The sequence below is a fragment of the Neomonachus schauinslandi genome, chromosome 6, assembly GCF_002201575.2.
Source record: "Neomonachus schauinslandi chromosome 6, ASM220157v2, whole genome shotgun sequence".
Classification (NCBI taxonomy): domain Eukaryota; kingdom Metazoa; phylum Chordata; class Mammalia; order Carnivora; family Phocidae; genus Neomonachus; species Neomonachus schauinslandi.
In genome coordinates, this window is record NC_058408.1 from 6,494,536 (window position 1) to 6,566,624 (window position 72,089).

General features: G+C 40.5%; 1 protein-coding gene across 4 annotated transcripts; it reads left to right on the forward strand.

The window, feature by feature from the left end:
* Positions 1-8,673: 8,673 nt before the first annotated feature.
* On the forward strand, positions 8,674-45,247 carry UAP1 (UDP-N-acetylglucosamine pyrophosphorylase 1). Of its 4 annotated transcripts, XM_021698472.1 has the most exons (12): positions 8,674-8,912; positions 16,180-16,516; positions 25,417-25,621; positions 27,945-28,120; positions 29,442-29,614; positions 35,011-35,204; positions 36,303-36,443; positions 37,252-37,440; positions 38,501-38,551; positions 42,311-42,377; positions 43,450-43,564; positions 44,927-45,247. In XM_021698472.1, exons 2-11 carry the CDS (start codon positions 16,237-16,239, stop codon positions 43,540-43,542), a joined length of 1,569 nt encoding a protein of 522 aa, XP_021554147.1. In that variant the 5' UTR covers positions 8,674-8,912; positions 16,180-16,236; the 3' UTR covers positions 43,543-43,564; positions 44,927-45,247. The 4 variants fall into 4 exon arrangements, with proteins under 4 accessions (XP_021554147.1, XP_021554146.1, XP_021554148.1 ...); XM_021698471.2 differs by lacking the exon at positions 44,927-45,247 and having other exon boundaries at positions 43,450-44,024; XM_021698473.2 differs by lacking the exon at positions 44,927-45,247 and having other exon boundaries at positions 38,504-38,551; positions 43,450-44,009.
* The last annotated feature ends 26,842 nt before the right edge of the window (positions 45,248-72,089 follow it).

Consider the following 72,089-nt stretch of genomic DNA (forward strand, 5'->3'; position numbering starts at 1 on the left):
AAGCACAAGGGGAAAGAATTATACAATCCAGGAGGCAGGAATCATGAGTGTCCCCTTAGAGTCTGTCTGCCACATCATTCAATTCCCAATAACTGATACCCAGGAAGCCAAACTTAGGAAATAGTATTTTTTTTAAAACAAAAACTTACAGAGCTTTTATTCGGAGTCAGGAAGAGATGGGACAGAGACATCAGTGAACTCAGCTAGGTCTTTAAAAATATTGATCCCCACAGCAACACTAGTGGTGGGTCCCACTATGATCATTTTACTGTTAGGAAGAGACGGGACAGAGACATCAGTGAACTCATCTAGGGCATTCAGCTAAGTAACTGCAGAGCTGGGACTCAAACTCAAACTCTTGGGCTTCGGAGTCCATATTCTTATGCTCTATATACTTATAATAGTATGCTAAACTGTCAAAAACAAAGTCAATGCATCAATGAATGCTGTTAAGGGACACAGGAAATAATTACCCAGCAGCTAGGAGGGACCCAAGTAAGTGTTGAGACCATATTTTTGTAACTCAGTTTGGAGGCCAAGCCTACTGTCAGAGACTTTCATTGAGATATTGGGGTCTTTCTTCTATTAACATTAAGTAACACAGGCCAAATGGAGTCATGGAGCCTGGAACAAAAAAATGTGGAGGAATTTTTTGTTGTGCCTGAGATTTCTTGGAGGCGATGTCCTCTTGTTACCTTTTCCTTATTTACCTGGGTTTTATTTCCTTATTTACCTAGATTTCATCTGCGGTAGATTCCTAAAGAAGGAATAGGTGAGGGGGGGTAACTCTGACGCTAATAACTTGTGATAGACTTTGTGTGTGTCCTGCATATTGAGTTGAGAAGCAGAAGAGCTAAAACGCACAGTCAATCCAAAGCTTCTGCCCTTAGCAGTAGACCTGAGAAACCACATTATGAAAAATCATTCACATCTGAGAAACCATGGTATGCAAAGTCAGCCAGACATAGGTGAGCAGGCAGGTGGGGGATGAAGCATGCTACAGTTCTGGTTTCAGTGTAGGTCAGATGCCATTGGGGGCCATTTCTGAGGAATTTCCCCTGGGGACAGCACGACTGTGCAGGAGAAAGATCCAGCCAAATGGGCTCCTAAGAGAAGACATTAAATATTTGACCCAGGGCCCTCAATGGCAGTGAGGTGTTTGTATTGTTATATAACAATATATAACAGTATATGACTTCTCTGGCTTTTGCTTCTTACTTACCTACTTATCCTGTCCTTAGGTAAACCACTTCACTTTGGGAGCTTTGGTTTCCTTATCTGTGAATTAAGGGAGCTGGATCAGATAATCTCTAGCCCACAGCCTGTGATGGCATTTAAAGTCCACTCTCCCACATCATACAGACCTGCTCAATGTGGAGTCCTGAGGCTGTGCACCTCTCTAATCATTGCTCACCAACACTCTCTTGTTTACTTTCTCCCCGGCTCATTCCACTTTGTTCTTTTTGTACTTCCTAGATGGCCGTCGGTTTTTGAGGGGCTATACTTCCAGTAAAAAAAAAAAAATGTAATTGAACAGGATGTATTCATTATTTCACAGTGTTTTGAAACACACCCTGAGCTACAGGAAATTTAGGGCATGGGAGGAGTGATGAGCTAAGTCGGGATGATCTCCTGAGAGAAAAAGTACTCATGTCCTAGGAAGCCAAAGCCCCAGTCCCTCCACCACCCATCTGTTTGCCTCTTGGAAACCGTGATCTCATGAAGGCTCAGGCCTGCTTTACGGAACCTCGTGCTGAGCCAAACTCTCCTGGTGATCGGCTGTACTTCCGGGAAGGAACCTGGGTCCTTTTAGAAGTTCAGTGACCTGCCTGAGGCCCTGGCATTCAGGAGAATGAAGGGAGCATTCCTTTGGCGGAGCCCCACTCACATGAGTCTGCTGTTCGAAAAATCTGGGTGGGTCATTACTGGTTGTACTGCCTTGGTAAGTGTGGACAGACTTGGTCATTCATGACCCACACCAACTGCAGGAAAAACAAGCAGGTTCTTTGAGTTGTTAAGTAGCATACCTCCTTTTCTGAAATTAAAAGAAATATATGCTCTTCTAATTATCAAGTAATTTTCACTTTAGAAATTTAGAAAAAAAAACAGAAGAAATTTAGGAAAAATTTTAGAAAAAAAAGCATCCAAAAGAATATAAAAATGCCTATAATCCCATTGTCCCTAAAAGACCAAAGCATAAGACCTTCTGTTGTATGCCCTTCTGAATTTTTGAATGTGTGCCCATTTAAAACATCTCTCTTGGAATCTCAACATGATTCTGTGTTTTTAATAGAGGACTATACCATTTTCCTTCTTTTTTTTAATAAAGATTTTATTTATTTATTTGAGAGAGAGAATGAGAGAGAGAGAGCACATGAGAGGGGGGAGGGTCAGAAGGAGAAGCAGACTCCCTGCTGAGCATGGAGCCTGATGCAGGACTCGAACCCAGGACTCCAGGATCATGACCTGAGTTGAAGGCAGTCGCTTAACTAACTGAGCCACCCAGGCACCCTCCATTTTCCTTCTTGAATAGCTATTGTGTGGTAGGCCCCTTCTCTTTCAATTCTCTTTTCAACTCTGTAAGATATTGTATTATCTCATTTTTGTTGATGAGAGAACTGAAATTCAGGGAGTTATGGTGATTTTTCCAAATCACACAGCTCCTATCTATCTATCATCTATCTATCATCCATCTATCGCCTATCTTATCTATCAAATGAAAGTATTATCTGCTTTTTTAAACCAAGCTGGGACCATACATACTAGTAACCTACTAAAAATATTTACCCTTTGGTAGATAATTCCTTTTAATTCTTTTTTGGTGATTCAAATTTCACAGTTTATTTAATACCAACCCTTAGGTATCTCACTTCTAAGTTCTTTACCTGACTACAAATTTCTTGGTTTCTTTCATTAAGGAGGCAATAGGATTTAGAGAAGGGGATGGTGTTGCCAGTGGGAAAACAAATAACCAGCTAGCAGATGTCCCATTATCAAGGCTGAGGACCAAGCCTCGTACAATGAGTGAGACTGTCCCTTACCTCCCAACGCTTTCTCAAACTCTCTTGGCCTATCCTTTAGTAAAATTTCTTCATTCCTTTATTCCCTCCCCCTTCCGAGCTCTGAAATCCTTTAATTGTGCATTCATTGTGGCCCTCTAACTTGAAAAAGGAACATCTTCCCTGGCTTTATTTTTATACTCCAAATTTTCCTTGAGGACACAGAACCCTAGCTTTTGATTCCCCTGGTACCTATCACAAGGACTGGCACAGAATAATAAACATATTTTAAACAAACATCTATTTGTTCTTGATCAAATAATGAACACATGCCAGTTTGTTCTTTAAGGAGTAGTTAGACCTCAGGGACATCCATATAAACATCAACAGGTTCTGGAACTTCCCACTCTGCACAGTTCCTGTACTGCTCAGCTAAGCCTCACTGTTTTCAGCAGGAAGGTGGGCAATCAGAGAAACACTGCCCATCATTATTCCTGCCCCAAGGACTCACAGCTGCCCCCAGACACAGCATGGCCGGTGGCATTTTTAGCTTCCCAGGTGATGTGGCATACTGCCTGGCTGCTAGAGGGCGTGTGACATGGACAGGCAAACTACTTAGTGACTGTCACACCCTGGATCCTTTCCTTCAGAGCTGTGTGCTCCGTGGCTTAAGGATTTTCTTTTGTGTTTGCACTGACAATGAAGAACTCTACCATTAGTTTCATTTCGTTTATGGGACTTTTAAATTTTTACATAATTTCAACCTCTAGAGAAATTGTGAAGCAGTATAAAGAAGTTATATGCCCTGTACTCAAATTCAGTAATTGCTAGCATTTCCCCCAAATATACAATTCTACTATGTATACACACAATCTATAACTGTCTCTGTATTTATGTTAATAACCATGGGTTTATACTTACAATCTGCCACTAAAGAGGTAATTCTAGTCTCCCATTCCATATTTGTAATTTCCTTCTCTAATCTGATAATCTAATTTAATCATTCTCTTCAATATATTTAGTCATTTGCTCATCTCCACTATACACAAAATAGTGTCAGAATTGCTAACCCATACCACTGTGAAAAGCCAAACTGCTAATAGAGTTTAGTATTTGTTTCCAGTTCTCTCTGTCTTTAGATTGAGGGCATATACTTAAAATACTCTGCTCACAGATATATTCATATGTCAAAAATCATCATATTGTACACTTTAAATATCTGTAGTTTAAGTCAATGTCAATAAAGCCATACAAAATTACTGTGTTCAAAAGTTTCTAAGGTTCATTCCCCAGGGAAACTTTTCAGAGAAGTTCTGCTACTTAAGATACAGTGAGGTTCATTTGCTTCTGTTTGTTTTCTATTTCAGGGTTCAACTTCCCTCTTTGTTAATTTCATTTCATTTTTTTGAATATGTAAAGCATTAACATGGTTCCAAAAGTCAAAACTATCCGGAAAGTTATATATGGAGAAGTGCCTGATTCCAGCCTGTTCTCTGGAGGTAGCCAATCTTACTGGTTTCTGGTTTATCCAAGTTACAAAATAAGTAAGTTTATCCAAGGAAAATTTGGAGTACAAAAATAAAGCCAGGGAAGATGTTCCTTTATCCTTCCTGTTTTTTTTTTTTAATATATAAATAGGTGAAGAGGATTAAGAGGCACTTTCTTCCAATTACAAAATAAGTAACTCACAGGGATGTAAAGTACAGCATAGGAATACAGTCAATAATACTGTAAGAATTTATAAGTGACTACACTTATGGTGGTGAGCATCTTGCAATGTACACAGATGTCGAAACTATGTTGTGCACCTGAAACTAACATAATATTGTGTGTCAACTATACTTCAGCTAAAAAGAAATTTGGAAAAACTCTTTAAGCAAAATGAATTACAATGTGTTGTGGAATGTATAACATCCATGAAAGCAAAATGTATGACAACAGTACAAATGCTGGGAGGGGAGCTGTGCAAATACACTATGGCAAAAAACCCCCACAGATGTATGTACATTTTTCTTATTTCTCCTTCTTTCATCTGTATATACTCATGTAGTACACTTTCCTTTTTTTTTTTCCACGTAACAGTATATCCTTAAAGTTATCCCTTATCAAGTTCATATCACTCTTTTTTTCTTCTTTTTTTGGGGCAGCCATATAGTATCCCGTGCCTTCCTGTAGGACTTGTATGGTTTCATGCTTTACATTTAGATTTCTCATGTATCTGCACTTTATTCTTGTGATGAGATAAAGTATGGATCTCATTTTATCTTTTTCCAGATGGCTACTCAGTTGTCTTATTTACTGAAACGTTGATTTTTTTGCTCCACGGGTGTGAGCTGTGCTGCTACATCTCTGATGCATCCTGGGGGCCCATTCTGGACTATCTAGTCTGTTCCACTTGTCAGTATATCCATGTGCCACAACCTCATTGTTTTACTTATGGAGGCTTCACAGAATAGTTTTATATGGGAGATGGGCTTCTTATTGTAACTTTTCTTTTTCTGTGTTTCTAGCTCTTCTTTCATGTTTCTTTTTCCATGAGAACTCAAGCTGAACTTTTGTATCAACTTGTCTAATTTATAAATTTACAATTTAACCAGGGTGCTTTCCCATTTGATCAAGTGAACCTTGATCTTCTGTGGCTTTTGTGTAGGAGTGTTTTCCAGTTTCCCTCCTACAGGTTTTGCACATTTGGTGTTAGATTTATACCTAATTATCTGATTTTCTTTGTTACTATTAAAATGGCATTCTCTCTGCCATCGTGTCTTCTGTCTGGTTATTGTGTATATTAAAAACCATTGACTTCTGTCTGTTCATTTTACAGCCGTCTACCTTGCTGAAATATTTTATGATTTAGCCTAATCCAATAGTTTGAGTTAGTCTTGCCATTGATTCTCTAGGGTTGTCCAGGTATACCCTCATCTCAAGGGAGTTGTACTTATTTTCTAACTTTTTTTTTCTCTTTTTAAATTCTGAAGCCTCTTGTGAGTTCTCCTGTCTCATTGCATTAGCTCATATTTTCAGTGTAATGTTAAATAATCACGGATAGAGTGGGCATCCTTGCCTTGCTCTCTGCCACTGTCTCTTGAATGACTATATACAGTTGAACCTTGAACAACACAGGTCTGAACTGCATAGGTCTGCTTATACACGTGTTTTTTTCAATAAATCCAGTATAGAAGTATAAATGTATTTTCCCTTATGATTTTTTTTTTAAGATTTTATTTATTTGAGAGAGTAAGAGAGAGCACAAGACGGGGGAGTGTCAGAAGGAGAAGCAGATTCCCTGCTGAGTGGGGAGCCCCACGTGGGACTCGATCCGAGGACTCCGGGACCATGCCATAAGCCGAAGGCAGACGCTTAACTGACTGAGCTACCCAGGCACCCCACTTATGATTTTCTTAGTAACATTTTCTTTAGCTTTATTATAAGAATACAGTCTATAATACATATACAAAATATGTGTTAATTGACTGTTTATGTTATCAGTAAAGCTTCAGCTCCGCAGCGGGCTACTAGTTAAGTTTCTGGGGAGTCAAAAGTTATATGTGGATTTTTGACTGTGTCCGATGTCGGTGCTCCTAACCACCTGGATGTTCAAGGGTCAACTGTGTATGAAAAATGCCTTAAAGGCCAGAAATAGCTCTTCAGTGTAAGAAGCTTCTGGATATTTATCTGGCAAGATGAGATTAAGGCTCTTCTTATGCTTAGTAACTAGAAAAAGAATTTAGCAAATGGTGGAAGTAAAAATTTGATTTTGTAACAGTTCATTGAAAACACTTGTGCTGGGCCCCAGTGTTACCTTTTATATTTAAAGACCTCTTTGATTATACTTTGCTCTTCATTCATTCATTCGTCTAAGATTTACAGAATGCCTCTAATACTCCACTCTCTTAGATTCTTTCTCATTTAATTTGTACTGTACCCATGTGAAGTTGATATTATCCTCATTTTATATGGAGAAAATTGAGGTTAAGAGTTAAGTGGACACACAGCCTCTAAGGTTGAACTCTGATTTTGAATCTGCATCACCTGGTTCGAATCTAAACTCATATTTCTTTGTCAGGGAGTGGAAACACAGAAGAGTAACAATCAGTATATTTTTAGAAAGCAACGGTCTTAAATTCTCTTTCTTTCATTAAAGGTCACAATGCTATATCCAGTCACATCGTTGTGGGCAGGCTTCTTTAAGTAGAACCTGAGCGTATTAATGGGAGTGTATTTGTTCTTCTCAGTTATGAAGGACTTCAGAGAAATGTTCCTTATGGTATCAGGGATCCAAACGACAAGAAGCTTTGCAGACGGTGATAACTACATCAAAGTATCCAGGACCTAGAAAAGCGCCTGACATAGGCAAAGCACTCAAATAACAATAATTACAAGTTTATTAGTGTTCATTCTGTTCTGCATTCTTTATTTGTATTAACTGGTTTCATCCTCACAACAACCCTAAGGGCATTTCTATTATTGCTTGTATTTTATAGATGAGAAAACTGATGCATGTGCTAATTAATTTACCAAAGATCATATTCAATAAAAAAGCTGGAATTCAGTCTTCAGATCCCCTGCTCTTAACCACTACACTATAAATCTTTCAAATAAATGAAGTTCTGCGATCATGAAAACAGAAGAATATTCTACCTCCTGAATATGAATCTACCAGCATTACTTACCAAGTACATTTTTCTGTTACTTAATGTGTAGGGGAATTTTGCAATCGATTAAGTAAATGAAAAGGCTCTTGTACTTAAGGTAGAGGAAAGGCACCTGAATACCTGAAATTCTTTATGTCAGGTGCTGTGTTAAATCTAAGTGTGTTTTGGTATTTCAATATATCAGACTTCTTGCAAAACTGCAAAGCCCAACGCAGCTTCTACGGGACCCCGTCCTGAGCATATAACCTGCATGTGCACACCCACAGAAGGTTCGTAACAGGACTGACAGTATACAACAGGCAATTATAAACAGTGGGCCGTGCAAGGGCCATGGAGGTCATCCAGTCCAACCACCAGTTTCGTATCGAATCCTGAGGAAGTAACACAGTCACACAAAACGGACATCTGGGCTCTTTCTCACTGGCGCGCTTTTCGTTACATAATACCTTTGCTTGCCTTTCTTCTCTTTTCCTGCCTGTTTTGTGCAGAAGTAAACGGGCCTGGCTTCTCGCGCTTGGGACCAAAAACCCATAAAGCAGAAAGGCAGTCGGAGCCCTTGCAGGGATCCCGCTAACCAGAGACGCAACAGCCAGCCCAAGGTCAGAGTGCGCCCCGGGTCCGCCCTCCAGGGTCGGTGCGCAGACACGGCCGCATTTCGCAACCCTCCGCGCCGCCTGTCGGAAATCCACCAGTCGAATGACACCGCTCCCCACCCAACTCCGCGGTCCGTTTCTGTTAACGGGGTGAGGCCGAGGCGCTGGGCCAGCGGACGACTAGGAGCCGTGGGCCGGCAGCTCGCGGGACCAGCTGTGACGCCAGGGCCCCCACTGGGCGGCCGACGCGACCACCGCAGGGCGCCGGCCTCAGCCCTCCCAGCTGACGCAGCGCACAACTCTCCGCGTTCGCTGCGCGCCGGGGGGGCGGGGCCGCCCGCGGACCGGACTCCCAGCGCCGTCCTCATTGGGCCAGGGAATGAGTGACGCGCCAGTCCCCGCCCCCTCGGCGCCCGCCTCGCCGCCAGCGCTCGCGGCGCTGACGTGGCCAGGCGGGCGGTGGCGGCTCCTCCCGGCGCGGGTAGCCACTCTTGGCTGCGAGAGAGGGGCGGGGTGGCCGGGGCCGTGCTCCCCGGGCCAGCTCGCGGCCCGCCCCGCCGCCCCGGCCCCCCGGATGAGGGTATATATTCGGAGCGGGCGCGGGACGCCGAGGAGTGGCCGCGCGCTGGGAGCCGGAGCCGGGCGGAGTCGCCGTTGCGCCGAGGGAGGTGAGGGGCTCCCCGCCCAGTCGTGTCTCCTTCCCCTGTCACCCGCCAGCCCGGAGGGGACTCCAGGGCCCGGTCCCGCCACGCGCACGCTCCCACGGCCACGTCGGTGCTTGGCGCGCGAGCCTGGCCCTGGCCGAGGAACCGCCCCGCGCGCCCCGCAGGCGCTTGCCGTGCTCGGAGACCCCCGCTGGGGAGTGCGCCCCAGCCGGGGGCTTTGGGGAGGACCCGGACGGGGCAGTGTGTGGAATGGGGCTCTGTCGAACGGCTGGGGGTGGGCCTCACCTGGATGCGGGGGCAGGGGCCTTGAGGTTCTCGGGCCGGGGCCTTGCGGACAGTTTGGGCAAGCTCGGGGGCCTCCGGTGGGGACAAGTGATCGTTTGAAGTGTCCGCTGGGAACGGGGTGGGCCGTCTGGCACAGAAGAGGGAGAGAATTCTGAGGGCGTAGGCAGGGAAGAGTGGACATACCTGCGGGGGACGTGAGAAGGGGACAAAGCCCGCTTGCCCCTTTTTGTTCGTTTGGTTGGTTTTAACACTGGTGGTGGGAGAGGGTTGAGATTGCGGGGTTTCCCCTGCCTTGGCCACGCAGGAGGATGGGATTGGAGGGCTGAGAAAGCACACATGTGCTGAACATATGGCTTCCTGAAGATTGTATTAAGTTTGGCCTGATGCTGTCCTGTGTTTATTTGTGCACGGTTTATGAATTCTGAAATGAGGTAGTAATGATTATGATAATATGAAGATGTCATTATGTAGTGCTTTTAGTTTAAGGACTTTTAAGGTGAGATTCTGTAGGTGTGGACCGAAGGGTTTACAGGAAGCTGAAGGCAGCTTCTATTCCTTCATTATTAGTGAGTTGGCTCCCTTAGCTGGGATTGAGAAAGACTTCATAGTCTGTGCTGCCAAGCATTTATAGGATTCAGTGGTTATGGCTCAACTCCAAGACTATTTTTCAAAAGTTCTAAGAAGTTTACTTACCAGTTTTGGGGGCATAATATAGCAGCAGAGATAGGGGCAGGAGGGAGACCGGGAAAGGAGGGGAAATCCTGGATTTCTTTAATACTGGCATTTAAATTTTAATAAAGGTATATTTGATCATGGTGGATTTTTACCAAATTTGTCATTGTTTTTGACGCAGATGTATTAGGTATGGGCATATACCAAATTCTGCCATCATTTTTTGAGCAGATCCTTGACTTTTTCAGACTTTGCTTGTCAAAGTAAAAATCCTACTCTAACTCTTGTATTCACTATTGCTTACCATTACACATTACATCCAGACCTCTTACCAGAATCAATTTAGCACTGTGACCTTGTCAACCTTTGCAGACCACCAGTGGTCCAAGGCCAGGTATCAAAGTTTAACCTGTGTGGGGAAAAATTTAACCTGAGTTGTCTTATTTGTATGGATCCATTTTCCCAAGCATCTGAAGGTGAATGGGTATTTAATGACTTCTTAGGAAAAGACTGATTTATATCTTAAAATGTTACAATACTATGTTTGCATATGTTTTAGTAGGCAGGGACTCTCCACTCTTGACTCTCATTTGAGGGTGTGTGAGGAAGGCTGGTTTTATCGTCTTTATGAGGAAATGTGTACACAGGGAGGTGGAATGATTTGCATAGGGTCAGTTGATAGGGAGGGACCAAGAACTAGGACTTCCAATTCTTCAGTTACCTGGTTGCCAGATGATCTTCCTGCTATAGTATGCTTCCTTAAATCTGGGCAAAAACAGTAGTATAGATGAGACCTTAGGAAAGACCCAATTCCTTGGACAATAGTTTAATAGAAAACTGTCTCTCTCAACTTTTTTTTGTTTTTTACGTGATGTATTTTTTTAGTTAAAAAACAATGGTATCATATCTCTTGAAATCTATATAAATCAATAGAAATGCCTTTTAATATCCTAATGCATGTCCAAGGCTCAGTCTTCTAACTTCTTTGCTTTTTTATCCATCTACACTTGACAGGGGATCTTATTAAGTTCATAATTAATATCACGTATGCTGATGACCTTGAAAGTTTTATCTTTAGCTCCAGTATCACCTTCGAACTTTAGACTACCACATTCTGCTGTCTCAGCAGCATTTGTTTGTATGTCTAATAGGCACCTCCAACTTAACATGTCCGGCATATTTCTAAATCTCCTCCTGTCCTAATGTTTCCCCTCTTCAGTAAATGGCACCACCAGTTGGAGTCCTCTTTGCTTGATTCCTGTCTTTCTCTCTGTCTCCACATTCCACCCATGACCTAATCCTGTAGGATTAGGACCCACATCCACCACTGCTCTAAGCCAGCATCATCTCATGGAGACTACCGCGGTACTTCCCTGACTGCCGTCTGCTGGCTTCCACTTTTCCCTTCATTACAGAATATTTTTCCACACAACAATGAATGATCCTTCTGAAATCTAAATCAGACCATGAAGCTCCCCTGCTCCAAATTCTCCAATGGCTTCCCAAACCCCGGAGTTCTTACTTTGACCAAAAGGCCCTACTTGATCTGCTCAGTGTCCGCCTCAATTAGAGTCCCTCAGGCTCAGTCACTCTGCTCCAGCTGCGTTGACCTTGCACATTCCTGTGTCAGAACTGCTGTCCTGTCCCTAGAATGTTCCTCTCTAAGATACTGACTTGCTCTCTCTTCATTTGGGTGGATTGTCAGATGTCTCAGAGGCTCCACCTAACCACCCCATTTAAAATATCCACTGTCCCCCTCTCGTTGCACTTTCACCGCTTAGCCCACTTTCTTCTACTTGACATTTTATATGTTTGCCTGTCTCTCACACTGGAATGTGGGCATGCGCATTGTCGCTTTGTGCATTGCTGTGTCTTTGTACCCTACATCAGCGCCTGGCAGACAGTAAGTGCTCATTAAATATTGAATGAATTAATGGCACATGAAAGTTAAATAATGTTCCTTCATAAATTGTCTGTTGACGTACCTCTGCGTGTGAAAAGGAAACTGAGCAGGAACCTATTGGCATGAGTGAGGTTGTGGGCTCACCATCTGTCTTTGAACAGGAGTAGCAGCACTGAAGCACATGCAGCCTCATCTGTGGCCACTTGTCGCCCATCTTCCAGCACGATGCCTCGTGCCTTGAGTATATTTCTTTACCTAAACCGCTTTTCCTGCCGTTGCCACGGACTGGGTTTTCTTTCACTTCTTGTACCTTTCTCACACTTCTCTTCATCCTCCACTGCCTAACTCAGCCAGTAGCTCTCCTCCTGTTCCGGAGGCTGTAGCTCAGTGTTCTGAAGCACAAGTTTCATTTTTATAATAGTAGCTGATAACCTTTATAGAGGGCTTTTTATGTGTCCAGTACTGTTTTAAATGCTTTTCTTTTGAATTCAGTAATTCTCTTAACCTTAGAGGTAAGTACTGTTTTTATCCTCATTTTACAGAAGAGAAAAATTGAGGCACAGAAAGGTTAAGTAACTTGTTCAAGGTCACAGAATTAGGAAATAGTGCCGCAGGGGTCTGAGCCCAGCCAGGCTGGCTCCGGAGCCCGATGCTGACTTCCACCAGCTCTCCTGCCTCTTAAATGAGATGTTGGGTTGAATTCTTAGTATTTGCTCTGCTTATGAGGGTTATTGTCTGATGCAAAGATCACAGGCATTAGAGTCAGGTTTATCTGGGTTAAAATTCCTGTTCTTCTATCTACTAGGTACGTAGCCTTGGGCAAATTACTGAACCTCTTTGAGCCTTGTTTTCTCATTGGTTCTTACTTCACTTATGCCTCTGAACCTGGTGAATAAAATTTATTGTTCCCATTTTGCAGATGAAATTAACAAAGTTGAAGGTATCTATGACTTGGTCCGAGGAAGAGAGCCAGGAATAAAAGTCACTTTTGTTTGATTCCTAAACCAATAAAGATGCACTTGAAGCTAGAGTATGTGAGGCAGGCCTTTAAGGGTGAATGGGATTTCAGTAGATAGGAGGGGCTAAAGGAAGTGCTTGGAGGAAAGGACAGGGCTGTTAGGTGACAGCAAGGTAGAACTGTGTCCCACCCTGATAATAAGGTTTCATTTTTGTTTCATATGGGAGCCTTAATTTTGTTAGGAATCATTGGTACCTCATAAAGTGGATTTCATGAGTAGTACTGTTCATTTCACACTTGAAGCATTATATCCCTGAAATAAATCTAAATAACAAACCAAAAATAAAAGTTGGGAATATAGCACACTGAATCTTATGTGCTTATCTAATTTGAAGTTGATTTTATATGAAGAATCCTGAAGCCAGTCTGTCACTTCAGTTTTAGAGGGCATCTTATTTAAAGAAAAAAATTATAGAAGCTATGTGCCTGTCTCTATTGTCTGATAAAACATTTCCTGAATGTATTTTTGAGTGGACATTAGTTAAAATTATTTCTGAGCAATTTCTGATTTGGATCACCATACCCATTACTGAATAAAAAGTAATAATACATTTTAAAATGAAGTATTTACTCATCCTGTGAAGTTCCGCCCCTGCCTGTTTTGTGCATTTTCTTTCTTTCTCCATTCTGTTGGCTTGTGAACTCATTTCTGCAAAGTGAGTCAGATGTAAGAACATCAGTTGTGTCTGTATTTCTGAATAAAGTATAAATAATGTACTCGCTCTTGCTGCGCCTTTCTTTTACACACACACACCCACGCCCACACCCACTCACCCACAGTCTTTTCTCCTGAGAGGCAGTAGAGCGTAACAGTTAAGACGGTGACTTCAAGAGTCAGGTTGTTAGGGTTTGAATCCAGGCTCTATCACTTTACTAGTTTGGGACTTTGGGCAGGTTGTCTCTGTGGTGCAGTATCTTCCTCTGTAAAGTAATCCCAGCAATAGTACCTTAGCATTGTTTTGAGAATGACATGAACAAGTATCTGTAAAGCAATTAGAATTGTACTGAGTCATCCACGAGTGATATGTAAGCGATAGGTGTTATTATTGCTACCTCAGGGAACAGATGTAGGTTCTCTTAACCTGAGTTTGTGAATGGTGTTTGATGTTTAGTAGTCCTGATGAGGTAGATACTGTTATTAATTCCACTTTACAGGTGAGGCACACAGAACTCCAGAACATTGCTCCGAACTACCATGTCTGTTACCTACCACTGTTCTTATGGTAGGAGATAGCAGGCTGTTTCTTTGGTAACTTTTTTTCCTGTCCTTCATGTCTAAGCAGTTAGAACTTGGTGATGATTCTTTACAGTGACCCTCAAATTTCTCCCTTTCACACTTATTTCCTTTGCAACTAATCTGGCTCAGAACTTTGGCTTTTCATACCTGCAGTTGTCTTTGAACTTGTTTTCCTGCTTCTTGTAGTCCCTCCTTACCATCTATTTTATGCCATTGCCCTTTCTGTCGTCTCTCTAAAGCATGCTGACATGGCCCTGTTGAGTAATCTGCTGTGGGCTTCTTGTTACTCTGTTAGGTCTAAATTCCTTGGCTTGGTTTTCAAGGCTCTTCATGGTCGAGTCCTACCCTACATCTCTTCCCATCATGCTACGTAGAACTTGAGCTTTCTTAACTGCTCTCGTCACACAGGCCTCCTCTGCTTGTTTTCTGATCTTATCTGTGTTAATACGTGAGGCACACACAGCTCCATCATGCTTCCTTTGTGAACTCTTTCTAGACAACGCCTACCTTCTCTTGCATTTATCTATAGTAGACAAGTAGATTCAATATTTCCTCTTTCTCTTATTTTTGAATAGTATGCAGTTTAACACTTTGCTGTATTACATTTCTTATCTGTTGATTGTTACATGTGAATTGCTTGTCCCTTTAGGGTTTAATTCTTAGTAAAGATAATAGATACGTTTTTATTGCTTCTCTGTAGAAGTTGCTATTGAAATAAAATGTATTTTTCATGATTATAGGTGTTCCTGTCTTCTTGGATTTTGTTTTATTCTGAATACAACAGAATCGTTTCCCTCATTAGCACTAGAAGGAGAACAGTTGTTACTTAGAAGTCAAGTGCTCACGGCCAGAGGAGTATGACAGGGGAAGCAGTGGGGAGGCCAGATGGTGAGCCCTGGAATTGGACCGCCTGCTGGGCTCACATCCCAGCTCCGCCAGTTGGCCTGGTTGTGTTGCCTCTCTGTGCCTCAGTCTCCTCAGTGGTAAAGTAAGGAAAATAATAGCACCTCTGTTGTAGAGTTGGTGAAAATTAAATGAGACCTTGGAGGTAAAGTTCTTAGTGCAGTGCCTGCTGTATAATGCTAGTTAGTATTACAGTTAATTATACTAATTGTGTCCTACAAGTTTATTTTTAAATTTTTATTTATTTTTATTTTTTAAAATTTTAATTCTGGTATATTTAACTTACAGTGTTATATTAGTTTCAGGTGTACAGTGTAGCGATTCAACAGTTCTATACATTATTCAGTGCTCATTGTGATAAGAGTCCTCTTTAGTCCCCATCACCTATTTCACTCATTCCCCCCCACCTACCTCCCCTCTGGTAACCATCAGTTTGTTCTCTGTAGTTAAGAAAAAGTCTGTTTCTTGGTTTGTCTCTCTCTTTTTTTCTTCTGCTATTTGTTTTGTTTCTTAATTTCCACATATGAGAAATCATATATTTGCCTTCCTCTGATTGACTTAGCATAGTACTCTCTGGCTCTATCCATGTTGTTGGAAATGGTAAGATTTCATTCTTTTTTATAGTTGAATAATACTTCATTGTGTACACACCCCCCCCCCCATCTTTATTTATTCCTCAGTGGATGGACTCTTGGGCTGCTTCCATAATTTGGATATTGGAAATAATGTTGCAGTAACCATAAGGGTGTATGTATCCCTTTGAGTTAGTGGTTTTTTTTTTTTTTTGGTAAATTTCCAGTAGTACAATTATTGGATCATAGGGTAGTTCTATTTTTAACTTTTTGAGGAACCTGCATACGGTCTTCCACAGTGGCTGCACCAGCTTGCGTTCCCACCAACAGTGCATGAGGGTTCCCCTCATCCTTGCCAACACTTGTTTCTTGTGTTTTTTATTTTAGTCATTCTGACAGGTATGAGGTGATAATTGTAATTTTGATTTGCTTTTTTCTGGTGATGAGTGATGTTGAGCATCTTTTCACATGTCTCTTGGCTATCTGGATGTCTTTAGAGAAATGTCTGTTTATGTCTTTACAAGTTGGATCTCTCACAACTCTTGTGAGGGAAAGGCAGAAGTTAATTTCCTTAACATTAAGTTTTTTAAAAAAATGTACTTATTTGTAGTAGGAAAAGCTCCTCAGGTTTTGAGGTTGGACTTTGACCCGCTGTTGATTCCTTTTTTTTTTTTTTTAAGGTTTACAGGTGCAGAGATTACACCTCTATTTTCACAAAGCTTGGCTACCAGAGCATTATGAATGTTAACGATCTCAAACTCAGGTTGTCCAAAGCTGGACAGGAACACCTGCTACAGTTCTGGAATGAGCTGGATGAAGCCCAACAGGTAGAACTTTATGCAGAACTCCAGGCCATGAACTTTGAGGAGCTGAACTTCTTTTTCCAGAAGGCAATTGAAGATTTTAACCAATCCTCTCAGCAAGAGAAGATGGATGCGCGAATGGAGCCTGTCCCTCGAGAGGTGTTGGGCAGTGCTACCAGGGACCAGGATCGGCTGCAGGCCTGGGAAAGTGAAGGTACTGAGCATGGAATGTTCATTTTAAAGTTTGTAATGAGATATACTAGAGGTATTAGAGTAGTTGGATCATGTAATGATTTTTTGGATTCTCCTCCTACCTTAAACCAGGTGACTGATCAGAAAGTGACAGATTATGTTGCTAAAACTTCTACCTCGTCTCCCCTGTCAGTGCCTACATGCTCTTTTCATTTCTGTTCCCCATTCAGGGTTTTTCTCATTCAAGTCTTACTGTGCCTCTAGTCTCTTTCCTTGCTCATTTCCATGCTTCTACTACATTTCCCACCCTGAAGCACAAGTTAAATGTTTGAGTTTATGCTGGCTTCATCAAAAAACCTTCCCTCACCTGTATTTCCGATCTGGTCTCTTCTATTTCCCTCCGCTCCTACTGTCCCATACATTTTAGCTGGACCAAATAATTCACCTTTCTCTGAACATTATGTCTTTCCTGCCATTGCTCATGCTTATCCTTGGCTTGGACTGGCCTTTGCCCCTTCTCTGTCTAGCTGGGTCACCTTGAAAGGCAGTCTCCCGGAGTTGTGCTATGCAGTGCAGTGGGGCATGTGGGGAACATACACTCATTTCTTAAGGTTTTTTGATCATGACCTTTTCTTCAGTGTCCCAAGTTGGAGTTATTTGTCCATGCTTGGCTTCCATTCTTTCTTAAACTAAGAGTTGTTTGTGTCTGTCTTCATCATGAAATTGTGGACTCCTGAAGAGCAGCCCATATCCTGCTTGTCTGTGGGTGTCACAGGGCATTTAGAACAGGGTTTTGCAGTTAGAAGTTGGTTGATCAATGTGTGTTGAATTGCCCCCATATTTTTTCTTCTAAAGTGTATCATAAAATCTGTCCCCATAACCAGTTCTAATTAGTGCCTTTGAGAATGGCAAAATAGCTCAAATGTATACCTTTTCTGGTGGAGTTCAGAGCTGTGGTTTTTATAACCCACTACTTCTCTGTAAGTAATAGTGACTAAATATTGCAGGTCAGGCCCTTGAGTGTTTGTACATGGTCCTTGTCAGATCTGGACCTCATGGACAAACAGATCTGATTAATACTTTTCTTTCCTTTGTAAAAAATGGTACTTAATTGCAAAAATATAAAAATAACAGAAACACTACAGAGAAGTTGCCCTTAACTGAATCAGATGTTTTTATTTGCTCACATTTACACCTATTACTTGATTATATGTATATTTACTTTTATAGATGTGCAATAATGTTATAGATAAAATCTTACAGTCTATATTTGTACCACACTATTGCCATTTTTATTTTGTCTTTCATTCTTTGGCTTTCCCTGTCCCCACAAAAAGGACAGATAATTGCCATTATCAGCCTTCAGTATACATCTCCATGTCTTTCTCTGAGCATACAGACTTAATAATTTTCAAACTGTGTTCCAAGGAACCCTAGGGGTTCCACTGCTGGGGAGACTGTCTCATGTAAGGAGGGGAAATGGATACTAAACATCTTTGTCTCTAACTCCATCTTCCCACTACAAGAGCAGTGCTAGTTTGACATGTTTTATGTATTTGATCTTTATGTCAGGTTTTAGGGCTTGGAGATTAAAAAATATCGAAAATAATTGGATGATCTCTAGGAAGTGCTCTTTTAGATCTCAAGGGCTTGGGAGAGGCTAACCCAGCTTCTCAGAATAGGGCTCTGCCATTGAGCTGTCAGGGAGTAACTTCCAGATGGATCCTTTTGAGCAGAGAGCACTAACTTTGGATTCATGAATCCTCCCCTCCATCCCTGGGTTTCAAAAAGTCTACAACAGAGCGAAAGTACACAGGGCTCTTCATACCCTCAGGTATCCCTGCTGCCTGTATTTCTCCTTGTGATTTTAGGCAGATGAAGTCTTCCAACAAACTCTTACGGAAAGCCAAAGCTTTGACCTTGTATAACGGGGACCATGAGCAACAGTCAAAACGTCCTATAATTTGAGTCTTCATGATAACCTTTTTGTTGGAATCCGTGGAACTAGTCTACCTTTATGACTTTTCATTTAAACTGAAATCTGGAACTCTTTCAACCAAGTATACTACAAGAAAGTACGAAACAAACTTCCTTTGGCTTATTGTCAAGGGAGCAATATTTATTTGTGGCTTAAACAGTAGGGATGAAGAAGGAGACTTTGTAACTTTTTTTTTTTTCAGGATTTTATTTATTTATTTGACAGAGACACAGAGAGAGAGGGAACACAAGCAGGGGGCGTGGGAGAGGAGAAGCAGGCTTCCCACTGAGCAGGGAGCCCGATGTGGGACTCGATCCCAGGACCCTGGGATCATGACCTGAGCCGAAGGCAGACGCTTAATGACTGAGCCACCCAGGCGCCCTGACTTTGTAACTTTTCATTCACTTAGCCAGAAACTTCCATGTGTGTGCAAATTCATAACAAAATGAAGTTTTTGCAGTAACTTATCAAGGGGAAGAGATTGCCATTGTGAAGATTCTAATTGTTGTATTTCAGATAGGAGGAAGATCCTGGCAGTTGTATCAGACAGTGCCCCCCGCATCCCCCTCCTCAAGATGGAGAGAATAAAAGCATTGTACAGTATTTTTAGAATGTCTGGTGGCTGTTGACACTAAAATGGACATTTTCACATTTTCATGCCTAGGGTGGAAAATTATTTCTGAAGGATAAATACATAAGTGAGCACTGTGCTCCTTGTTGAAGAGAGATCTTGTTTTCTTTCTTTCTTTTTTTTTTTTTAAGATTTTATTTTTAAGTAATCTCTATACCCAAAGTGAGGCTCAGACTTACAACCCTGAGATCAAGAGTTGTATGCTCTACCGACTGAGCCAGCCAGGCTCCCCCCCCTTTTTTTTTTTTAAATTTTGGTTTTTTTTAAGTTTTAAAAAAATTTTTTTTTTATTTGACAGAGAGATAGAGAGCACAAGTAGGCAGAGTGGCAGGGAGAGGGAGAAGCAGGCTCTCTGCTGAGCAGGGAGTTGGACGTGGGGCTCGATCCCAGGACCTCAGGATCATGACCTGAGCTGAAGGCAGCCGCTTAACCGACTGAGCCACCCAGGCGCCCCTAGCCAGGCTCCCCTTAGTGCATGCACCTGCAAGGAGGGTAGGGAGGAAGAGAGAAGGAGAGGGAGAATCTCAAGCAGACTCTGACCCCAGCACGGAGCGTGTTGGCTGGGCCCTGTCCCACAACCCTGAGATCATGACCTGAGCCAAAATCAGGAGTCTGATGCTCAACCAACTGAGCCACCTAGGCATCCCTAATTTAATTCTTAATGTGTTCTGGCCAGTTGTAGAAAATGGAACATAGAGGAGCAACTGAAAATTTTCTATCTTACAAAGCTGAGATCTAGAGAGAGAAGTAATTAGAAGCTTCTATGAGAATATCATTTTAGTAAAGATACATTGGGAAAATGTATTTGCTTAATTAAAAAAAACCATCTTTATCAAAGAAATGCATGCTTATACTGAGCATAAAACAGTCTTCCAATTTTATAATAACATATTAATATCCAGTATTAGGTTCTTTTGTCTATGAGACATTTATAGAATCAGTCTGAATGGTGCTTCTCTACCATATAACACTGTGGTAGAAAAGTAAGTGGATTGCTTAGAAAAAAATGTACTCATAACATTATCTCCTGTACATTTTGTGGAATCTAGTACAGTGATATTTTTAATAGATTTGTTTTATTTTAAAAGTAACACATACTTATTTTAGAAAAATTGGAAAAATAACTAAAAACTACAAAGGAAAAAATAAAAATCTCTGCCGTCCCACGTTTCAGAGGTAAATACTCACTAGTAATATTTTCTAGTGTTTTCTTAGATTCACACACTGGGATTATGGCTTGTGCATAATTTTGTAGCCTACTTACAAATTTGTTACGAAAAATTTCAAGCATATTTTGAAACAAATATTTAGAGATAAAAACAGTATAATGAATCCCACATATGTATCACCTTGTTAAATATCAAAATTTTGCTACTTTTGCTTCACTTATCCCTCTTATTTTTTTTTACTGTAGTACTTTAAGACAAATCTCAAACATGATGTTATTTTTACCCTTATTGAGTTCAGTATTTATCTCTACATATATGGATATTTTCTTACTACTCACAATGCTATTATTATACCTCATGAAATTCACAGTAATCCTCCAGTACCTAAAACTGGTTTAAGTAGTGATTTCCCTTATAGTATGCTTTTTGTACTTGACATTTTGGGGAAATAGTTAATCTGTAAAATAATAGTTTCACCTGTACAGTACGGTTAAAAGTTAAAGACTTAAAATGTCTTTTCTGACTAATTTTCTTGGCTAGTCTTCCTTTATCTCCACTAGTTTAATAGCCGGTTTACCTGACTCAGTGTCCTGGGAGTGCTGGCAGTTTACATGGAAAGTTCTGGCTGTGCTGGACTTCACACACACCTGTGTCATCCTCCTCATTTCAGGCACACGCCCAGGTTAGAGTGTGAGAGGCACTAGTCCAAGCAGGAAGTTATCCAGGAAGTGTTTGACCTATTTCAGGCCACTGTAAACTCTTGTCTTTGTTTCTTGTAAATACGATCAGACACTGTTGGGCGTCTGACACGGGACTCTCCAAGGAGAGAGATGTGCTCCAGCCCTGGAAACTGCTCACTCTGGCTTGATTTTTTTAATTTTTATTTTATTTATTTATTTATTTTAAAGATTTTATTTATTTATTTGAGACAGAGAGAATGAGAGGGAGGAGGGTCAGAGGGAGAAGCAGACTCCCCGCCGAGCAGGGAGCCCGATGCGGGACTCGATCCCGGGACTCCAGGATCATGACCTGAGCCGAAGGCAGTCGCTTAACCAACTGAGCCACCCAGGCGCCCCTGGCTTGATTTTTTTTTTAAACCTCTGCTTTGGTCTCTCTTCGGCCCGCTCTGTAGGAAAGCTATGAGCTGCCCTCCAGCGGAAGGATGGAAAGGGTGATAATAGTGCCGTACTTCCCTGGTTTGGTTTTTTTTTTTCCCTATATTTCTGCAGAAGAAGTTTTGGGATAGGAGAAGCTCATAATTTCTTAATTGTCACGTAGGTTAAGTACATTTATAATTAGTTAACATTTTTTAGGTAGGTGCGGTGCTGCCCATATAAAATTTGTTACGACAAATACAGTTTAAAATCAGGTATTATTGCCATATAACTAAACAGTTTACCGAGTTTTATTGGCCCCCTTAATTTCAAGCAATATTTTATCTGTCATTATAAGACAGATACTAATTTATGTGTTACACACTTTTTAAACATCCAGTTTTATTGCAGTGACACAGATGAGGTGGATGAGTGCTTCAGCCAGTGAACGCACAATCTGATATTGTTAACATCTGTAGCTGCATTGAATTCTTGAAATTCAGCTGGCCTTGATACTCTAGGGACTGCTTTCTTTCCTCATGTTTTTCTCTGTGTGTGCATAAGTGAGATGCGTAAGCAGGAAGAGGTCAATGCAGAAACCTTTTTATTGTAAATACACGTGGATTGTGATAGTTGTGATTAGAGGGAGATGAGGTGTAAATGTAGATCTGCCTGGAATTGGACACCTGGTAGGTGTAATCTCCATGCTTCTCGTAAGACGTAGTGATTGCATGGGTCATCTGGTCCATAGATGGGAAAAGGATTGAAGAAAGTATGGCAGACAGGGGCTTAGGAAACATTTATTTGCATACAGGATGAGGCCACCATGAGCTGCTGGTTAGAGAGCTGTAAAAACTGAAAAATTCAGAAAACTGGAATGAAGCCGTGGTTGAGGAACTGATCCAAGGAAGAGAAATGTTTGTACAGTGGTATTGTGATAACTGGTTAGAACCTGTGGAAAGCACTGGTTGGTGCTGGGTGGCCATCAGGTGACCTGGAGCTGGGACACAGAGCTGGCCCTGGGAGCAGGCTCTTCCCTTTTCTGGGTAAGGTGGCTATGGGAAATCACTGACTTTTGGACTGAAGGTAAAAGAAGGATGTCAGAAAGGATGACTAGAGCTACGTTAACAATGAAACAACTTGGGGCGCCTGGGTGGCTTGGTCGGTTAAGCATCTGCCTTTGGCTCAGGTCATGATCTCAGGGTCCTGGAATCGAGTCCCACTTTGGGCTCTCTGCTCAGCAGGGAGCCTGCATCTCCCTCTGCCTGCAGCTCCCCCTGCTTGTGCTCTCTCGTCTCTCTCTCTCTCAAAAAGATCTTTAAAAAAAACCAACAACAATGAAAAACTTAAAACACATGTGCTCGATGAAGAAAATAAATAGTACAAAGAAAACAAAGGCCTCTGTGTCCAGAATATTTATCTGGGGCTTTTTTTGAAGATGTTTAGAAATATTTGTGATTCTTACACCTCTGGTATGTGAGGGTTCAGACACCAGACTTATTTATCTGCAGTTTTGAAGCAGTGCAAAGCCTGTTTTTCAGGAAAACTGACCTTGGACAGACACAAGACTGTTGGGGAACTTTATCCCACTTAATGGTATTACAGGATACTGTCTCAGATTTGCTGGAGGTAATGTATAATGTATGTGTACTATATTTGTTTTCTAAATTTTGAAGAGTTCTGCCTTCTGAAACAGCTCTGATCCATGGGGTTAGGTAAGGGATTATGGACCTGTATTTTATTAAAGTAATGCTTTTTGGGTCGATGACAGCAGAATTAAACTCATTCCCTAGAGACCGTAGTTTCTGTGATAACTCAGGGAATAACCAAATGTAAAACAGTTTTCAAAACTGCCTTCTATCGTTCCCTGCTCCCTTCAAAACGCTTCATTTCGTCTCACTTTGTTACATGGTGGTTATGGTGCTTGCTGAAGGGGGATGCAGATCCGGAATGCTGTTAGAAATTTCAGTGTTTGGCAAGTTTTGGAGAATGTGGACTGTACCCAGCTTTTCCTTGTAGGGTGGTAGGTAGGAGAGATTAAAAAAAAAAGGTAGCACAACCTCTCCCGAATTCAGTGGAAAAGAGAAGAAAGGGCAGGAAAGAAAAGGAAGGAAAGTTTATACCGCTGAAACCTCCGGTGCTGTCATGGATCTGGCCAGTGTTCGGGTGTGAAGAGAGGCAGGCAGCACAGTGCATGGCGCGGGGACTTGGAGTGAGTTTCCCACCCTCGTTCCCATTCACTAGCGCTGGGACCTTGGGCAGGACCTGTAACGTCTCTGAGCCCATTATCTCTCAAATGGGAGAAATTATACCTACCTCTTAGAGTTACTAGTTTGGGGGTCTGTTTTCACACTCTGATAAGGCACAGTGAAATGCTATGGTGAAAATCACAGAGACAGTTCCGGTTCTAGGCAGGAAGAAAGAGAAAATTACGTCTCAGGGAGCTAGCTAAGCTTCGCTTCATATCAAAGGTGAAAATTATGGAAATATCTAATGTGCTTTTAAATTTTTTGATAGCTGGATGGTTGCTGGATCATGTCCTTGGGCTGCACTTACTGACCCTGAAGATAGATTGTAGACTTAGGACTGGAGAAGGTTGTGAGTTTAAAGTGGGTTTAGAGTATTTCTTTAAGTGCTTGATGTACTAGTACATTAGCTTTAGGAGAGCCCAGCCCATCAAAACATAAGGCACAAAGTGGGTAAATTAGACAAACCCCCATTACCTCAGGATATAAAAAATAGTAACAATGGATATTGGCTACCACTGCTCCCTCTGGGCTAGCGTTCAGTTCTGGACAGCGGCCAGGTTCCTTCCCAGAGTGTCTGAGGATTTCAGAAAACAAGAACAATCCTGTCAACCATTGCCTGATTCATCTGGCATTTTCCAGCTTTTCTGGCTTCCCAGAGACCCAATTTCCATGTTGCCTCTCCCCACAAGCTACTCTGCCTTGTGATGCTGAGCTGGTCCAGCGTTGCATGATGAGGTGGCTCTCAGAAACGGTCAGTGGCAAAAATTGTGTGTTTTTTTTTTTTAAATCCAAACTGAGAGCCTCTGTTGTTAATAATATTTACAGTTTCACTTGTTTGCATTTGGATCTTAACTCCATCTTGAATTATTTTGATTCAGAGAATAGTATTTTGATTCAAGCATTATGTTTGGTTATTATTACTGAGTATTCAACTGATGAAGATGGGCTTCCCGGCAACGGAAATAAATCATCAACAGAAAGACTCAGTTTCACATCCTTGTGAGCTGGGATGGATGGCCCTTTGGCAAAAAAAACAACCCCCCCAAAACCCTTGCATTTTAATCCATTCTATTGACGTGTAATTACGTATAAGAAAATGCACTAGTTTTATGACTTTTTGCCATATTTATACATTCATGTAACTACCACCCCAACAGAGCATTTCCATCACCCCACAAAGCCCCCTCATGCCCTGCCCTTTTTCGGGCAGATCCCCGAAGCCTTTTCAGCTGAGTTGGCTTTCACACCCAGGTGTCCCGACATCAGAGCCTGGCTTCTCGACCTCTGTACTGCATTGCTTTCCTGAGGGTTTCACCTCTCTTCAGTCACTGGATGGTAGCTTGTCTAGTCTGTTTGCATGCTCGTTGACTGATTGTGTGTCACTGATGAATTTACAGGCCAGAGGTAATTTAGTAGCATATCATCATTTATCCTTAAGCCCAGGTGCTTTCTTTCATCCTGTCTTTCTCTTGATGCGCCGCATCTAGTAAAGTAGTCAGGTACTTGCAAAACGTTTGTAACATCTTGTTGGGCTTTGCCTTCTAACATTTTCAGAAAAAGAATTATTAATTCATTAAAGCATATTATTCACGGCTTGGTGTTTGGTTGGGTTTATATAAATTTAATTTTTTAATAGTAAAAATGTTTTTATTAACAAGGTAGTTATCTGTGATTACATGTGGATTTCTTGTTCTTCGTGCCTTATGCAGATAGGGTGACTCATTGCTGCTACTTTTTGTTATGTGTAATCCTAAAATGTTGAATTGCAGAGGTTTTGTGATACAGGTATTCTCTTTTCTAGGACTTTTCCAGATTGCTCAGAACAAAGTGGCAGTTCTTCTTCTAGCTGGCGGGCAGGGGACAAGACTTGGTGTTGCATATCCCAAGGGAATGTATGATGTTGGTTTGCCATCTCATAAGACGCTTTTTCAGATTCAGGCAGAGCGTATCCTGAAGCTTCAACAGTTAGCTGAAAAGTATCATGGCAACAAATGCATCATTCCATGGTAAGATATGCCTCATTGTGGGAGAGTGTCTAAACATATGTCGGTCTATAATACTCAAAATGCATGTACACTTTATTCATAAGCAGACATATTTCCTGTTACTAATGATTTCCCCAGGAGCTGCATTTTACTATATATGTTAAAAGTAATCTGTATTATAGCTAGATAAATGATCATGATAGTCTTAATGCACAATATATATTCACCTCAGGCTTTTACATCCCTACCTGAGTACTTTTGGGGACTCATTGGGTTTTCTCAGTGTAGAAACTTTATATTGATTGGTAGTTTGTCTGTGTATAAATTCCGATTGAAAGTCCGTTTCTGTCTGAAATTTGAAGGCATCGTTCTGTTGTTTCTAGCATTGTTGAGCGGTCCATTGCTGTTCTGATTCCCAGTCTCTCTCTCCTCTTTCCCTTTCTCTCTCTCCCTCCCTTCTCCCCCCCCACCCCCAAAAGCATCTAAGGTCTCTTCTTACCATTGGCATCTGAAATTTCATGACAAGGTGATAGGAGTCTATTTTTAGTCACTGCTCTCACTCAGGGAGTTCTCACAGTCTAGAAACTCGTATCCTTAAGTACCAGGTTATATAGCTCTCCCCGTACCCCACCCATACACACCAGCTGAAAGCCCCACTGATATCTCTGCTGTGGGCCACACTCCAATCCCAGGCTCTAGTAGAGTGCTGTGTTCTTGGGGCCGGCCTACCTTGGCAAGTGTTGGTGTCCCGAGCACCAAGAGATTATGGGAAATTCTGCTTTGTGTTTTAAAAGTTTTTGATATAGCTCTTAAATCTCTTTCCCAGAGCAGCTTTGGAAATTATGGTTTGAGGGGGAAACCAGCTGTGTTTGAGATCCCTCCAGTCCCTAATCTTGTTATTTTAGCCCCACGTGACCCACAAAAGCTCTGCTGGTTTCTCTGTCCTTCTGCCTGGTCCAAGCCCAGAGTCCCTACCACTAACCTAGATCCCACATCAGCAGATACCCCCAGGAAAAGGCAGCTGTAAATCCTTAGCTCCTCTTTGAAAGATTCCCACTGTCTTGAATTTTAGTTCCAATCCATGTTGCTTCTATAGCTCTCTGATGCCTTTAAAAATAGGCTTTTTGTAAATTTCCCAGCTTCGCTAGTTCTTCTCAACATGGGTATTGGCGGGCAAGAAACTATTTTTTTTCATCTTTTTTTTTTTTTTTTAAAGATTTTATTTATTTATTTGAGACAGAATGAGAGAGAGAGCTCATGAGAGGGGGGAGGGTCAGAGGGAGAAGCAGGCTCCCCGCTGAGCAGGGAGCCCGATGCGGGACTCGATCCAGGGACTCCAGGATCATGACCTGAGCTGAAGGCAGTCGCTTAACCAACTGAGCCACCCAGGCGCCCTATTTTTTTTCATCTTGATTCCTTTGGGGATGTTTGAGGGACATCTGTGTTTGAAGCAGCCAATATTCTCCTTACAGCCCTGGCTCCCACTATCACGTTGAATTTTCTTCTCTTTTCCTCACAACTTAGAATCTCTGTGCTCTAGTTATGCAGAGCAGTCTAGCCACCTCTTTGTACTCAAAGTTCAAAATACCCGGGATAACTTGTTAAACAGATACCTAGTATGGTGGGAAATTATACCATTTTCTTTCTTTATTCATTCAACATATATTGAATGCCTGCTTCTAGGTACTGGGGATATATCAGCAACCAAAATGGACAAAAATCCCTACTTATATGTGGCATAAATTCTAGTAAGGACAAAACTACTGCAGTCACTAATTGTGCTTTTAAATAGAGTTTTTGACTCCTTTGCCACACTAGCATGGTTTGGATTTTTATGAGAACAGATAATATAATGACACTTTTAAGATTTTAAATGGAGGGTGAGCAGAGCCCAGATTACATTTCAAAACTTTAGTAAAAAGAACCATAAGATATATATATGATATAATATATTCATTAGAATATATTCGTTTACCCTTTTCTCCCTATTTATTTATAATGGGAGTTTTAAATTTAGAATACAGTTTTCACAGAGTTCTAAAATGTTTGTTTAAGCCAGTTATAGGCTTTCTGTTGCAGGAGGTATGTTTAATATTGTTACATAGATTTATTTTATATAAATATATATATATTTATATATATATGGACTGATGAAGTTACTGGAAGAAAGGCACTTGGATAGCAGCTAATGCTACCTTATCCAGGAAGAGCATGAAGGAAGTCAGAACAAAGAGGCAGTGTGCTCGATTTTTTTTTTTTTTTTTGCTTAGAAAATAGACAAGATTGAATTTTGCCCTAATTCCCAGACCACTGTTGCTTAGAAGATCTGCTTTTCTCTTGCAAGGTATATAATGACCAGTGGCAGAACAATGGAATCTACAAAGGAATTCTTCACAAAGCACAAGTACTTTGGTTTAAAAAAGGAGAATGTAATCTTTTTTCAGCAGGGAATGCTGCCTGCTATGAGTTTTGATGGGAAAATTATTTTGGAAGAGAAGAACAAGGTTTCTATGGCTCCAGGTTTGTAACCATGCTTATTTAAGGGTGACTAGAAATGGGAATAACATAAATCATTACATTTTCATTTTTTTTCTAATATGGTGATTTGGATGTTAAAAAATTAATATTTAAGATTTTATTGCAGTTTGGCAAGGATTTAAAAAAAGGAAAATGCCCATGGGTGAAATGGATACATTTTTATATTTTTTGTGGATGTCTGCCGTTGAGAACAACCTGAGCAGCACACTGAGTATTCATTCTCTTTACCCGGTATTTTATATCAGCAGTGTTCATGGCTACGTTACTTCTTGCAGTGAAAGATTGGAAACCATTTGCTATTTAATAAACAAGAGGTTAAATTATAGTTTATCTGTAGTATTCTCAAACTGTAATAAAACTGTAATTGATTGGAGATACTAAATGACAAAGAGAAGTAGTGTCAGTAGCTAAGTGAGCGAATGGGAAGCGTGAAGCTGCGTGCCCGGTATGGTTGCGGGTGGTGCGTGCACACTGTGTGACCGCGTGCAGCCACCCTGCGTGTGGTCCCAGCTGTAAAAATAAATGTGTCGACAGATTCATATCTACGTGAGTATTTGGAGGAAAGGCTGACAGGAAATAAATAAGAGTGTTAACAGTGGTAGCCTCCAGATACAGGCTTTTATTTCATCTTAAGTCTTTTTTTCTACTTAATTCTTTTTCATTAGTGGAAGACTACTATTTTTAGCTCTATTTGTGAAGTCCAATTTTTTAAGCTGTGGCTGAGGGTGTTGGACAAAGTACATTAAAGCAGCACTAAAAACAGATGGGAAAAGAAGAGGCTTTTACCTATACTTATTTTAAATCTGATCTTCATATTAATCTGGTTTCCTAACAAGTTATTTGGTATAAAAAACTTGTGTATTTTTATTTTTGAGAAGGGTGACATTGTCAGTGTTGGGGCTATAAACACAGAGCTAACTTGAATAATAAAAATATTAATAAAACTTGAAATGTTATGAAATAATCATTGCTTGAGAAAGAACTTTATATTTCACAATGTATTACAGGCTAAATTGTTAAAAAGTCTGAGTTAAAAAGAAAAATATGGTCTTTGGGTTGCCTGGTCCTACATTAATAATGTTATTTTCTCGATACTTATGTTAAATTACTTTCAAAGTCACGTAGTATTATTTTTTGACACCTGAGTTCTTCCTTATGGGTATTTATTTTTCTTGGCCCTGTGATGTAGAACTGCTTTTCAGAGATCTTCGCCCCTTTGGAAACATTAACCCCAGTAAACCAGTTTTGGATTACCTTCATAATGGGTTTGGTGTACTACTAATGGGCTGTTTTTATTTCCCAGATGGGAATGGTGGTCTTTATCGGGCTCTTGCAGCCCAGAATATTGTGGAGGACATGGAGCAGAGAGGCATTTGGAGCATTCATGTCTATTGTGTTGACAACATCCTAGTAAAAGTGGCAGACCCACGGTTCATTGGATTTTGCATTCAGAAAGGAGCGGACTGCGGTGCGAAGGTAATGCCTTTCTCAACTTAGTGAGGCCATCAGTGAGCTTGTTCTGTCAGCGTATACATTCCAGGACACGAACTAGAATCATCAGGGTGATTTGAATATGTTAGAACCATTTTCTCTCTAAAGTACCCCCCGCCTACTCTTTCTCTTAAATTGGCAGCATTTGATTCTGGAAATACTGTTGTATGCTTGTCCATTACAAGTAAGAGTTTAAAAATATGTGAGGATGGGGCGCCTGGGTGGCTCCGTTGGTTGAGTGTCCGATTCTTGATTTTGGCTCAGGTCATGAGATCAAGCCCCATGTCAGGCTCTGCGCTCAGCGTGAAGCCTGACTGAGATTCTCTCTCTCCCTCTCTCGTTGCCCCTTCCCCAATTTGCTTGTGCCTACGCACACACGCGCTCTGTCTCTGTCTCTCTCCCACTCGAATAAGTAAAATCTTAAAAAAAAATATGTGTGGATGATTTGTAAGTACCTGGGAAAGTGGATGATTATCACTAGGCCTGGGATGGATTCATTAGTATCAAGTTGTATTTGGTGAGGTTAATCCACTTTCTTCCTATGACAGAGTTGCTGGAGTAGGAGGTAAGGGAAATATGGAGGGAACAGCAGATCGAGACTTTAGCAAGGCGTTTGACAAGTCACCTCATGATAGTCTTACGATTAAGATGGAAATGTGCAGTCAGGGACAGTGAAGGAGATTGATAACTTTGACCACAAATGTACTGATAGGAAGATAGAGGGAGGTGATTCTTTTCAGTGTTTTTTTAGTTGCATAGATGATGATGTAGGAGACTTGCCTTTATGGTAGCTAACGAAATATATCTAGGAATAAAAGAGAACATGAAAACACTTTGGAAGATTTACTAATATAAATACTGCTTTTCTGGAAGTCTGTAAAACTATCAGTTCTCACCAAATTAAAGTATAACACAATTTTGATCAAAGCCCCAATGAGACTGTTTTGGGGGACACTTAACAAAATGATTGTAAAGTTTAGAAAAAACATGTAAAGGTGGTCAGGACAATGCCGAGAAAAGGTGATAAGGAAGAGGGTTGGAGACAGTCTACCAGGTACTAAACTGGGTTGTAAATAAAAAATAATTCGGAGTGTAGTACAAAAACCAAGATAAATGACAGATTAATGGAACAGACTAGATCTGTCAGAAATAAGTCCATGTATATATAAGAATGCACTATATAAAAACATGGCATTTCAAATCGGTGGGGGAAATGAATGAGATAACTGACTAAAAATAAAGTCTCTCCCTCAAAGCTCAGAGAAAAATCAATTTCAAATGGATTACAAAGTTAAATATTAAAAAAAAACCCATAAAGATTTTGAGAAAATTGAGAATAATTTTACAATATTGACATGAAGGGAAGACCTTTCTGCCAGCAGCAAAAACCATACAATACAGGTTTCTGACAAAAACAAATTAGATATAAATTTTAAATATTTGGATTTAAAAAGGAGAACTGCCATAAAAGACATACCATAGCCTTGGTTGGAAATTTTCTGTTATAAAGTTGTCATTTCTCTTAAAATTATCTGTAAATCTATGGCAAAGTCATAAAAGCTGGAGTTAACAATTTACCAGTGCAGGTTTTGTGAGATTAAGCTGGTGGACCTAATAAGACTCTTCTGGACTCTGAAAATAAAAAAGTTGGTTTGGTTATTTAAGACCTCTCTCTGTTCTAATACTCTATACTGTAAATAGCTATTAAATTGTAATAGAAACAGTACATTGTTAAGTAGCTACTAAGCTTTAAAAAAAACGAACTAGCCTGTATTTCTGACTTTGCTCCGCTTGGTGTCACTCTTCATTCTAAATCAGAAACTTAAATTTTACTGCTCTGAGCTTCAAGTCCATTCAAATTCCATCTGGTCAACCCCTTCAGTCTCAGAAATGAGCACCCTGAGTGAGTTCTAAGTGAGTTCCAGGCTCAAGGTCCTTCATCACATTAACAGAAGCAGGATTAGAATTCATGTTTCCCAACTGCTAGCTTTAGGATATCGCATTATAAAACCAAGCTCTTTAGATTGATTATGCTTTTGCTGACAGCTTAAAAACTAAATTAGTGTGCTAACTTTTGTGAGTTTACTGGTCACACGGGAGATACAGGTGTAAACAGTCACCCTTCACCACCTGTGGGTTTTCCAGGCGTCTCGGGCTTCCTGCTCAGCTCTGTATCTGGCATATAGGGTAGAAGTCACTCGATGAGCGACTACATAGTCAGATGGAACCGAAATATGGCAAGAATGGTACACGTTAAAGACTTTCAGAAATGTTAGAAACCATTTATGTAATCTCTCCTCCCACCCTTTTAATTTTAATTGCAAAATCAAGTTATCAAAATTATTTTTAAGAACACCTAAATTAGGGAGAAATTCGTAGCGTGGTAGTAGAATAATTTGTCTTACTTCTTTCAAAGGCTCTGGTCTTTGTGAATTAAGGAATTAAGTATTTTCTATGGAGCAAAAGCCTTGAGAAAAGGCGGAGAGTGCAGGGGTTTGCAGAAGTACAAAGCTAAAAGGGTAGGAACCACTGTTAATTAAAGGTCACTTTGTAAAGCAGTTACAGTAACAGTGACATTAAAGTGTTACTTTGAACTCAGCTTTTCAGGATTGAAGTTGGAGAAAATCAAACAAACTTCTTAATTTTTTTTTTTTTTTTTTATTTTTTTTTAAAGATTTTATTTATTTATTTGAGACAGAGAGAATGAGAGACAGAGAGCATGAGAGGGAGGAGGGTCAGAGGGAGAAGCAGACTCCCTGCCGAGCAGGGAGCCCGATACGGGACTCGATCCCGGGACTCCAGGATCATGACCTGAGCCGAAGGCAGTCGCTCAACCAACTGAGCCACCCAGGCGCCCCAAACTTCTTAATTTTATACTGTATAACTTTCTGTGTAATATAAACTTGACTTCCAGCTTACGCAGTTTACAAATGCTTTCTTTTGTAATCCAGAGTTTTATGATATTTGGAGGCTCCTAGTTGTCATAGAAGTAAATCTTTCAGGGGCGCCTGGGTGGCTCAGTTGGTTAAGCATCTGAATCTTGATTTTGGCTCAGGTCATGATCTCAGGGTCGTGAGATCGAGCCCTGCATTGGGCTTTGTGCTGGGTGTGGAGCCTGCTTGGGATTCTCTCTCCCTCTGCGGGGAAGATAAGTAAAAAAAGAAGTAAATCTTTCACTGACAGATTAACACTTGGGCAGTGTAAAGTGTGAATATGCTTAGTTTGTTATCTATGGCTGGTCAGGAGTAGAGGCCTGTGGAAGTGACTGGAAAATAAACCGTGTGTGTGTGTGTTTGTGTGTGTGTGAATGAGAGGAATCTATTCCAAATTCCCTGTCTAGTGAGACCCCACTGTGGAATATGTGAAGTGAGGGGTGGTGAGGAGTTGATCGTTGCAAACAGGTCTGTGATTGATTTAAATCATTTCGTTGTGGGTTTCCCCCCGGTTTAATTCACTTCCTTGGGAGAAAGTTTCTCTTTATGAATGCTGCGCTCCTTTCAGGATGGCACACTGTGAAGCTACACGGCCTCCTTGCGCACCCAGGAGCCCTGGCTCACTGCGCTGGACGCAGGGCCTGTAGCTCTCGCTGCTGTGTAGCTGAAGTCAGCGGTAGTGGCTTTATTGTCTGGAGGAGGCTGCTGCCTGCTGTGTTTATTTTAAAAAATCCGTTGTTGAAGAAAAGTTTTAGCTTTACTGATGTAATTTCTTAGGATAGACTTTTCAAATTGGGGACAGATTTTTCAGACTACTCTGAAGCATGCTGAATTGCTCACTGAACAGGGCAAACAAAGCAGGATCTTTAAATGCTTGTTATCGTTTGATTGTTCAGTTGGATATTCATCTCATCTGAAACTTGATTTTATATTAGTGTATCACATACAGTTCTTCGGTAATTTTCTTCTAAACAGTTTAGGCCGGTGCTGTGTTGGATAGGGTGGTGGGGTATCAGAGTCACTTGTGAGGGTTTTTTTAATTACATACTCTATATTTCCTTGTGATTTCTTTTTTAAAGATTTATTTATTTATTTATTTTAGAGGGGGGCGTGGAGACCATGAGCCGGGAAAGGGGGAGAGGGAGAGGCAGAGAATCTCAAGCAGACTCCACACTGAGTGTGGAGCCCGACGTGGGACTCAGTCTCATAATCCATGAGGTCATGACCTGAGCCAAAATCAAGAGCCAGCCTCTTGACCGACTGAGCCACCCGGGTGCCCCTTTTTTTCCCTGTGATTTTGATATACACCTTTCTCTCCACTTCTCCACCAGCTTAGAGCCATTGTTAGATTATCAAATCACTGGTTTTCAGACTTTTTTTTTTTTTTAAAGATTTTATTTATTTATTTGAGACAGAGAGAATGAGATACAGAGAGCATGAGAGGGAGGAGGGTCAGAGGGAGAAGCAGACTCCCCGCCGAGCAGGGAGCCCGATGCGGGACTCGATCCAGGGACTCCAGGATCATGACCTGAGCCGAAGGCAGTCGCTTAACCAACTGAGCCACCCAGGCGCCCCAGACTTTTTTTTTAAAGCATAGAATCTCTTACTTCAAATAAAGTCTAGCATGCAAAACAGCTAAATATTGGGTGGGCTTTTCTGATTGAAATTGGAGCCAGATTGAAGTGACTTGCCTGGTCTAAGGCCCCCTACCTCCTGGCCATCTCCCGGAAAAACAAGGAAAATGATGTATTCATGAATGAAAACGAAAGAAACACCATTTTCTTTCTTTCATTTTTTTTTTTTTAAGATTTTATTTATTTATTTGACAGAGAGAGAGAGCACAAGTAGGCAGAGCGGCAGGCAGAGGGAGGGGGGGAAGCAGGCTCCCCACTGAGCAGGGAGCCCGATGTGGGGCTCCATCCCAGGACCCTGAGATCATGACCCGAGCCGAAGGCAGATGCTTAACTGACTGAGCCAACCAGGCACCTGAAACACCATTTTCAAATGAAATAATGATTTGGACAGTACCAAATGAGAGGCAAAATGCCTTACCTTTGTCTTGTGAATCCCAGAGAAATTTCATTTCATTTATTCTCAAAGCAGTTGAGTGTAGTTAAGGATAAATTAATTAAAATAAAACATATTTGGGGGGAGGTAGACTCCTCATTTAATTATTCCCAGTCCAGTGTGATTTCCTCTGGGCTCTGTGTGTATGATGAAATTTCTATTCCATAGTTTCATTAGGTGATAAATAGGAAGGAGGTAATTTACTTCATTTCCAGTTGGACAGTAGTCTGTCAAAGAATAGAAAGATGGACAGGTGGTTGTCCACAGTTAAAGGTTCCTTTGCCTTAAAGACAATATAAGCAAAACTGCAGATGTGGCCTTTGGAAATGGCCAGTGTAGCATTTGATTATATTTCTTCTCCTGCTGTCTTTCTTTGGGCAGGTGGTAGAGAAAACGAACCCTACGGAGCCAGTGGGAGTGGTTTGCCGCGTGGATGGAGTCTACCAGGTGGTGGAATACAGTGAGATTTCCCTGGCGACGGCTCAGAAACGAAGCTCGGATGGACGCCTGCTATTCAATGCAGGGAACATTGCCAACCATTTCTTCACCGTACCGTTTCTGAGAGATGTTGTCAAGTATGAGCAAGATGGGGGCTTTTAAAATTTTTCTTTTATCATTAATCAGGAACTGAGTCACTAGAGAAGTAGAAAGACACCCCAGGCCAAATTCTACAGAATTCATCTTCTCCCTTGAGGATCGCCTTTATCAAATGGAAATTTATCTCACATTTTAGTTGTTTTTAGGAAGATGCATTATAGGGTGTAGATTTGTAGAAGTCCGTTCTTCACTGCATTGCCTGCAGTCCAAAGCGCTTCTTCTTTTTCTTCTCTTCCTCTTTTCCCTCCAACTATGTTAGGTTCTGGTGAAGCAAAGAGTAAGAAATGAAACACGGTCTCTCTACCACAGTGGGAAACTTTAAAAAATGTAGATATCTGCTCTGCATCTACTGAATCAGAATTTCTGGTGGTAGATGCAGGTCATCTGTATTTTTGAAAACTGCCCACACAATTTTAATCAGTTCCCAAACTAGCATTTAGGAACTAGTGCATTAGAGGGTCAAGAAAAAAGAACTTGAGCCCTGGATGGAAATTAGCATGGTAGGATAAAAGAATAGAATAAGAGCTACTTTATTCTATCGGTTTGTTAAATGAAGGACAGTCTCACTATCTGCTTCTTCATTTGATAGCTTTTAGACATTCACGATGACAGTCTATTTTTAAAAAAGTTACTTAGCTTTGCTTTAGAATATTGACTCCAGTTCCAGAATATTTCCCATTCTACTCTGCGGTCTGTAACTGTGCCTTTAATTCATCCATAGTAACTTATTAATCCTCATCTTTCCATTCTACACTTCAAGGGCTCTCAGTTGGGAAAGTTGGGGCAAAGAGCAGAACATTTTACGGAAGACAGGAAAATTATGGGAGAGACATTGGTGTGAGCTGTGTGGTGTATATTCTTTAATGTGGAGATCATTACTGGGTTTTTTAAAAATTCAAGGAGGTGAATAGGGAAATCTCTTCTTCTAATATTTAAATATGAACTGAAACTTAGCAGATGTGCTTCACTTTGAAAATCTTAGTACTGGTGTCGATGCCTTTGTTCTTGGGTGTGATTATCAGATTTTCTGGCATTTTAATTTTGGAAAGTGATTATGTCTTTTTTTTCCTACTTAGTATTTATGAACCTCAGTTGCAGCACCATGTGGCTCAAAAGAAGATTCCATATGTGGATTCCCAGGGGCAATTAATTAAGCCAGACAAACCAAATGGAATAAAGATGGAAAAATTTGTCTTTGACATCTTCCAGTTTGCAAAGTATGTTTTGAGTAGCAAGAGTAAGGTTAGATACGGGTCTTGAAATGTTGCTTTTTACTCTGTTAGGCAGGACTCTGTTTTTAGGAGATACTGGGTAGCATGTAGTCAGGTATGGTGTTCTGATTGTGAGTGTACTGTCTAGACTCTTTATCATTCTCTAGTATGCGACCACCAACCTGGGAGTATGGTGTGAGTTGCCTGTGAGTATGTTTCCTTCATGTTGGTTAGTCCGTTATCTGACTGACTGTCCTGCAAAACTGTGAAATTTTGTTAAAATTGTCACTTCTTTTGGCTAAGAGACTAAAAAGGTTGAGATAGAGAATTGGCCCACTTTGTGTGTAGGATGCCTTCCGGACCTGTGAGTAAATGTTTCAGGGAACATGGTTTTAAATTATATAGTTCTCCATCAAAGATCACATTTGCTGTTGAGGTATGTGTTTCAGTATGAAAATGCAGAAGACAAATTAGCTGTAAGATTAATCTTCCCATATGCATTTCTAAATCATCCTTTTTTTGCCTTTTTTTCCCCCCCAGAACAGATTCTAATGTAATTTGCATTAAGATTTCTGACCTTTCTGACTTGAGATGAAGTGTTTTATAGTTTGGGATGAAAATAATTTGTTATTTTGCACTGGAGAAGGGAATTCCAGCTTCCTTTAGTCCAGGGACGAGCTTTATTTCTTTTGGCACTCAGCTGAGAGAGAGCCTGTGAGATTGGGGACCAGAGGCTTAGCCCTGTAGAGAGGGTTGGAGTCGTGTTTGTAGTTTTACTTCATACTAGAGTGGTCTCTGTGTGGTTCCACTCTAGGAAGTTTGTGGTGTATGAAGTGCTGCGAGAAGATGAGTTTTCCCCACTAAAGAATGCGGACAGTCAGAATGGGAAGGACAATCCTACTACTGCGAGGCATGCTTTGCTGTCCCTTCATCACTGCTGGGTCCTCAACGCAGGGGGCCACTTCATCGACGAAAATGGCTCTCGCCTCCCAGCCATTCCCCGGTAAGTCAGTGTCTCTTCTCCAGTGGGACAACGCTTCCTGGCCTTTTCTTCTTGGACCTGTCTCCCCTCTCTCTGATATATTCCCACATCTTTTTAAAAAAAGCAGAAGACTGATGTGGGCAGTTCCTGCTGTGAAATAATCTGGCCCATTACAGAGAGAATGATCGCTTTACTTCCCCATAGAGAGGAATCCTCTGTTTTGGACACACGTCCACCTGAGCAGCGTATGAGTCCCGCTGAGGGGTGCTCAGGAGGCCGTCCTGTTGGTGCGTCGTGGGTAAAGGCCGTCAGGTGCGCAGGCCCCGAGAGGGAGAGGACTGGGCGCGGTCGCTCGGCTCTGTGTGCGTGGCCCCCCGCGTGCCCCCCCCCCCCAGCCGCACACCCGCTGCCCGCAGGCCTCCTGGGGACGGGAGACAGGCCCTCGCTCTTCTTTCTGTGACGCTTTCACCGTCACAGAGGGGAGATGCCGGCAAGGGAAGGGGATGGCACTTACATTCCCAGGTACTCAGACTTCACACATGTTTTGGCATTTTTAAAACTTAAAAAAAGAAGGTCCTTCTAGCTCTTTAAATCTGAGATAAAGCACTTTTAAGCTCAGGCTTCTGTTTTGTGAGCACCGAGAATTACCCCCTTGTAAATCCTGTGGTATTTATGTACTTAGGTCAGAAACGTTCTGCCAGTCATTTCTGTGTTGAGGACGAAACGGCTGGCTGCATGCCCAGGGGCGCTTGCATGCCTCGGTGCACATTAGGGCCCTGGGCCTTGGAGCTCCCTGGCCATGCCTGTGTTTTCCCGGGAAGGAGCTGCGGTAAGCGGCCTCTGTCCAGAGCCACTCTCAGGCTCTGACTCGCCTGCAAGCCTGCTCCTTTGCACGTCAACGTTGTCCTCACGCTTCATCGTTGGCCATTGAGTTCGTTTTGGCCCCTTCCGATTTCCTTTGCCAAGTTTATAATTTACCATAAATACATGCCTTTCGGTCAAGTATATTTTGCAATTCCACTTCATTGTTATTGTTTGATTTGTTTTCCATTCCCATTAATGCTTATTTATTCCTACATAGCAGTGCTACAAATGGAAAGTCAGAGACCATCACAGCTGATGTCAATCTCAAGTAAATATCCCAGCCTGCCTGCAGTGCATGGTGTCGGGGCTCTGCTTCCCTCGGTACTAACTGGCATCGTAGTTTAGCGCTCTGCCTCTTGGTGGTCTGCGGGGGCGGGGTGGATGGCCGCAGCTTTGGTGGGGGTGGACTGTGCTTCCTTGGTGGCAGGTATCTCTCTGGATGCCACTAACTCAGAGTTTCGGTGCATGCTGGAAATGGGGAACATGCTTTACTAAAGAACCTGTGGATGTTTGAGCCTGTAGGGACAACTTGACGAGTGATAGGTAGGGTGTCGGGCAGGCTCCAGGCCAGGGAGAACAAATTCAGATTGCAGCAGAAGCTAGAGGAACCTCACCTTTGGAAGCTGTGTCTTACTGGATTGGATATATGTTCTCAGTAGGAAGGCTGACTGCCTCTAACATATCTGATGGCTCCTCATGTGGAGAAAATGATTCTCTTAATGTTTTCTCATCCTGACAGCTCCCTTCTCGGTGTTAATTTTAGTCTGTTACTGTCTTGCTCCCAAGGAAGGAAGCTTTTTGTCTGAATGGCAGATAATTTTTAGCTGGAAGTAGCACATATCCTGTCTCACCTGGGTACTGACAGAGTTTGAAAAAGCCATTATCCTTACAGCTAAAGAGACAGCTTGAGGTTCTTGCTACATTTGAGAAGTTACTAGTTTAGTTGGAATTTTAAGTTTTGAAGATAATTTGGGAAATGTGTACAAGGCAAAGGATCTGGAGATGTCTCAGAAGTAGAGTAGCAGGGATGTCATTTTCGTCCCTCTAATCTGCCCCCCCTCCCCCGCCTATGCCACTCACTTTTGCCCCATGGAGACAAGTGCCTGTGGGTGGCAGTGTTTCCTGTGTGTGGCCCTGTCTTGTAGACAAGGAAGTGGACTCACAGATCCGGTAGTTTCTTAGAGGAGCCCTGGGTGACTGTGGGCCCTTGTGCCGTGAGAACCTGGACACAGACCACTTTGTTATTTTCTGTCCCATCCATCATTTTTAATACATGGAGGCAAGTTGCTTTTAGAATTTGAGAAATGGATTTTTGACCCCAAATTTCCTTCTCACTGAGCCATGCTTTTAACCTCAAAAGTGAAATGGTTTCTTAATTATACTAAGTGAAATCAACAGCCAGCTGTCTCAGCAAAGATACAAAATGTTTTAAATGTTAGTTCTGTTTGCATTCTCTTATTTAGTACTTCCCCCCCCATTTACTTCGTTTTAGCCATTTGCAGAATAATTAAACTGAAATCAAAATTTGGCCCCAAATGAGATCGCGGACTTAAGAATTTAAGCAGGGACTATTTCTATCTCTAAAGGATGCCCACGAGAGTAGAAAAAGATTACTTAAAAGTGAGAGATGACAAGAAAGTACTTTGTATAAAAGGGGGAGGAAACAGCTGGGAGATAATTCTCAAAGAATGGAAGCAAGCTTGCTGAGTTTTGACCAAGTGACATTATTTTTATTTTTTATCTTAGCATTTATGGAACAGTTAGTTACTGAAAGTATGCTTGGCTGAAGAATTGAGGGATAATATGTTACTGGTTTAAGTTGCCTGTCTCCTGAGATTTTGCATTTGGTGATGGTAACTTCTGTCTTTTCTCCTTCTGGGCATCCAACCTTGTTTATTAAGAGTGACTTTCTTAGTTTCTTGCAGTATCTTTTTGGAGAAGTTATATTTTGGTTAGCCATGTGTTCCTTGGGTTCAAAACCACCTTCTGATCCTGGCACACCAAATCCCTCAGGGCTTCTGGTGGGACTGGGCTGTCTAGATCTTATCAGTGGAATGGGTCCTTATTTTTCCCATTTGGTTTAATATGAGTCCAAGCTGCCCCAAAGGGTCTGGACCAGATTTCTTGAGCTCTGTTGATAGAATCTAACACACACCTGGACAGAAGTGTGCCCCATCTTTAATTCGTCTTTTCTCCAAATTAGTCTGTCATCCGTCTACCCCCCATAGTTCATTCATTTATTCAGCCAACAAACATTTGTAGGCCTCCTCACAGACCTACAGTACTGCTACTGTCTGGGTGCTGGAGTAGCTTACACAAGAGAAAGGAGTCATTTCTTACAGGCTACTGGGAGGTCAGGATGCATAAAAGTAACATCATCAGGCAGTATGTGTTTATGTGTTAAATATATGATACAAGTAATAATTTACTATGATTTAGGAGGCAGTGACTTAGCAGATGTCTATTAAATTTTTTTTATAGAAGTAAATGAGAGTTATCACTATGAAATACAATGGTCAAAGAAAGGGGGGGCTGGCATTTTAAATCTTGGAGGATGGCTATAATTTGGATAGTCCAGATTTTTATTTGACCATAGTTGAGAATGACTTGGAATAATCCAAAGTGTGGGCAGCTGGCCTGGTTTGAGTGGAAAGTAGTGGGACAAGTAAGTGGGAGTAGGATGTAGAGCACCCTGAATTCAAACAACATGGTTCTGTTCAGAGGAAGTTTGGGCATCGCTAAACTCAGAAGTCCTGTGATTTTGTTGATTTCACCAAAGCTTCAGATACATATTTGGTAAAACAAAGGACAGCTACAAGTTGAGGCTATAAGAGACTAGTTTTTTGTTTGTTTTAAGAGAGAGGGCATGAGCAGGAGGGGAGGGGCAGAGGGAGAGGGAGAATCTTAAGCGGGACTCAAGCCCAGCCAGCCTGGAGCCCAGTTCAGGGCTCGATCCCATGACCCCGAGATCATGACCTGAGCTGAAATCAAGAGTTGAATGCTCAACTGACTAAGCCACCCAGGTGCCCCGAGACTAGTTTTTGTGTGCTCTGTATCCTACTGGTGGAAAAACCTACAGATCTAATGCCTTTAAGCATATTAAAAACACTATTTATTGACTTTTATATTAAAAACTTAGAAACTTTTAGAAACTCAGGATTGAGTGGCTATATGTGTTAGAATGTGACCTGGAGGAAGGGTCCTGGGATCGAGCCCCACATCTGGCTCCCTGCTCAGTGGGAAGCCTGCTTCTCCTTCTCCCACTCCCCCGCTTGTGTCTCTCTCCCTGTGTCTCTCTGTCAAATAAATGAATAACATCTTAAAAAAAAAAAAAAAAGAACAGTACTGTCCAGTAGAACTTCCTGTAGGGAAGGAAATACTCTATAGCTCTGCTCTCCGAGTTGGCAGCTACTGAGCACTTGAAATGTGGTTTTTATGACTGAGGAACTGAATTTTAAAATTTTAGTTCATTTAAAAAATTTTAATTAATTTAAGTTTAGGTAACCACATGTGGCTAGTGGCCAGTGTATTTTGGATAGTGCAGCTTTAGAACGTTTGTCCATAGTAGTATTTAAACTCTCAAGGTTGTGGCAAGGATTGAAAGGAAATAGGAAGGATTCAAAGTAGCTAACAGTGGGCCTGAACCATAGTTTATATTCCATAAATAGTCCCTTCCTTATCACATTAAAAGTTGGAAATGATAAAAAATGAGATGTACATTAGCAGATAAGTATATCAGTATACCTACTGGTGATTACTGGCACTTGCCCCGGATAGTGTCTTCTGCACTTGATCTTAGCCAAAAGGCCGAGAAGCGATCCAAATAGTGTCTTCTGGACCACGACAAATTCATGTTTACTTGATGCTCAGGGAATTTGGTGACCATCAGGATAGAGTCTTTTCTGTTTGTCTAACTGGGAGAATTTGATTATCTGCAAGCTTCTCAGAGGAAAGTGATGGTCTGTACTTTCACTCTGGCAATAATGTGAGAAGCAAAACCTTTAACATGTTTGCTTTTTTTTCTTAGCTTGAAGGACGCCAATGATGTACCAATTCAGTGTGAAATCTCTCCTCTTATCTCCTATGCTGGAGAAGTAAGTTCGATTTGTTTTTTCCCTGTTCTTTTAAAAGTAGAATCCAGAGACTGTTTCATATTTAAGTAGAATTGCCCATTTCCCAGTGCCCTGCCCTGCTGATCCTGGGAATGAACCAAGAAGTTGCATTTGTTCTGAAATTTTTTTTTTTTTTTTTGAGAATTCTTGTTACAGCTTTGCATCTGTCCCACAAGTGGGTTAGTTGCCATGAACAGAATGTTTAATATTTTATCCATTTCATTGACATATCGAAATGCAGTGGTCTTTCAAAAAAAATCAGCCTTGTGTTTTAGATAAATCATCTAGTTCTTTTTTTTTTTTGATTGAAATATAGTTGACCCACAGTGTTAATTTCAGGTGTGCAACATAGTGATTCCCCAAGTCTACACATTCCGTGCTCACAAATGTAGCTACCATCTGTCACCACACAACGTGATTATGGGATCACTGACTATATATATTCTCTAGGCTGTGCCTTTCATCCCCATGACTTATTCATCCCGGAACCAAAAGTCTCTGCCTACCACTTTCCTTCACCCATTTTGCCCATCCCCTTATCCCCTCCCCTCTGGCCACCATCAGATTGTTCTCTGTATTTATGGGTTGTCTGGCTTTTTAAAACGTAGTATAATTTTTCCTCTCAAAGGGTTATTTTGTTCATACACTTGGTACTCTCACTTTTAAGACTGGGAGATTTAGGCGTTCCTACTCTTCTAATTAATATTTTTTCTGGAGATTCTTGTCAGATTGCTTAATTTCCGCATCACAGACAGCCACACTGCTTAGAAAGTTAACTCTATTGGGTAATGGTGATAGGAAGAATGACTAACATCTTATTAACTTTAGAAATTATAATCAGAGTAATTTTCCTATCTTTGTTGTTTATTTTATGCTTCTATAAATTGGTCATTAAGCTCAGTTTAAAAAGTATACGAATAGGTTTTATATTCTACATCTCATCCAACTTTTTGGCATCTATGCTTTAAATCTTTATTATAGTCACTAAGTCCAGTCTTGTATGACTAGTGCCCACTAATTTTCTAACTATGTTTCATTTTAACCCTTTTTTCAGGGAATAGAAAGTTATGTGGCAGATAAAGAATTCCATGCACCTTTAATCATTGATGAGAATGGAGTTCACGAGCTGGTGAAGAATGGTATATGAACCAGAAACCAAGTTCACCACAGTAAGAATAGCTTTTATTTTTGATAGACCAACCGTGAACCTCAGGACCTCTCCTGGAATACTCACGTTTGAATATCCACAGGGTTTCACCTTGCTTGTTGAACTCTTACAACTACTCCATATTCCCCAAGATCCAGATGACCAAGCTTCAGAAAGCATTTTTATGATTTTCAACTCATTGAAGGTCTTATTTATATTTTTTAACTGTGTGATTTTTTTTCCAAGCCAAGGAAAACATTGGCCATCCAGGAAATTTCCTACAGCTTGGTATGGTCAGGGTGTTCAACATCACTGTACTTGGAGCTGGAAACATTTATTTTCGAAGTTGTACATAGTAATAATATGTCCTTGTATGTGTTGAAAGGTTTCTATGGTACTAAAAGTTTGTTTTATTTTATCAAAAATTAAATTTTTTTAAGAAAATAATTGGACAGTAAAATAAACATTTCTTCTTGTCTCTGGAGTGTCATTTGTACCTTGAGGAAGTTATTCCACTAGGAAATATGAAACTTGGGAGAAACTTTGAGATAGTACAAGAAACCAAATTGGCACTCCAGGGAGATGGTGGCCCCACAGGTTTTGAAGGAATCCCTATCTTTGGATTGTATCCTCCTATCACTTTATAACAGTGGCTCTGAACCAGAGATGACATGCCCCCTGCAAGAGGCATTTGGCAATGTCGCAACCGAGATGGTGGGATGGTGGTTCTGACGTGTAACGAGAGAGGCCAGGGATGATCCTAGACGTCCTGCGGTGCAGAGGGCAGACTCCCGCAGCAAAGAATTATCTGGCTCACACTGTCAGTACTGTTGAGGTTGAGAAACCTTGTTTCATATCATTGGTTTATTCTCTTACCCAAATATGTGGTGGCACTTAGGAATTCAGAAGAACACAGTTCTGGCCTTTCCCCCGGCGAGTTAATCACTCCCACTTCAGGTTTTCTTTGTTCATCTAGAGGATGAAAAATCGGCGAGGTGGGGTGGGGGGGGGGGGGGGGTTCCTTAAAATATGTGCCATAGATCATTGGTCATTAGTAAGGGTTAAAAATGTAGTTTGCATGAAAATATTGAGCTTTATAAGTGCATTTTATATAGCATTTAAGTATTGACCAAAGCATAAAATTTAACTTCTGAATAAATGAAAAATTCTAAAGATTATGTCTAGAGAAGAAATTAGTCAATTTTATCTTTCACTGACCAGTTGTCACTAGATGGAATGTTATAGGTGGGTCTTTTCTCTCTGAAAGTATAGATTTTAAGGATCACTTTTTAGAAAGTATATGATATTTGTATCTAAATTTATTTTTTGTCCTAAGGTGTAGGTAGTGTGTCTAGCATATTTTCTCTTTTTATTTCAATAACAGCCCAGTTTTGCTGTTGTTGTCCATTCCATTTCTCAAAAAGACTTGTGAGGTTTGGGTTCTCCATCAGAACAAGCTCCACATCGATCGTGAGGACAGAACCACAGGGTGGTAGCACCTGAACGGTACGCTTCATTTCCTTTTTTCTGGACCTTCATCTGCGGTTTCCCCTCTCCCCATCTTTAAGCTTGCACCAAACCAGGAAGGGGACGGCGGGCGGCATGAGATGGGGGTCGTGGCTTTGCTGGAGAAGAGTGGCGGCCCAGGGACACTGGGTCCAGTGAGGGTGGAGAGTGGTAGCCTCGGGGCTGTGAAATTACCAGGTGGCAGCATGATGCACCTTCAGGAATCCTTGTTGAATAATCGTTCTAATTCGGAAAATACAGAATTGGGTAAAATGGTTATAAAAATATGAATTAGAGTCATTTGGCAGCAGTGTGGTAGAATTTACATGAGAGTTAATCTCTTCGAGTCTGGTTGAAATCACCCTTGCAAATGTGTCAGGAACTTTACTGATAGTCACAAATGAACATATATTTGATTTTTGTTCCTCAGTTTCCCTCTTGCTTCTTGAAATTGATCCAGTTTTGACATCTATAAAGGAATTACTAGGGACATTTACAGGAAGATGAACAAAAAGAATTTTATTTTCCAATTTCTAGCCCTTCTCTCCCACAAAATTTGGGCTGTTATTGGCAACAGTGTGGGCTCATTGCTAACCCAGCTTACTATCTGCAGTGTTTCCTCTTGATAATTCGTCATGGTATGGTCAGATCTCAGTTATCCAGATAAAATGAGGCAAGGAAAAAGGCATAATCCAAGAGAGTGACTAAAACACAAGTCATTCTGTTGGCTTGGAAGTCTGTTTTCCTACTGGCCGAGACTGATGCTTTTGCACTTCATGGCCCTCTTGAGAACCCCAGTTTAGGGAAGGCATGTTGGGAAGTGATGGAGTGAGTCAGCCAATGAGGGCCGAGTGCAGATCACATGCCCAGCACTCTGGGCACACAGAGCCCTCTCCTTCCACAGCCTGCATTCTGGTTCAGGGGATAAAATGAACCCACTTAAACAAGGCAAAGATAATTTAGTACTAAAATGTAAGGAATCAACTTCAGTGGAAGTTAAACAAAGGTCATCACTATGAACTGGAGTTTGGTAAAGCAGAACTCAACAAAGAACCCTGTCATTTTGAGAGTAGAGCTACTATGCCTTTCTCAAATTAGGGTCAGAGGTTTATGTTCTAACAGAAAAAGGTACCTTAATAATTCTAACATGTATTATGAAAAACCAGTGAGGTTTTTACTAATCAGAACCATGTTTTGCTCATAGTAAGCTCTCAGATAATTTAACTCTGATCTATTGGATTTAGTTGCCTTAAAATCAAATGCATATTGTGATTCAGATACGGATTATTAAAGGGAGTTTGGTTATTGTGGGGAGAAGGGGTTACTTAGCTGCATCAGAGTTGCCAGGTGATGCCCAAGTTGTAGGGTTAGTGAACAGACCTGTAACAGTGATTTTCTGAGTGTGTTCCCCTGACTTGGGTACATCAGTGTCACCTGGAAACTTGTTAGAAACGCACATTTGCAGAATCCCTGCATCACACATTTGTAGGTGAGGCCTAGAAACTTGTGTTCACATGAACCCTCCAGGTGATTCTGATGTACACCAAAGTTTGGGAACCACCGCTCTAAGAAGGCCAACCAAAAGGTCAGGAGTGTTACAAAAAAGAACACACACTAGGGGAAAACAGAGAGGCCAGTGTTGTGAAGCCAGGAGTAGGGTAAGCTGGAAACCAAATAGGTATGTCTTATGTGAGCTTTACTCTGAAATACCGAGGGAGTGGTGCTGATGGTAGTAAGAGTGGAGATGGCGCTAGCAGGACCTGACCAGGACGGTTGGAATTGCTAGGACAGTGGTTTCTAAACACTTCGGATTCTCTGAATCGCTTGGAGAGATTAAAACAAACAAACACTCTAGTTGTAGAGGTGGTGATTCTCAGTCTGGTGAGAGCCTGAGTAGCTAATTTTATAAAAAGCACTAGATGACTCCAGAGTGCAGCTAGGGGTGAGAATCACGACTCGATTTAGAAATCAGCAGTCAAGGACGAGGGGAAAAGGAGTTTGGATGTGTTCTGGCTTTGAAAAATCAGACAAGGGAGGCGAAGAGTGAAGAACATTTCACTTGAGAAGAACAGCACAAACAGGAAAGGCAGCTGGGGCCCAGGAACACGTATTCTGGGGATGATTCCATTTTGCAAAGACCTCGGACTGCGGAAAGAACCACCCTAATTGGGCTCTTTCTAAATTGTATCCCTTCCGATTCATAGCATTTCCTAAAGCTAGAGTGAGGGTGGTGTAGGGGAAAAGAGAAAGTGAGTGAATAATTTGGTTTAAAAATAGGAGTTTCAGGCTGAATGAGAAATAAAAAGGAAAATACTGTGGTAAGGTGATGGCGTGACGGGTGGGTTTTTCCTCTGAATTTCATAAATCTTCGGATGATGCATTTTTTGGAATTTTATGATAAAAAGTTATATCTTTTGTAAAGGCTCAAAGTATAAATAAACCAAGGGTAGTCACATTAACCAGTTAGGTGCAGCTGCAAGAGGACTTGGGGGTAAAATTGGCTGTGGTGAGGTGGGGGGAGGGGAATACAGGTGTACCTTCAGATAACGGAATGTGGACAGGGCACCATTGGAGTGGGAGGCAACTCGGTCTTATATGCTGTTATCTCTGACCTTGGCTCTTACTTGGAGTGTCCTCAGTTGTGACTTATGATAATGTCTTAATTTGGAGGGACGTACAAAGCAAATATACTGTGTGAATTCAAGGTAATGCGCTTTGAGAGAAAGCTTTTCTGCAGGAGGCTTAACAGGAGTTCTCTGGCGGAATATATGAATTCAGGATTACGTTACACGCTCTTAAAGATGAGAGGCCTAAGAGGCTTGCCAAAAGCTCAGTGAGTCAGTGGTGACACCAAATATGTTTACATAGACAGTGTTTTAAAAGTTCTGAACCAAGTTAGAAGGACAACGTAAGAACAGAAAGTCTATTATTACAGTTTCATGACTCACGGTTTCCACATGCGCTCTCATTTCTATCTCAGTGATTCTACTTCTCAGGAAGTGTTCTTTCTCATTTTCTTCTAGTGGGCAAAGTTTTGTTTTGTTTTACACAATGATGTGTAGAACTCACAATGTACATATTTTACACAGCAAAATCTAGAGTAACATAGGTGATGTGTAGGAGATTGAACTGAGACTTGATAGATTTCCTTTTAAAGTTTAAAATTTCTCCTAATTTATATACTTCTAAAAGGATTGAAATTTGACAGAGATTAAATCTCATGAACATAACATAGTGAGTATCAAGTAGAGATAACTATGGCCCATACCTTAGGGCCCTTAACCATGTGCCAGGCCCTGCTTGAAGCAGTTTGTCTACATCATCTCATTTAATCCTTATTACTTTCCTATGAGGTGTGAACTTTTATTGTCTAGTTCATAAACTAGTGAGAAGCCGAGCTGGAAATTGAACCCAAAGTCTGAATCCAGAGACCTATTCTTTTTCACTTTTTTACTTAAAAATTTAAAATATACACAGTAGTAGAGAATAGAATAATGACCTGTTAGTTCTAACAGTTGACATTGGCCAATCCTGTTTCATTTAATTCTCACCTTCAATGCCCCCATGGAATTATTTTATAATCAATTCTGTGTGTTGGATGTAATACTGCAGTATACATTTAAGATAGAATCTTGTTTGTGCATATATATACACACAACTTAAAAACCTTAATAATTAATGCTTCTTTAACATCATCTGCCACGCACTGAATGTTTGTATCCCCCCCACCCTCCACCCCATTCATATGTTGAACACTAACCCTTAATGGGATATTAGGAGGTGGGGTATTTGGGAGGTCATGGAGGTGGAGTCCTCATAAATGGAATCAGTGTCCTTATAAAAGAGACCCCAGGGAGCTCCCTTATTGCTTCCACCATTTGAGGACACAACGAGATGATGACCATCCATCTGTGAACGAGGAAGTGGACACTCACCAGACACCAAATCTGCCAGTGCCGTCATCTTGGACTTCCCAGCCTCCAGGACCGGGAGAAATAAAGTTCTGTTTAGAAGTCACTCAGTCTGTGATGTTTTTGTTACAGGAGCCTGAATGGACTAAGACGTCATCAAATAAGATCCAGCAAGTGTTCAATTGTCCCTGAGTTGACATAAATTTCTTTTTAATATTGGTTCATTTGAATCAGGTTTTAAAGTCCACTTACTGTTTTGACTGTTATGTCTCTTAAATGTTTTTTAACTTGTGCAGGTCCTCCCTTTTTTTTTTTAATATATGTATTTATTTCTTTGGCAAAAACTGGTAATTCTTCCAGTGTTGTTTTGTAGATTTTGGATTTCATTTCCATGTTAACAGCTTCCTCTATCTTCCATATTTCATGAGAACTAGTTGTATCTGAGGCTTGATCAGTTTCAGGTTCATTTTTTCAGTTCTTAAAAACTTTATAGATGGTTCTGTGTATTTTCTATTGAATCTGACTGGAAGGCACTAAGTGTCTTTGTGACATGAAGATTGGTGTTTTGTTTTGTTTTTTAAGTTTTTATTTATCCGAAAGAGAGAGCATGAGCAGGGGGAGCCTCGGGGGAGAAGCAGGCTCCCTGCTCAGCGGGGAGCCTGACAGAGGGCTCGATCCCAGGACCCTGAGATCATGACCTGAGCCGAAGGTAGATGCTTAACTGACTGAGCGACCCGGGCACTCTGATTGGCATTCTTTTTTTTTTTTTTTTTAAAGATTTTATTTATTTATTTGACAGAGAGAGACACAGCGAGAGAGGGAACACAAGCAGGGGGAGTGGGAGAGGGAGAAGTAGACTCCCTGCTGAGCAGGGAGCCCGATGCGGGGCTCGATCCCAGGTCCCTGGGATCATGACCTGAGCCGAAGGCAGACGCTTAATGACTGAGCCACCCAGGCGCCCCTCAAGTCAGTGTTTTACTTGGTAAACATGTCTGAGACCATGCACCCCTGGCTGCTAAGCACCATGGCGGACAGGGCTAGAAAGGTAACAGCTTTATTTTGAGCAGGGGGCAAAGACAAGGCAGCACTTTATTCTGATTGGCATTCTTAACGTAGGCCTGATCCAGCCATCATAAAGTCCCCACCTACCTTTCATCTAATGTCTTAGCAACTACTGAGCCTGGTTCCAAGATCCATTATTTCATTAGGGGCTGAAAAATGAGATTTTCCTATCACTTCTTTTGTATTTATTAGCAAGAATTATTTATAAAGAAACACTTCCATCAATTGTTTGATTACCTAATATGGCAGAAGCAGGATAAATGCTTGAATGTTTCCTTTTACCAGTTTCCAGAATAAAGCGCTCTGCCCCAGCACTCTTCAAAGGTGGCCAGTGAAGTCCTGCCCAATCCTGAATATTATTATGAACTCAGTGATTTTTAAAAATATGTTTGATGTGTTTCCATCCATTACAGACATTATTAGTTTTGGCCAGTGAACCCCTCCGATTTGGCTCCTGTGTCCTGACATAACTCTAGTATTCCTTTGTAGCTTCTTTGCCTTCTGGTGTGGTAAGATGTCTCAGGATCAACTTGAACATTTCCAGACCTACCTTAGACAGATTTTTTTTTGTTTTTGAATACCAGTTTAGATATTTTATAAAATATATTAACTCATTTATTGTGACACATTTACTTTTTTGACTTTAGGGGAAATCCTTGCAATGAAAATTTAGATTTATAAATCCAAATTTGTTTAATTAAGTCTGCACTCTTGGACCACAGGGCTGAGACCACATTCTAGAAAGATCCAGTCCTCTTTGAGATGAGAGTATAAATAACGACTATAGTCAGGGGATGTGCCAGGAGTCAGTTTCTAGGAACCATGGTACCCACACTCTTCTCTCCATGTTCCCAGAGTCCGTGACTCAACCTAGTGCAAGTTGAATGTGGATAATTCCTACAAACTTCAAATGAGACTGTAAGCCCTTTCCAGAGAGAGGTACTCAGTGGTGCCCAGCACTGGAAGGGAGTCCAATTTGCCAAAGGAAGCCATTTCTCCAAAAAACTTTGGTTCCTTATAATAGGGTATGGTATTTAGATGCTATAATCTGGGCACTAGGAATATTGCTAGAGGTTTTAGGCCTTTTTAGAGGACTGAGCTAGAAAATACATCTTGTTTGTTTTGAAAAGGAAAAATATATGAGTTTATACTGATTAATTCCAATTTTTAAAAATAACGTACTTCTTTGATTTTATGTTTATATCTCTTTTTAAGATGAAAATCTTGGTTCCTAACAAAGTATTTGTTTTTTAAGATTTTATGGAGGGGGAGGGGCAGAGGGAGAAGCAGACTCCCCGCTGAGCAGGGAGCCTGATGTGGGGCTCAGTCCCAAGACCCTGAGATCATGACCTGAACCAAAGGCAGATGCTTAACCAACTGAGTCACCCATGAGCCCCTGTAATTATTTATTTTCAAAATATTACTGTGATGGTTAATTTTGTGTGTCAACTTGGTTGGGCCATGGTGCCCAGATACTTGGCCAAACATTATTCTGGATGTTTCTGTGGGGGTCTTTTGGGTAAGTTTAACATTTAAATTGTTGGGTTTTGAATAAAGCAGATTGGCCTTCACTAGGTAGGTGGGCCTTGTTCAATCAGTTGAAGACCTTAGTAAAACAAAGACTGACTTCTGGACAAGAAGGATTTCTGTTAGCAGATGGCCTTTGAACTTGAATTGCAACATTGGCTCTTCCCTGGGTCTCCAGCCTGCTGGACTAACCTGCAGATTTTGGACTTAACCAGTCTTCACAATTACAGGAGTTGATTCCTTAAAATAAATTTCTATATACCCACATCCTTTTGGTTCTTTTTCTCTGGAGCTTAAGGGAAACTTGTTGGAACTTCCATTTCTAATGAAGACGGAATAAACAGAGACTAGATTTCCCCTCCCATCTGAAACAACTGATAAACCAGATAAAATAAATGAAACAATGGTACTGAAGACATTGGACATCAGGCAATGAAGGTCTGTGATTCCTGGAAGACGGCACAAATGAAGTAAGCTCTATGGTTGTCCCAAGTTGCTGCCTGTAGAGAATTTTCAGGCCATACCACAGCATGGAGGAACCAGGAAATACCTGGCTATCTCCCTGAGTTGAGAGGATGGAGCTCGGGGAAGCCAAGGTGGCTAGAGTTCATAGGGTAGCATACTAGAGAAGAGAGAGGTGCGTGAAGAAAAGGCTAGAGGTCTGCAAAAGCACCCCTTTGAATATTCAGTTGAGTATGATCTGCATACACGTGTGTAAAGAAGCTATTTGTTTCCACATATAAGTGAAATCATGTAACATTTGTCTTTTTCTGTCTGAATTGTTGAATCACTAAATTGTGCACCTAAAAATGGGATATTGTATGTCAACTGTACTTCAATATAAAAATAAATGGTGAAGAACAAAACACTTGAGGCTGAGGAAAGAACTGTCTGAAAAGATTGAACAGTGTCTGGAGTGGAAAACCTCGTAATTCACAGGATGTTGGGTAGAGTACAAAGAAGGGACCTGCCTAGACTAAATGCAGTTCCTGTCCAACCTAACAAAGCTTAAAAACAAGGCCTGAAAGGATTAAACTGTTTCTGTGTAATTTAATGGTGCCTGTATTATTATTTTTTTATTGCTGCATACTACACATTTATTTTCTTACAGTTTCTAGGGATTAGTAATCCATGGAATGGCTTAGCTGGATGGTTCTGGCTCAGGTTTCCCGAGGTTGCAATCCGATAGCCAAGATGGCAATCATCTGTAGGTTTGACTAGGGCTAGAGAATCTGATGCTAATCTCACTCATATGGCTATTGGCAAAGGCCTTAGTGTATTCACCATGTAGGCCTCTGCATAGGGCAACTTAGGACATGGAAGCTGGCTTTTCTCAACATGAGTGATCCAAGCAAGAGAGAGAGCAAGCAAGATAGAAGCCACGGTGTTTTTTATAAGCTAATTTGTCAGAAGTGGCATAGCAACTCTTCTACAATATTGTATTGGTTAACTCAAGGGAGGCAGAGATCATTAGGCTGATCATCTTAGAGGCTGTCTACCACAAAGAGATGTGAAATTCTTTAAAAAGTTTTAGTAAATCGGGCGCCTGGGTGGCTCAGTTGGTTAAGCGACTGCCTTCGGCTCAGGTCATGATCCTGGAGTCCCGGGATCGAGTCCCGCATCGGGCTCCCTGCTCGGCAGGGAGTCTGATTCTCCTTCTGACCCTCCTCCCTCTCATGCTCTCTGTCTCTCATTCTCTCTGTCTCAAATAAATAAATAAAATCTTAAAAAAAAAAAAAAAGTTTTAGTAAATCAAATCTAGTGATCTGTAAAATGAATGATGTTTTATAATAAAGTGGAGTTTATCCTAGAAATGCATGGTTGGCTTAACATTTGAAAATCAGTTAATGTAATTCATCATACTAATAGACTAAAAAAGACAAATTACAGATTCAGAAAATGCATTTCACAAAATCCAACATTCTTTCTTGATCCAAAGTTCACTGTACTAGGGATAGAGGGATAAATGTTATAAACAAATATCACGTTTGTAGAACCTACAGCTTAATATCACACTTAATGGTGAAAGACTATACTTTACCCCCGAAATCAGGAACAGGACAATGTTTGTCCTTACTACTTGTATTCAACGTTGCATGGAAGTTTTAGCCAGTGCAATAAGGCAAGAAAAAGATATACAAGGCATACAGATTGGAAAGGAAGAAGTAAACCTATCTTTATTTGCAGATGACATGATCTGCATAGAAAATTCTATGGGATGTACACAAAAGTTATTAAAACTAAGTTGGTTTAGCAAGGTTGTAGGGTACAATATAAATATACAATAACTAATTGTATTTCCATATCCTAGCAACAGACATTGAAATTTAAAAAATATTATGTATAATGTCAGAATACATGACATATTTATGGATATATCTGACCACTATGTGAAGGACCTGTATACTAAAAACTACAAACATTGCTGAGTGAAATTACAGAAACAAGTCAGAAGATTCAGTGTTGTTAAGATGTAAATTCTCCCCAAACTGATGCATAGATTGAACTTAATCCCAATTACTGTCCATGCCAGCAGCCCCCCCTTTTTTTTTTGCAGAAATTAACAAGATTCTAAAGTGTATATGGAAATGTAAAGCCTCAACAACTTTTTTTTTTAAAGATTTTTTTTTTTATTTATTAGAGATAGCAAGAGCAGGAACACAAGCAGGGGGAGTGGGAGAGGGAGAAGCAGGCTTCCTGTGAAGCAGGGAGCCCAATGTGGGGCTCGATCGCAGGACCCTGGAATCATGACCTGAGCCGAAGGCAGATGCTTAACAACTGAGCCACCCAGACACCCCTAGCCTCAACAACTTTGAAGAGGAAGGACAAAGGTGGAGAACTTATGACTGATTCTAAGACTTATTGTAAAGCTACAGTAATCAAGATAGTATGGTAATGATGACAAGGTAGACAAATAGTCAATAGGACAGAATAGGGTCTAGAAGTAGACCTCATATACAGTCAATTGATTTTCAACCAAGTGCTGAGGCATTTCAGTGGAGAAAGAACAGTCTTTTTAACAAATGATCCTGGAACAATTAGATATCCATATGTAAAAAGGTGAACTTTTATCTATTCTTTGTCCTATGTGTAAAAATTAACTAAAAAATGGATCATAGACCTAAATGTAACACCCAAAACTATGAAACTTCTAGAAGAAAAGAGAAGAAAATCTTGTGATCTGTGGTTAGACCAAAATTTCTTAACTATAGCACCAAAAGCATAATCCACAGGAGAAAAAAATAAAAATTTATTAAAACTAAGAACTTCTGTTCTTTGATAAGCACTGTTAAGAGAATGAAAACACACCATAGATTGTTAGAGGTTTGCAAATCACACGTCTGGTAAAGAACTTGTTTCCAGAATACATAAAGAACTCTCAAAACTCAATAATAAAAAAACAACCTGGGCGCTTGGGTGGCTCAGTCATTAAGCGTCTGCCTTCGGCTCAGGTCATGATCCCAGGGTCCTAGGATCGAGCCCTGCATCGGGCTCTCTGCTCTGCAGGAAGCCTGCTTCTCCCTTTTCTACTCCCCCTGCTTGTGTTCCCTCTCTCGCTGTGTCTCTCTCTGTCAAATAAATAAAACAAATCTTTTAAAAAAAAGAAAACAACCTAATTTTAAAAATGGACAAAAAGCTTGAACAGTTACTACACTAAGGCAGATATATTTATTGACAGCAAATAAGCACATGAAAAGGTGCTGAGCATCATTAGTTATTAGGTAAGTGGAAATGAAAACCATAATGGGGTACCATGACATCTATTAGAATGAAAAGAACTGACCGTACCAACAGTTGGCAAGGATGTGGAACTCTTATACGTTGCTGGAGCCAATATAAAATGGTGCTGCCATGTTGGAAAATAGTTTAGCAGGTTCTTAAAAAGTTACACATAAATTAAGCCTATTGCCTAGGAATAATGCTGGAAGAAAGTCAGACACAAAAGAGTACATACTATACTGTTCCATTTATATACATTGATCAAGAATTAACAAAATGAGTCTGGTGAAAAAGGTCAGAATAGTATTATCTACGGAAGGGATATCTACTGAGTTAAGAGTATAAGAGAGCCTACTGAGTGCTGGAAATGCTCTATATTTTGACAAGTGGTGGTTACAGATGGGCATATATTTGTAAGAATTCAAGCTGAATCCTTAAGATTTGTTCATTTCACTCTTTGAAGTTATACATCAAGAAGAAAAATAAGTATTCTACTCTCCCGTGTATTTTGAAGTTTTTTTTTAATTTTTTTTTTAAAAAGATTTTATTTGTTTATTTGACAGAGAAAGACACAGAGAGAGAGGGAACACAAACGGGGAGTGGGAGAGGGAGAAGCAGACTCCCTGCCGAGCAGGGAGCCCGATGCGGGACTCGATCCCGGGACTCCAGGATCATGACCTTAGCCGAAGGCAGTCGCTTAACCAACTGAGCCACCCAGGCGCCCTGTATTTTGAAGTTTTAAAATACATTTAAAAATAATCCATTGGTCAAAGAGAAAGTTTAAATAACTTACCTATGATTCCATAATTTAGTAGATGGCACAGTAGGGATTAAAACCCCAAGTCAGTCTGACTCTAAAATCTGTGCTTTTACTTACTATGCTCTGCTTCCTGGCCCTCCTCCTCCTGACCCCAACAACATTCTGAAAAATGCTGTATCCACCAACTATAGCTTTTGAATGAGAAAAGGAATGAAATAGTTGTGTGCTGCAAGTCTTACGCTATCAAGATGGAGGAGGAATGGAAACAGCTAATAACAAGGGAGAGCAGTTACTTTCAGTGAACTTCACAATGAACAATTGAAGTGAAAGGCAACTTGGTAAGAGATTGGTTTGGCCTGCAGGCCCAAAAGAGGAAGGGTCATAAGCACCACAAGAGAGAGACCAGATGATGATCAGGACCAGATGGCTGTCACCAGGTTCATGCTTGTTAGTGTGAAATAAGGGGAATCACGACAAGGTTATGCAACACCAGCCTCAAGTCAGTTTGTGTTCCTGAGCCTACGCTACATTTCCTCTTTATTTATAGGAAAGTGTGTGTGTGTGTGTGTGTGTGTAGTTGCAGGGAATACCAAAGAGCAGTTCTGGGAATAACTAATCAACAGTCGAATTGGACTATATTTAGATAAGCATAATTGTTTCAGGGGAAAACTTTTTCTCATACTTTTCTCCCTCCCTGTATTGTATTCTCAGCACACATCTGTCCACTGTTCGTAAAAGACATACCGAGGCGCAGTGCATTTGGCAGGCTGCATTTGGCACTGGTCAGTCTCGGCAGAGAAAAGCGCCCCGAGGACACTAAATTCCATTCAATCCCATTTATTGAGCTGTTGGGAAGTGGGATGGGAATCTTGATAACTCGATTCTGGGGATTGAAAAGAAAAAGACATAACTGACAATTTGTGCCTTGGGTTGCAGGTGGGAGTTGAAAACTCTACCCCTGCAGAGAATCAAGTTGTAAGACCAACTGCTTTGCTTAGTGGTCTATTCTCAGAGAGATGAGAGTATCCAAATGGTGATCAAATGAAAGACCCATAGTACTCACTTGACCAGCTTCTACTAGGAAAGAGCTATTTTTGCCTCACGCTTCCATCCTTGTATCCATACAATGGCACTCCAGGGGACTCATTTCTGGAGCTGTCTGGAGTCCTTTGGAACATGGCAGCAGCCCTTGGCCCCCCCGAGGGTCCTACCTTAATTTGCCCTGCTGTCAGGGGGGCTGGAGTAAGCAAGACTTGACAGTAAGGATGAAGCCCTGGAGCCGAATGTATTTGCTTAAGCAGATTTTTATGGCTTGATTTCTCACTTAGTTTCTGAGTGCAGTCTAGCTAGTTCCTGTGAGTCAGCTGCGCCCCGGGGGGCTTGTCCTGGCTGACTAGTTGCTGGAGGCCTTTGTAGCCTTCCTGGTAGGGTTCTTTCTGTGCAGCAGAGGGCAGCAATTTCAAATGCTCAGGCATTCGGACAAAACTGGGAGCTGGAGGTTCTAGAATGTTGGGATATGTATGTTTATCCCAGAATGCCAGCTAGAAGGCTCCGTGAGCCCACTTCCCACTCCAGATCAACATTTCCGGAGTGGTCCTGCCCCAGCTTGGCCCACACAAACGTGTCTCTTTTGTCACCACCTCCCCTGTGCAGAAGGCCGAAGCAATCACTTTGTCCAAGCATTTCATTTTACAGATGAGACAGCCGAGGGCCAGAGAGGAGAGGTGACTGCCTCAAAGTCACAGTGTTAGTTAGTGACGAAGTTCAGGCTAGATTTTAGGTCTGAGCTGGAGTTAGAATTCAGGGGTCATTATTGAGGATAATTAAAGGTCTAGGTGTAGATAAAATAGTAGAGACCATAGAGTAAGATAAGGATGGGCAGGGTAGGACTGGGCCCAGGACCAAGTCCTAGAAATAGCGCCAACAGTATGGATTATAGAAATTAGTGAAACTTTCTTTATTCTCTTCAGATTTCATGCCAATAAAAGCCTTTTTGAAAACAGTGTCTGATAAATTCATTAATACTAAAATGTTACTTGACAGATTTAATGTTTACCTTTCTTGATGTGTTTAGAAAATTAAATGATACCCAAAGGATTATTTAAAAAATACCAATCCTCTGCCCCACCTATACTCAGCCTCCTCCCAGTCCTGTTCCCTAGAAGTAACCACTTCATTTTTATTTATTTATCTGAGAGAGAGAGAGAATGTGCTCGTGCACGCTGGGGTGGGGGTGGTGGTACAGACGGAGAGAGGGAGAGAGAATCCCAGACGGGCTCCACGCTCAGAGCAGAGCCTGTCATGGGGCTCCATCTCACGACCCTGAGATCATGACCTGAGCCAAAATCAAGAGTTGGATGCTTAACTGACTGAGCCACCCAGGCACCCCTGGAAGTAACCACTTTAAATTCTTATTCTTGTAGCTTTTTAAGCATCTGCCTTCGGCTCAGATCATGATCCCAGAGTCCTGGGATCGAGTTCCGCATCGGGCTCCTTGTTCAGTGGGGAGCCTTCTCCCTCTCACTCTGCCACTCCCCCTGTTTGTTCTCTCTTTCTCTCTCTCTCGGACAAATAAATAAAATCTTTAAATTCTTGTAGCTTTTTCTTCTGGTATTTATTTCCATATTTTCGTATATATGTATTTCTATATATATATAGTCTTTGATTTATTAATTTGTCAGTTTTAGGCATTGTTAACTTTCTGTATAGTGGTTAAGGGCTTAGCTTTCTAATACCTTCCCTTACTGTCTCCCTTTGCCCTTCTAATAGCCTCTCAGTATGATTATAGCACAATAGTTCATCAAATCAATATTAGCATTTGCAGTATTATGGTATATAAATACATCCCACAATTGCTTCAGACAGTGTACTATGATTATGATTTCTTTCACATACAACTTTTTGGTTTAACTTAGAGTTAATTTCCTCATTTTTTCCCACTTGCTTAGCTTTCTATTTACCTCCTGCTATTTTATGCAAATGCTCCAAACGATCTGTCAAGTGCAAGGCAATTGTGTTTTCAAGATGTTCAAACACATCAGACATCCCTTCCACCTCCCTCTGTTCTCCCACATGGACTGGGTGTTCTCTAAGTCTGCTTCATGGCTTTTGTTCAGGTTTTGTCTTAGATGGCTTTACTATGTTGGATTCTCTGCATGTCTTCTTTGCTGGCTTACTCCCTTGCAATTATGGAGAACATACTCCAGTACTTTTGGAAATAAGGGTGCAGGACACATAAATTTGTTGAGCCCTTGCATACTTTAAAATATTTTTATTTACTGCTACACTTGATAGATAGTTTGGTTCGGTACAATCTTCTAGGTTGAAAAAGATTTTCCTGCAGATTTGGAAGGCATTGATTTATATAGTCTTCCAACTTCCAGTATAGCTTTTGAGAAATCTGAGGCAAGATGGATCTCTGTGTGTATTGTTTTCCCTCTATAAGCTTTGAGGTTCTTTATCTCTATTGTTCTGATTTCATGATAAAATTCCTTAGCATGAGACAGTTCTCATTAACTTTTTTGGATTCTGGGGGATGCTTTCAAACGTGGGATTCATGTCTTTCAACTCTGGGAAATCTTTTATATTATTTATTTGATAAATTCCTCCCCTTCATTCTTCCTCCTCTTTTTTTTTTTTTTTTAAACTCTGGTGAGATATTGGGCCTGCAGAATTTATCCTCTAATATCTTTTTTTTAAAGATTATTATTTTTTTTTTCAGAGAGAGAGAGAGGGCACAAGCAGGGGGAGTAGCAGGCAGAGGGAGAAGCAGGCTCTCTGCTGAGCAGGGAGCCCGATGCCAGACTCCATCCCAGAATCCTGGGATCATGACCTGAACCGAAGGCAGCTGCTTAACCCACTGAGCCACCCAGGTGTCCCTTATCCTCTAATTTCTCATGTTTCCCAATTTCTTTTTCTTTTTGTTCTCTTTGCTGGAGGATTTCCTTATATTTCATTTATAACCCACTTTTCCTGAAGTTTTTTTTTTTTTTATCTTGTCTATCACATTTATAGGAACTCTTCCTTAACCAATTATGTTTCTTTTTAAAACATAACATCCAGTTCTGATTTTATGTATAGTGTCACTCTTCAGCTTTCTTCCGCAACAACAACATTTATCTTGAGGGATTTTGTGTTGTGGAGGAGCCCTTTGTCTCATCCCTGCCTGCTTGGCTCTGTGGGGCTTGTCAGTCCTACTTCTTAAGGGCCCCATGGGGACAATGTGGCTCACTTCTCATCCATCTCTCCCTGTGCAGGCACTTTAGTTTTAATGAAACTTTTGCTCTACTAAATGAGTTAACAATGCTCAATCCAATTTAACTTGCTAAAGTTTGTTGAAATTCTTGTTCACTGTGCTTCCTTCCCCATGTGGTCAATCCACCACATTTAATTAGGAAGCATTGTGTTATATTTTAGCAGTAGATGGAACTTTAAGTCAAAGAAAGAATTCTTAATTATGCATTTTCAGAAATAATAAGAGATTTGTGTGCGGGTTGGTGGGCATGGGGAGTCTGTAAAGAAATCTTTATTGAAAACACAACAAGACAAAATAAAACCTTTTTGTTTGTTGCCTCTTAGTAGTTTAGAAGGAAAAGGAGCATCTTTTCAGAGAAACCAGATGAGTGAGTGAGGGCAGTTTGACTCAGAGAGGAATTAGGAGTGAATTATATATGAAGAATGTCATATGCCACCTTTCTAAGAAAAAAAAATTTAAGTGCAAACAAAATTCCTTTGTAGAGAAATATTAAGGGGTAGCATGCTAGTCATAATGTTTGAGAAGAAAAGTTAATATTTATACTCATGGGAAAATGGAAAGGTTTTAAAAAATACCTTTTCAGTAGCAACTGTGAAGAGATTGGGGTTGCTGTAAGATCTTGAGTGGCCCCAGAATTGAGACAAAGATTAGAGTCTTTTTAAAGCTATAAATAAAGCAAAAATGCAGATACATTAAACTTATAAAAGTACAGTAGACCCAGTAGCAATAAGCACACCCAGTACCCAGATCTTGGTTTCCAAATACCATTCCCTGGGGTTCCTTGGAGAATCAGCTGGTGCTGTGGCTGGGGCACGGAAAACACAAATGAGCCTGGAGCATCTTGTGGTACCAGAAAGTAAGGAAGTGCACAAACAACCAAAAGGAGGGGGCATATCAAAGGAACACAAGAGTCAACTTGGAATAATCTGAGTACCTAAATACTGCAGTATTGTATTATAACCTCAAATGCAAAATAGCGATACATGAGTTCATACTGATATAAATAAATGAGTAAATAAGTATAAGTAAGTAAATTAAAAAATGGGGAGAAGAGACAATCTTTCTTGGAGAAGAATTTCAAGTAAAATATGTAGATACTCCCTCCTCCAGGAGGTGGAGCTTAATTACCACCCACCTCCTCTTGAATTCCTTGCTCTGTCTTCCTGGACCACCTTTTAGTTAGATGTTTTCCCTTTGGGACTTTGACTTAAGTATTTACTTATTTTATGTCTCTTTGCCTTTTGGCTCTGTGTTCACAGTTTCCTTAACTTTAGTATCTACAGAGTTCTCCTACTGAAATATATTTTTAATTTATAAAAGCTTTCTTCCTGGGCGCCTGGGTGGCTCAGTTGGTTAAGCGACTGCCTTCGGCTCAGGTCATGATCCCGGACTCCCAGGATCGAGTCCCGCATCGGGCTCCCTGCTCAGCAGGGAGTCTGCTTCTCCCTCTGACCCTCCCCCCTCTCATGCTCTCTCTTTCTCTCATTCTCTCTCTCAAATAAATAAATAAAATCTTTGAAAAAAAAAAAAAAGCTTTCTTCCCATCTCCTTGCCCACTCCTTTCTGCTATATTATCTATACAAAGTATATCATTATAGATTATAAGTCCCTCAGCACATTTTTATAATTCTTACTTTATGCAGTTGTCTGAATCAGGAAAAGAAAAGTGTTAAAAACAGAAATACAGGGGCGCCTGGGTGGCTCAGTTGTTAAGCGTCTGCCTTCGGCTCGGGTCATGATCCCAGGGTCCTGGGATCGAGCCCCGCATCGGGCTCCCTGCTCCGCGGGAATCCTGCTTCTCCCTCTCCCACTCCCCCTGCTTGTGCTCTCTCTCTCGCTGTGTCTCTCTCTGTCAGGTAAATAAATAAAATCTTTAAAAAAAAAAAAACAGAAATACATTTGTACTGTTTTCATAGATACTTGTGTAGTTACTTTTACCAGTACTTTTGATTTCTTCACATGGATTTGAGTTTCTATCTAGAGTCCTTTCATTTGAGCCGAAGGACTCCCATCAGTATTTCTGGCAGAGAACCTCTGCTAGCAATGAATTTTTTGTTTTAAAAAAATCTGGCAGTGTCTTAATTTTTTCCTTCATTTTTGAAGGATAGTTTTGCAGGACATAAAATTCTTGGTTGCATTCTCTTCATTTCTGCATATTAAATATGTTATCCCACTGCCTTCTGATATCCATGGTATCTGATGAGCAGTCAACATTTAATCTTAATTTAGATCTGTTTTTATGGTGGGTCATTTTTCTCTTGATGCTTTCAAGATTCTGTTTTAAAAGTCTTGGGCATTCAATAGTTTGACTGTAATGGATCCAGGTGTAGAAATTTTACATTTATTCTCCTTGGAGTTCTTGTTTGTCATCAAATTTGGCATGTTCTTGGGCATTATTTGTGCATTTTTCTTTTTGCTCTTTTCTCCCTCCTTTTCTTCCAGGACTGCCATAATGCGTATACTAGTTCACTTGATAGTGTCCCACAGGTCTGAAGGTTGGTTGCTTTTCTTTATGTTTCTCAAACTGCGTTATCACAGCTGATCCATTTTCGTTAGATTTTTACTTCAGTGATTTTTACTTCTGCCAGCTCAAATGTTCTGTTTAGCTCTCCTAGTGAATTTTTGATTTCAGTTATTGTACTTTTTTAACTCCAGAATTTCTACTTAGTTCTTTTTTATAACTTCTACCTCTTTATTTATATTATCTGTTTGGTAAGACATTGTTTTCATATTTTTAATTCTTTGGGTATGGTTTTCTTTAGTTATTAGAAAATATTTATAATAGCTGATTTAAGGTCTTTGACTAGTAAGTTCAACACATGGTTTTTCTCAGGGATAGTTTTTATTGACTGCTTTTTTTTTTTTTTACTTGTGTGAGCTGTACTTTCCTGGTTGTATACATGTGTCTTTTTATTTTTTAAACTGGATGACTTGTACAATGTGGCAATCTAGAAATCAGGGTCCCCTCTCTTCCAAGGGCTTGTTGTTTTTTGCTGTTTGTTTGTTTAGTGACTTTTCTTGACTAATTCTACAGTCTGTATTCTTCATATGTATGGCCACTGGAGTCTCTGCTATATTAACTTAGTAGTCCGTTAATGGTCAGAGAGAGATTTTTAAAAAGTGCTTTGCCAAAAAGTCTCCCACCTTTATGGCAGGACTTTATCTTGGGGCCCACATTCAATGCATTGGCCAGTAGTTTACAAGTCTTCCTAGTCTTCCCTTCCTACTTGCTCAGAACTTCAAGGTTGGCCAGAGGTGAGAGCTTAAATCTTTCTCAGATCTTTCCTGAGCATGCTGACAGATATACATATGTGGCCTTCTACATCCCCGGAAATACAGTGGGGCTTTTCAAAGTCCCCTATGGGTGTAGCATACTCAGATTTTCCAGCCTCTTTTTTGCCCCAGCTGATATTACTGCTTTACATCACTGCAACTTTAAACCATTGCCATTGATTGTTTTTGGCAATTTTCTTAGAGATAGGATTTTTTACTGAGTGAGATCTGAGATAAAGGCCTGTGAATCGACCTTCTTCAGAGAGTTACCAGACAGGTAAAATAGCAACAGTTTTCTGGGGATGTGGCTTGTTGGGGAGCTCTAAACCCCTCTGTCTCTTCTAGTGGCTCAACAAGTGGTTGCTTGTTGGGGAGCTCTAAACCCCTCTGTCTTATATCTGGTTTTGAGGCTGCTCATTTTATTATTATTTTTTTAAAGTTTATTTAAGTAATCTCTACACCCAGCATGGGGCTTAAACTCACAACGCTGAGATCAAGAGTCACATGCTCCTTCAACAAAGCCATCCAGGCATCCTGAGGCTATTCATATTAAAGGCTATTGTAGAGCTGGGCAGAAGGGGATAAGACTAGAGAAAGTAAAAACTCCACAAAGCTCACCTAGTTTCAGCTATTTTCCTTCAATAAGCACTCCTCAGATGGTTATAAGCCTTTGGTTAATTTCCAGAGTTTTGAGAAAGTTGGTTTTGACCATTTTCCCAGTGTTCTTTTGATTTTATGAAGGAGCAGATTTTTGGAAGTGCTAATGCTTACTCCACCATTTTGAAAGAGTTTCTCCTTTTGCTAACATTTGGATCCAAACTCAGGTGGAAAAAGATAGAAGTGCATGTAAATATGTCATCTTGAAATGGCTAAATTGGTGTTTAAAATATTGGATCTCCACATTGCTATTCCTCCTGGCCATAACACATCACAACACATCTCACACAGGCAAATTATTTTATAGTCATGTCTCAAGGTTTATGAACATAACCTCAAAACCTGAGTTTTAGCGTTAAAAAGAACACATCTTATGACTGATCAGAGACTTTGATTTTTGGAGAGAATACAAACTAGTGGATGGCGATGCATCCATATAGCTTATTTTTAAAGGATACCATTTAGAAGATACAAATATATTTCTGCCTTGACAGTTTCCTTAAACATATATAGGCATTGTTCTTACAGGGTTCTATTTTTATTGGTAAAACTGAAGTATCAAATTTCATGGTTCAGACCAGAATAATTTATAAACAATAGTTAGCTAAGGACCATGATTCTTTGAGACTTTTTTTTTAAAGATTTTATTTATTTATTTGACAGAGAGAGACACAGCAAGAGAGGGAACACAAGCAGGGGGAGTGGGAGAGGGAGAAGCAGGCTTCCCGTGGAGCAGGGAGCCCGATGCGGGGCTCGATCCCAGGACCCTGAGATCACGACCTGAGCTGAAGGCAGACGCTTAATGACTGAGCCACCCAGGCGCCCCTCTTTGAGCCTTTGTTCATCTTACTTGATTTAGGTGAATGAACCAAAAAAAGATGTAATGAGTGGTGAAGTTGGATACAGAACTTTGCTTCACCCATTAGGAATGCAAGAGATGAGACCCAGAGGCCCCAATCTCTGTTGTCATTTAAAAATTTCCCAATATATTCTTTTTCTTACTTCCCATACTCTCCAGAAGATTCTCTGTAGGAAAAAAACTGTTTAAATCATGGAGCAAACCTCTACCTAGTATTTACAAATCGACCTTTGACTGAAAGCATAATGAAAATATCAATTTTCAGTTGGCAGGCCAAATAAGAGTTCTATTTTAGACATTTTTTTCCTTATTTTTTTTTCAAGTGTGCAACTGAAATGATGATAGTTTCACATTTCTATAATCCCTTTCTTTTTTTATATTGGGCTGTTTAGGTCCCCAAGCCCAGAACACCAATTTTATTTTGATTTGATTCTTCTTTTCTCTGAAAACTACAAATTAAGTCCCTTTATATTATTCTAAAAACAGGCTTCCTTTCTTTTTTCCATTCCTGGCTTCTCAAATAATTGCTCCTTTGTGAAGAACCGAACAATAGCAAACCACTGGTAATCTGTTGCTGGTTTAAGTCCTATATTTAACCAGCAAGTTGTTTAATCAGAAACATAATCTGACCTATTGGGTTACCAAATTTTGTTTAATATATCTGAGAATGATTTATCCCAACCTCTGACTGAGACATTCTCATCTAGCTTTCCATAGACAACAGACTTTAGTACAAAATAGGACACACTGAAATTATATAATTTGATGAAATTTGAAAGTGGAAAATTAAAAGCTTAACTAATATTTTTATTTTTGTAATTCCACAGCAAGTTTTTTGTGTGGCTTCTTTTTTAACTTCTTTTCATTTTCTTTGAGATATTATTTCCAAATGTACATTTTAGGATATGATTATGATTATATAATATTGTGTTTCAGATTTGGGTACTTTGTTGGTGATTTCTAGAGACCATGTCTTTAGTCCATTTTCCAAAATAGAAATGAAAATGCTGGCGAATTGAGATAGAGAGTTGGTCCAGTTCAGTGCAGTTGGTCCTCAATAAGCTTCACCCCTTAAATTCTCTGGGTCTCCCTCTTATTCTTTTGATAAATCACATCAGATTGATCAAAAGGTTGGGTCACCTTAACACTATTTTTTATGAGATTTTCATGAGATGTCTCATGAGATATGAAATAGTTTCCTTCCACTGGATTTGGAATCAAGATGCCTGGGTCCTCATCCTGTCTTTTTATTGACCAGAGTAACCTGGGGCCAGATTACTTGTTCTTTCTGAGCCTCAAGTTTCCTCCTCTATAGATTGGAACAGAGTGTGTCTGTGCGGGGGCGGGGGGTGGATGGGGTGGAGATGTTGGGCTCAATGAACTTCAGGTATATTTTTGTATGACTCAGAAATATTTGTGCTTTTGCAGTATAAGCCTTGATTGTGCAATGCTTTTGGCTTTTCCTAATTTTCTTGATAGTCAATCTTTTTGTTTCCTCTACCTGAGAGCATTCCTCTGAAACCTTCTGTAAATTGGAGTGGTGTAAAGTGAAGAAGCAATCACCATCAGTTTACATGGAAAATTTTTTGAGTATTCCCAGATGCAAAAAATAACCTCTCTTTGGCTTTTCTGATACTTTAGGACACATCTTGCTAATGGATGCACAAGATAAATTGACATAAAGCACAGATGCTCTCACACACATTTCCAAGCTATGGTGGCTTGATGCTGAGATGCTGAGAGTAATTCCTGGGGAAGGGGCTTGGCCCTTCTGCTCTTGTTGCTCAGGGTGTGTGCTTTCTCTCTAATGGCTTCCTGCAAGACAAATGCTGATTGCTGTTTTCACTTTTTGCCTTTTTGTGTGTGTGTGTGTGTGTGTAAAAGCAAAAATCCTCTTTGGATTTCTTTCAGTTAGCAAAAATTGGTACTAATTTAGGTCTTTCTTAAAAGCAAAATGGTGTAATGCAAACTTGAAAAGCAGAGGATACCTGTATTTCCATATATATGCATGGAATATATATGGAATATATATGGAATATATATGGATATATATATATTATACTCATATGATTATGTTCAGTCTTCTATATTCTAGCTAGTTAACATTCATTGAGTGGTTAGTATGAGGCAGATACTGTTGTAACTGCTTCACATTTTTTTTTTTAAGATTTTATTTATTTATTTGACAGAGAGAGACACAGCGAGAGAGGGAACACAAGCAGGGGGAGTGGGAGAGGGAGAAGCAGGCTTCCCGCGGAGCAGGGAGCCCGATGCAGGGCTCGATCCCAGGACCCTGGGATCATGACCTGAGCTGAAGGCAGACGCTTAACGACTGAGCCACCCAGGTGCCCCCTGCTTTACATTTCTTAGCTCATTTATTCCTCACCATAACCATCTACCCCACATACCAGGGAAATGGGGCACAGAGAGGTTTAATAAGTTTTTCAAGATCACTCTGATAGCAAGTAGCTGAAGTAAGATTTAAACTCTAGCAGCCAGATACCAGAATCAGGCACTGCACTAAACCACTTTCTGTGTAAAAATTCTATATTTCAACCTAATAAAGCCTTGAGCTACTATTATTTTATTTGCCTTTCACTATAAAATTGTATAAAACATTCTTTATTCACCTTTTCCCTTTTTTCTGCATACTTATTCCTCAATACCTTGCAAGCTGACTCTTCATTCCCATCTTTAGAATTGTAGAACGTAGGGGTGCCTGGGTGGCTCAGTCAGTTAAGCATCTGCCTTCGGCTCAGGTCATGATCCCAGGGTCCTGGGTTGGAGCCCTGTATTGGGCTCCCTGCTCAGGCTCCCTGCTCAGGGGCAGGTCTGCTTCTCTCTCTTCCTCTCCCTCTGTGATCTCTCTCACTTTTGCTCTCTCTCAAATAAATAAATAAAATCTTTAAAAAAAAAAGAGAGAGAACTGTAGCACCTAGCTCAATATCTCTTTCTTCCTCCTTCTGCTATTATCTTCTCTGATCACAGGGAGATCTCTAGTTCCTACTTTTGCTCTCCTTTACCAACTATAATTGCCTTTCTCTCTGTTCTATTTCAGATGCACACAGGTACCAACATTTGAGACCTTGTCACTTTTTTTTCCCCCTCTAGGATGTGATGTTCACTTTCTGGCCTTGATACCTTTGCTGGCTTGGTTCTAACTTCCTGGAATTCCAAATTGTATTAGTTCCCCAAGACCTTGAAAAATGCTATTTTCTCCATGGAGCCTTTGTGATCCATCCAACAGGAAGTCCTCTCTTCCCCTAAAATATTATAACATTTATTCTAGAACTCACTGATGACACTTATTTTCTACCATGTATTATAATTTTGCTGTCATGGATTTAATTCTGCTGGCATATACAGGACATTCTATCCAACAGCAGCGAATATAGATTCTTCTCAAGCCACACAGATCATTCTCTGTGAATGATCTCTCATTCTCTGAGCTGAAGATATTGGGGATACAAAGATGGGTAGGGAATACTACCAACTTTCAAGAGGTTTTGAGGCTGATGGAGGAGACACTCATTTGAATATTCAGTGTGGAGAGGTGGGAGGAAGGTAGAAGGGACTATGTTAGTCAGAGGCACTGGAACAAGCTTCACTGCAAATGTACCTCTGTGGGAGGGTTTCCCGGAGAGACTGGTGGATTCCAGTTAGTCATCATGCTCTGTAACTGTATGGAAGATCTCTCTTTCCTTTCTTGGGAAATTTTCTGGGAGAGGCACTTGAGATTTATTGGAATTATTTAGGAAAGTAAGTGTTAATAATTTCCAGGTGGGAGCAGTTAACACTTGAGAGAGAATTAAGACACTCTGATGAACTTAGATATGTGTAGGATTGAAATAAATGGTAGATGGGAGCCTGGAGTGAGCAGACAGACCTTTGAGGGAATTGGTTAAGCTTGCATTCAAGAATAGTAATTATAAAGGTAACATATAATGGTATAATTATAGTAATAATAATGGTAATGCTGAGGAACACCAGCACCATTATAAACTCTTGAAGTGTACTGACTCATATATTCTTATTAATGTTTCCACAGTATAGATACTATTAACATTTCCATTTTACAGACGAGAACACTGAGGCACCAAAAATCTAGGTCATTGGTGGAATGGCTTCTTCTTAAGTTATGTTGCATGGGATCCTAGAATGGAAACTCGCCTTGCTCATTGTGAGAATTTTGGTAAAAGTCTTGCCCAAATGTCATGGTTAATATGTGATAGAGTGGGGAGGACGAAATAGGTCAAGGGGAATAAAGTTTCAATTATGTAAGATGTGAGTTCTGGAGATCTAATGTATAGTAATGTGGATATAGTTAACAATACTGTATTGTATACTTCAGATCTGCTAAAGGGTATATCCTAAGTGTCTTGCCACATACACACACAGAAGTAACTATGTGAGGTGATGGATATGTTAATTAGCTTTATTGTGGTATTTTCTGATGTGTATATATATCAAAACGTAAGTCATATATCTTAAATATATACATTTTTAAAAATTTGTCAATTATACCTCAATAAAGATTGGGGGGAAATGGCAGAGCCTGGTTTTAAACTCTGTAATTCTCAAAGACCAGCCCAGCTATCTGATGGGAGCATGCATAGGGACCGCTGGAGCCATGCCCAACTTCACACCTGGTAAAAGACCTGCCAACTGCAGACTTGACTGCAGACCACAAGACCTGGCTCCAACTCTGCCTGCCTACAATTCTGGAGGCAGTCTCATCAGTCCAGGGATCCAGCAGAAAAAGACCTCCCAAAACTAGTCTGTAAAGACTGGAAGAGGTGTCTGCTCTTTTAGAGGCACAGGCATCAATGCAAGACCTCATAGTTCATTAAGAATTAGGCAAACACGATACCACCAAAGGAAACTAATAAAGCTCCAGTAACCAACCTTAAAGAAATGGAGAGCCATAAACGTCTAACAAAGAACTCATAATCATCATCATAATAAAGAAGCTCAGTGAGCTACAAGAGAATACAGACAACTAAATGAAATCAGTAAATCAATACATGGACAAAATGAGAAGTTTAGCAAAGAAATGGAAGCCATAAAATAGAACCAAACAGAAATTCTGGAGGTGAAGAATGCAGTGACTTCAACAGACTTAATCATACAGTAGAAAGAATCAACAAACTTGAAGGCAAGTTATTTGAAATTATCCAATTAGAGGAACAAAAAGAAAAAAAGAATGGAAAAGAGAAGAAAGCCTACATGACTTATGGGACACCAGCAAAAGAACTAACCTATGCATTATGGGAATCCCAGAAGGAGCAGAGAAGAGAAAGGGACAGAAAGCTTATTTAAAGAACTAATATCAGAGAAATAACAAGTGTTGGCAAGGATGTGGGGAAAAAAGATCCGTGGTGCACTCTTGGTGGGGATATAAATTGGTGCAGCCACTGTGGAAAACAGAATGGAGTTTCCTCAAAAAACTGAAAACAGCAATACCATATGATCTAGTAATTCCACTACTGGCTATTTACCCAAAGAAAATAAAAACACTAATTTGAAAATATATATGCACCCCTATGTTTATTGCAACATTATTTTGAATAGCCAAGATATGGAACCAATCCTAGTGTCCATTGATAGATGAATGGATAAAGAAGATGTGGAATATATATTTGATGGAATATTACTCAGCCTTAAAAAACAATGAGATTGTGTCATTTATGACAACATCGTTGGACCTAGAGGTCAGAGTGATAATAGTGAAATAAGTCAGAGTGAAGTAAGTCAGAGAAAGACAAATACTATATGATTTCACTTATTTGTGGAATTTAAAAAACAAAACAAACAAACAAAAAAAGTAGAAACAGATCTATAAACACAGAGAACAAACTGATGGTTGCCAGAGGGGAGGTGGTGAGGGGATGGGCAAAGTGGGTAAAAGGTGTAGGAGGTACAGGCTTCCAGTTATGAATAATTCACAGGTATGAAAGGTACAGCATAGGGAATATAGTCAATGGTATTGTAATAGCATTGTGTGGTGACAGATGGTAGCTACATTTGTGGTGAGCATAGCATAATATATAGACATGTTGAATAACTATGTACTCCTGAAACTAATGTAACATTGTGTGTCAACTATTCTTCAATGAAATAAAAGAAAGAAAGAAAGAGAGAGAGAGAAAGAAAAAAAGAAGAAAGAAAAAGAAAGAAAGAAAGAAAGCTTCCCAGATCTGCAGAGGTAAATGAACATTCAGGTTCATGATGCTAAAAGAACCCAAAATAGACTGGACATCAAGAAGTCTTCATTGAGATATTTTATAATTAAATTGTCAAAAGTCAAAGAAAAAGAGAATATTGAAAGCAGCAAGAGAAAAACAACTCATCACATAGAAGGGAACCCCCAAAGACTATCAGTGGATTTCTTGTAAGAAATTTTGCAAGCTTGGAGACAGTAGGATGATATGGTCAAAGTGCTGAAAAAAAAAAAAAAAAAAAGTCCACCGAGAATACTATACCTAGCAAGGTTGTCTTTCAGAAATGAAAGAGAGATAGTTTCCCAGTCAAGCAAAAGTGGAAGAAGTTCATTACCTCTAGACCTGGTAGGAATAAAAGTAGGAGTAAAAAGATGCTAATTAGCAACATGAATACATATGAAAGTATAAAACTCACTGGTAAAGAAAAGTATATAGTTAAATTCAGAATACTGTCATATTGTAATTGTGGTGTGTAAATCACTTTTATCCCTAGAATAAAGGTTAAAAGACAAAAGCATTAAAATAATTATAGCTACAATAACTTATTAATGGATACACAATATAAAAGGTGTAAATTGTGACATCAGTTATGTAAAAATATGGAAGGGAGAGAAGTAAAATACAGAGTTTTTGTATGCTTATATTAAAACTAAGTTGCTACCAACTTATAATAGACTGTTATAAAAAGATGTTTCATGTAAGCCTCATGGTAATCACAAAGAAAAAAATCTGTAGTAGATACACAAGAGAGAAAGATAAAGGAATCAAAGAAAACTACAAAATTATCAAATCACGA

What these genes read in the sequence shown, in the direction of transcription:
- UAP1 (XM_021698472.1), top strand. Translation starts at nt 16,237, where the DNA reads ATGAATGTTAACGATCTCAAACTCAGGTTGTCCAAAGCTGGACAGGAA. An exon ending in GCAGGCCTGGGAAAGTGAAG is followed by an intron (nt 16,517 to 25,416) that starts GTACTGAGCATG and finishes TCTCTTTTCTAG; the next exon opens with GACTTTTCCAGATTGCTCAG. An exon ending in CGCCTCCCAGCCATTCCCCG is followed by an intron (nt 37,441 to 38,500) that starts GTAAGTCAGTGT and finishes ATTCCTACATAG; the next exon opens with CAGTGCTACAAATGGAAAGT.